We start from the raw sequence: 72089 nt of genomic DNA on the forward strand, positions 1-72089 counted from the left end.
TTGCTTATGTACCACATAACTGCGGTATTGTCTGTCCTTATCAGCAGGTGGCCTTGATTTAGAAAGTTTGAAGGCCTCAATTGCATGCATCACTGCCAGCATTTCCTTTTGGTTTATGTGCATGCATAGTTCTGTAACCATAGTCCTTGAATGCATCTGCCCTCCATGTGTGCTCCCCATCCGTGGTCTGAAGCGTCCGTTGTAATGGTTTGGCTGGTTATTGGTTTGCTGAAGGGCAGACCCCTGCTTGACTGGCTTGCTTGAGCCCACCACAGAAATTCCTTTTGAAGGCATGGAATGAGTGGTATCAAAGCTTCTAAGCTGTGACTGTGCCGAGTCCATAAACTCCTTAGGTACCATTGTATTTTTCTCATGCAGCCTTGCTTGTGGAATCAGAAGAATGCAAGATGTCATGTAACCCAGGGCCTGCAGGACTTTCCTTGCAGTCAGCAGAGTTTATTTTGCCAGGTTTTCGAAGTGATCTGGTAGTTGTCTGTTTTTCTTCGGAGAGAAAAGACATTTGGGTGGTTGTATCTAGTTTCGCACCCAGAAAAGTTATTCTTTGGGATGGAACAAGTTCATAGGTTCATACTAGGCCATCTGCCCTAGGGCATTTATAAGCCTAGCCAGAGTATGTTTGGCTTTCGCCACCCATTTTAAATTAATTTTGCTATGCCCTTTTTCGAGGTTAGTATACTGTGCCTCTAACAGTGATACAGAAGTGATACCCGGGGTAAACCTATGATCTCCCATCCACTCAAGATTCCTCTTGGAGAGTCAATGAGGGACTGCCTAACCTGGACTGGGATTTTATTCCATAGTGAAGGGAGTCTCTGGGTTATGAATCTGTCCCTCCAGCATGTCCTATTTCAGTGCTGAGGTTCAAGTCTCTCGAGCGTGTAGCTCGATGGGATGTGGATTTTTTGAGGTGCAGCATGTCCCTTAATTCCAGGTTGGACATGGCCTTATACATCAGGCACAGGTCACCTCTGAGCAGGTGGTATGCCACTGAGTAGAGCTGGAGTTTCTTTAACCAGGCAGCATATGGCATGTTTGAGCCCTTTGATCCTCTTGGTGAGGTACTTTTGGGGTCTTTCCAGTTGCTGCAGGTGTTTGGCAAGGTACATCCCAAAAGGGGCATTGTACTCTATTATGGGCCTGATGAGGGATGAGTAAAGAGGCACGATGACCTCCCCTAATCTAGATGTGAATCCCTTCATGATTAGGTGGGCTATACAAAATGTTTTTCTAACCACTTTGGCCACGTGGTTCTCAAATGAGAGATTGCTAACTTGGGTCCCCAGGTCCCTAATGACTTCTGTACTTAATGGATTACCACCTATGTGGTAATTTGTGGGCACTTTGTTTTTGCCAAAGGGGATGACTATACACTTTTTGGCGTTTAGCTCGAGGCCATGGCTCTGGCACCAGTTGTCTGTTTCTATGAGGCCCTTTTGGAGGATACTTGTGTCGGCTGGAGAGTCGATTATGGCGCCCAGTTTGCAGTCATCTGCGAACTTTCAGCCACAGTCCTTCCGTGTTGGCCTGTACCTCAGAGAAATATATACCAAACGAGAGGTCCCAGGACTGAGCCTTGTGGGACGCCACTTGTAACTGGTTTGGAGTCTGACATGGCTCCAGCAATTCTAACCATGTGGGTTCTGTCCTTGAGCCAGTTTGCAACCCATCTAGTGACAGGGGTTTATATTTAAGCTGCTGAGCTTATCTATAATGCCTGAGTGGGGTATTGTATCGAAGGCCTTTGCGAGGTCCAGATAGGCTGTGTGGACCACCTTCCCTTAGTCAATGGCCTTGGTGACTGTTTCAAAGAAGTGAACCAGGTTTAAGAGGCAGGATCTGCCCTTAAAGCCAAACTGGGTAGGATCCAGTGTCTGTAGGTCCCCAATATCTTTATGAGGTCCATGACGATCCTTTCCATAGCTTTGCAGACCAAGCTAGTCAAGCTTATGGGGCGATAGTTTCCAGGGTCCGTTGAGGCACCACCTTTGTGGAGAGGGACCACTGTTGCTGTACGCCACTCTTTGGGTACATATCCTGTAGTAAGGCTGAGATTGAACAGTAGTTTTATGTTTGGGTTTAGCTCTTCTTGGAGTTCATGTAGGATGCAGCCTGGGACACAGTCTGGTCCCATTGATGCTGTGTTTTTTGCTTTGGAGAGGGCGGCTCCCACCCGAGATGTCGGGGGGGGGGGCAGCACTCTGCTGGGATAGATATTTGCCCTTTTGGGGGGGGGGGGGGAGAAGTTTGCACTGAACCTGTCAGCTAGGATGTTGGCAATGTCTGTGGGATCAGTATATTTTTTGTCATTTTGGACTAATTCTGAGCATATCTGGGAATTCCCACTCAGGTTCCTAACAACTAAAAAAAGCCTTGTGATTATCTTTAGTGTCCTGTGCAATTTTTCTCTCGAAGCTGGCCTTTGACGATTTTATGAGTGCCCTTAGTTTTTTGCCTACACTGATCAGAGATGCCTTCCCTTTTTGGGATTTTGCTCTATTATGTAGTAGCTTCCTCCTTCTATAGTACAGTTTGTTTATGGCTGGGGTCCACTAGACAGGTAGTCTGCCTTTGGAGGATTGCATCTTGGTTTTATTTGGGATTGCATGATCCATGCATTCCTGAAGGCCTTCATAGAATGCCTTTATAAAGGATTCTGTGGTCTGGGCCGTATTTTCCACAGGCCCGGAGGCTTTGAAGGATTCCACCTCGGTTTTGAGGAGTGTGAATTTTGCTTTAGAGAAATTTCACTGTGGTTTTCTGGGCAGGGGGTGGGGTCGGGTTGTGAATATCCAGTGAGATCAGTTTATGGTCTGATCTTACCAGTGAGGGATACTTCTGGTCTGGAGCATAGAGTCCCCATGTTGGTGATCAGGTCCAGTATGTTTTCCCCCTCTTGTGGGAGTGGTAACAAGTTGTTCCATAGCATTTGAGTTTATGAATTCTAGGAACCTTTGGGCAAGGGTGTTGGAGCTAGAGTAATGCTCCCAATCTATGTTTGGGTAGTTGAAGTCACCCAATATAATGGTGTTCGGAGAGACCTTCATATTTTCCAGTGTTCTCAGGAAGGCAGAGTGGGGTTCCTGGGTTTGGGAGGGTGGTCTGTAGCAGGCTATAAACTGGAAGGCAGTTTTACTCACTGTTAGTTGCACATGGATAGTCTCTGATGCTTCATGCTTTGCCACCAACCTGGAGGTGTGGGTATCTTTGATGAATATCGATACTCCCCCCTCCTTTTGTGGTTCGGTCCAAGTTTTGGGGCCGAAAAGCATGGTATGAGGTATAACCTGGTAGTGCTGGGGTGCTCTCGGGAGTCCTGAACCAGGTTTCTGTTACTGCACAGATATCAATGTTCTCCATGCTAAGGAGAGTTTCGAGTGCGTGCATCTTGAGGTTTAGACTTCTAGCATTGAGTAGCATTACTCTTAGTTTATTATCCCTTGTGATACCTATGGAGGTGGGTTTGTCTTTTGAGCCTGGCCTAAAAAAGGCACTATGGGGGTAGCAAGAGCCTTTGCCAATATCCGAAAGCCCAGGGGTGACAGGTGCAAGCCATCCCTAGCAAAGCATCGTGGCTTGTTGTGCATATCATCCCAAGCTGACAGGCATTGGATCCCCTTTGAATGACACCAATACTTAAGCCAATTGTTGAAATTGATCTTGTCTTTATATTGTGGCATCATTCTTGGTGAGGGTAAGATGCTACTCAAGGTCAGGGTCATACCAGCCTGGGCTACATGCTCAGAGAGCTCCTCTATGTCTCTTTTCATGTAGTCCAGGGAGGTACGTCTCAGGTCATTCACACCAGCATGGACAATGACAGAGTCATATTTGTACTTGCCTTGGAGTGACCCGAGTGCTTGTGTTGTGGCGGATCCTAGTGCCAGACAGGCTGCTCACAGTGAACTTCTCCTTGTTCAGCCTGGTGAGCGGGACGTCAGTGTGCCTGACGATAGAGTCACCTATTACAAGTGTATCAGGTGTGTTGTTTAGCCTTAAGGGCTGTGACTGTTCGGCACACTGTCTTTGTGAAATGTGTTGCACGTGTAGCGGTTGCTTGGGTGTCTGCTTTGGAGGTCTCTGCTGCATAGGCAGATCTTTATTTAGAGCCTCTGAGTATGTTTGTGTGATTATGTGTTTGGTTTGCTGTCGTGGTAGGTCTACGCGAGACTGGAATTGTAGTGAGTGTGGTTTCCTTCTCCTCCTGACTGGTTATGCCAGTACTGAGTTGAGAGCTTAGCCTCCAGTTTGGCTATATGGCTGCATCTCTCACGTGTTGGAATTTGTTGGGAGGAGGAGAGGGTTGTCTGTGTACATGAGGCAGTTGTAACATTGCCTCAAGATTCCCATATTCACCAGCTGGACCGGAGAGGACATTGACAACTGACCTTTGGACATGCTAGAACATTGGGAATTCCTTTATAATTGAAAACAAGGGCCAATGGGGAGCGAGGGTGTAGTGCTTTTAATTTTTAGTGCTGACTTATAATTGCTTTAGTGAGCAAGTGCCAGGTAACAAGTGCAAAAACAAAACAGTAACTTTCTTTCAAGCGAAGCAAGGAAATAAGTACAGTAAGCAATGCAGATATCACTAAGGATCCACAGAAGCGCGGAGAAGCCGCGTTTTAGGTGGAATTAGTGTTCCAGGGAAATAAGCATACAAACAAAGCTAGATTCAGCAGGCCTGGATCTAGTCTATGCTACAGCAAACAAGGTGTACCAATTTCAGTAAGATACAGTTCAAATATTCAGGCACATAACCAGAAATTCCCAGCTCAGAAGGGCAGAGTCCAGCCTCTCCTCCCACAAGAGTGCAGACCACGAACCTTCTTAATTTAAAGAAACTGGCCTGAAGCCCAAGTGCTTAAACCAGAGCTAATACACTTTAAGAACAGACACTGAGCTTTCAATCAGCAGTTCCCAACTTAGGATGAAAGCTACCTGTCCTGCCACCACAGTGCATGCCACAAACCTTCCTAATGTAGAACTGGTCTGAGTCTTGATTTGTGAATGTTGACTGTATATCCCAAGGCCTGAAGTAGGCGGATGGCATAAAGTGTTTTACCAGAGTTTGTTGGCTGTCTGCTTGTATTAGGCAGTCGTCCAGATATGGGTATATTTGAATCCCCTGAAGTCTGCAGTGTGCAATTACTGATGCCAGGCATTTTGTGAATACTCTGGGCGCAGTAGATAAGCCAAAGGGCAATACTGGGAATTGATAATGCTCTGAACCTGCAAGAAACCTGAGCTGTCTTCTGCAACTTTGATTGGGACATGCAGGTATGCCTCCTTGAGGTCTAGTTACCAGCCAAGACCCCTTGCCCAGCATGGGAAGGAGCTGCTGTAGTCCGCATTTTGAATTTTGGCACAATGAGATAAGTATTCAGTGCGGACAAGTCGAGAACAGGCCATTGCTTTTCTTTTGACAAGGAATAAAATCCTTGGCCTTGTTCTGAAAGAGGAACCTTTTCTATAGCTTTCATTTGCATTAGGTTGGAGATTTGTTTTAAAGCCTCTGCCCTTTGATTCTGTGGCAGGTTTGGCATGCCTTTTCTTTTTGGTAATGTGTGAAAATGGAACCTGTATCCTTTGTCTATTTGCAGCGTCCATTTGTCCCTTGTAGTACTGTGCCAGTTTTCTGAGAAAGAAAGCTTTCTGCCCAAAGGTGCTTCCAATTGAGCCTTGGTTGGCGGGGTCAAGGTAAAGTCATTGAGTCTGTCCTTGTGCAGTTGTAGGTCCTGCACTACCTCTCTGGTTAGGAGGCTGCCATTGACGTCCTCTGTAGGAGCCTCTAGCTTGCCCTCTACCTCTGGCACGCCTGTTCTTGCCTCTGAAATCTGTGTCTGGAAAGGAACAATTCTTAGAAGGCCAATTTCTGCTGAATCTTGGTGGTTGGACTTGGAGAAAGTCTGACTGTTTGTACAGATTTTGCCTTTTCCTCAAATTTCTTTAACTCTTGAGCAGTGGAGCCAAATAACTTTTGCTTTTCCAGTGTAGCATCCAGAAGCTTTGCTTTAACATGATCTGGCAGAGATTGTTCCTTCAGCCAAGCATGCCTACGTATGACTGCACCCGTCATTGCTGACCTACATGAAGCTTCCAATGCATCATAACTACATTGCAAGAAATGGTTGCTAACCTGTTGGGAGTTGTGTACCAGATCCTGAAGTGATTTGTGATCTAGGGGTTCAGGTGAAGACAGTTTATACAATTCATCTAACAAATACTCTTGGTACTGTATCATATGGAATTGACAATTTAATGCCCTCAGAAAGAGTGGCAGAAATATACACTTTTACCCCATCACTCTAAAGCCCTGGCGGAGTGGATTTTTAGTAGTGGTAGTTGGTAGTTGCAACCCCTTTAGGGCCCTGGGAAATGGTTTGAGTCAGCAGAGTGGGCCTTGTAAAGGAAATGGTGAGTCTGGGACCCTGTAGTACCCATCGGGTTTGACAGGAGCCAGAGGAAGGGAGTCAGGGGTTATGCTAGACTAGAGTACACAATGACATTCAAAACAGGAGGAATAGCCAAAGGTCTATGCTGAGGTAAGTGCAAAAAAGTCCTTAATCTTCCTGGAATCAGAATTCCTAGCCCTGCCATTTGAAATGCTCTCATGGAGTGAAGTGTTTCCCCAAAGGACAGCTCTTCAGGAGGGGAGGCAGAGGGAGTAGATTCCTCTGAATCAGAATCCTCGTAGGCCGTAAAGGCCTCCTCCTGGTAGTCTGATAGAGCAGAGCCATCTGAGGCCTCAGAGGACTGGGGATCAGAGGGCTCAACCCTGGGCCTTTTGTCTAGAGGTAGAGAGCCCCTGTCCGGATGTGGCCCGAGAACCCCTAATTAAGGAAATAAGGTCCTCAGCTAAACTTAGAATCTGTGAACCTGTAGTGGATCCCTGAGGAATAGCCTCGGGAGGTAAAGATTTTGGCTGTTTAGCAGCTTTAGCCCTTGTGAATGCCTTAATGGACATGGATGCAGGAGGCCTGGCTGCACCACGTGCTGGTGTAGTTTTGTCTAAAGAAATTGTGTCTGATGGTTCCAGAACACTGGTTTGAGGGAAATTCTATAAGACTCAGAAGTGGCCTCCAGGGCTGAGGTAATCGGTTGTGCAGTTTTGACGGTCGGAAGTACCAAGGACTCTGTTTCAGCAGAGACAGACTCGCGGTAGGCCTAGGCGTGGTTTCAGCTGAAACCACGGTCCACAGGTGTCTGTCCTTCCATTTTTTGGTTAAATGAGAAGTAGAGTCTCCGATGGCATATTGCAACAGAAACTAGCCCCAAATAATTCCTCTGCAAACTCTGCCCGACGCCTAAGAGTGCGTTGATTGAAGGAAGCACAGGCTGAACAGGCAGAGACGTTGTGGTCTGGGCCTAGGCAGGGGAGGCAGTAAGAGTGGAAATCCTTATGAGGCATTTGTTTCCCACAAGTGAAGCAATTAACTTTGACATCGGCCGAGGCAAGAAAGAGTCCCCAACAGGGTACTTAGCTTTTGAAGTCTTCGGTAGCTGAAGTTACAGGAGCTGGCCGACCGGCACGTGCAAACTGCTTCTGGCACCACGCGGCAAGAAAGACTGAGGAAGATGGCGTCGGCTGATGCTTTTATACCCCAGGTGCTCTGATGTCAGGGAGAGGGCGACCAGCCAACGCCGGACCCAGACTTTGGAATCCGGCCGACGGGCTGCCTGAGGCAGGACAACCCATATGTAAGGACTGCAGATGCATCCTTGAAGGACATCTATATCTGTGCAGCAAGAGACTTTAAAGGCTACAGAAAGACCAAAACACTAAAGGTGAGAGTGTACATATTCACACCTCCAGGCTAGTTGCCCAACAATGCATCTGAAATTCAGGTGCAGATGCACACTAGGTAGGACTGCAATCCAAATTGTAGCTTGCTACAAATCCCCACCATGCCCCAAGATTATCACTATACCTTCCTAAACATACTGGAAAATATTAACATACAACCAAACACCCTAATATTGGGTGATTTCAGCTACCCTGCCACTAACTGGGAAAACTTTAACGATTTTTGGAATTCATAAATTCCAACGCCCTGGATCAACTAACCCACTGTCCCACCAGGGGCTCCAATATCCTGGACCTGGTAATTACCAACATGGGAAGAGTCTCCACAGCAGTGGTTACCCCCTCATTGGTCAGGTCTGACCATACACAAATCACCCTTGACATCCACACCACACAGTAAGGAAATCTTAAACTTCTCAAAGCCAACTTCATGCTACTGAAGTCAGAAGTGACAAACTTCATGACACCCATGCATATGGGATCTGAAAGTTAGACTGCAGAATCCTACACTAATGCACTGTACGAGCACATCCACTCGTGCATGAATCGTGGCATCCCAAACGGAACCAAGATGCTCTCCAAGAAAAAGCCAATCTGGTAGTCCCCTGCTATAAACCAACTACACAACAGAAGGAAGAAACGGTTGCAAGAGGAAAATCCCAGGATGCAAAAAACTCCAAAAGCTGAGATGCCTCAAAATCAAGCTAGTTACGAATAAAATTGCCAAAGATTCCAAAGAACCAGATCGGCTTGAGCTTAACAGAATGGCATTAAACATACTGATCAAGGATATTACCAATATTGTGGCAGATTTAGTGCCAACTTCACCCCCTCATCCCCTAAAGGGCCCATCTCAATGCCAAAAGATTGCAAAAACCCAGTAATCACAGCCACAAAGGTATAAACCGCACTCTCCAAAGCTAAGAAAACAGCATCCATGGGACCAGATGACATCCCAGGCTGTGTACTACATGTACAAAATGAACTGGCACCTCACCTTAGTGTCATGTTTAATCAAAGCCTCACCTCAGGCTTTGTGCCACTGAGTGGCACACAGCTACAGTTATCCACTCCACAAGGGGATCCACTTTGGATCCCAAGAACTACCACCCCAGTCTGACTAGCCTGATCTGCAAGGGCATGGAACACATCATGGAACTTAGCAACCTTCAAAACACTGGACCCCCACCCAGTTTGGGTTTGTGAAGGGCTGATCTTTTCTCCTGAACCTGGTTGACTACTTCAGTCTCCAGAGCTGTGGATGAGGGTAAGGTGGTCCACACAGCCTATGTGGACATCACCAAGGCAGACACCCATCTCCCACTCTGCATCCAAATCCTGGACCAAACACTACCTGTACTGCTAATCTCCCCACCTCAAACTAGAGAGCTAACCATAAATTCCTCAAATTCTTCTACATTAAATGCAAAGTTTTAAGTAACCCAATTCCATGCCTGGTTGAACTATAACCAGACATAGCAATTTCAGAAACATGGCCAAAACCTCACAAGTGACTGAAATCCTTCCTTCTGGATTGCAATCTCAGACACTACCACCCAAACAGAAAAGGTGGTGGGGTAGCCTTAATCTACTTTAACCTATCCATTACTCCATACCCCAACCCTATCCCCACATTCAATAATGCAGAACAAGTAACAGGCCTGCTAAAAGTAAATGGCCACAAAAGCATTTGCATGATTGCTCTATATACCCCCCTGGTACCACTACTCTGGATGACATACTACTCTGGACCTAGACCAATATTAATTCTTTCCCTCCAGTAGAGCTCATTTGTGTGTGCACCTTTAACTCCCAGTAGGAGTGGCTTCAGCATTTAAAAAATGAAGTTGCCTTACATTTTTAACAAATACCCATTGACAAAGGTAATCAGTACAATTCTGTTTACCATGTATGCTTAAAGATAAAAATTTGATACCTTGTATGTAACATGGTTTTGCAATTAATGAAAATATGAACAGGCAATATTTGACAGAGGCATAGGAGGAGGTAACTGCAGAAACGTCTGGAGATGTCATTCTGCTGTAATGAGTTAAGCAGACCACCTATATTCTTGGAGACTTGACAGACTGGAATAAATAATTACTCCAATCCTACCATATCCAAACTATATGGAAATTACTAGCTCCATCACCAGCCCCAATAAAACAAACCCCCCAGATACCACACTAGACTGGATCCTAGCTTCCCATCTCAATAAAATCAAACTCTGGCATCACACCCAATAGACCACCACTTGCCAGCATCTACCAAGCTACTCACTCTTCAAATAAACAACCTCAAAAACTTTGAGCCAGCTACCTTCTGTAACTCCCTGAAACAAAAATTGGAACCCACTAAACACTTTTCCAGTAGATAATGCCATAGAATTTTAACTCATCCTTAAACTCCCTACTGCCACCAAGAACAAAGTAAAAACAAAATCCACCCCTTGGTGGACCAAAGATACCAAAAAAATTATGCTAGACACATCCTGGAAAACATAAAGACAAGCAGCCTGAAATGTAAAACTCCACAACCCTGTCAAGACAATGTCCTACTATATTAAAACTAGTCCAACCAATCCAAAAGCCCAAAACAATTCTGAACTCCAATTCTCTTCTCAACCCAAGTACCAAAGCAACCCCCTGCCCTGACACCAGGGAATCTGACCCTGAAATAGCCTCTATTCAACTCTAACTAGCTGAATTGACCAAAACCTTCCCCTACAGCCCATCTCCTCAATCCACCCGTCACCAACTACAACACCCTCCGCCTACATTAAAGCTTAAACCATCTCAACATCCTATATAAACTCTAAATTAAAACCTTGCTCCAATACCAGACAATATCCCATCCTCCCTCAAAGATGGGCACAGATGGCATCATTCGTCCCATTAGCATCCTGATCAGATCCATGCAAATGTTCCCAAACCATGGTGCACCACCTTCATTCTACCTCCATAAAGGAGGCAAAAAAAATCTCCAGCTTCTACCCCATAGCCACCCTCTACCCAATTTCCAAAGTACTAGAAAAAAAAGCAGCTCACGTCATTCTTAGCCAATAACCAACTAATCACTCCAACTCAACATGGCTTCCTGCCATAGTACAACCACTGCACGTGTCTCCTTCCTACAGACAAATCTTGCCTGGGACTCTGGAAAGAGTTTGTTCTTCTAGATCTTTCAAAGGCATTTGATACCATCTCCCACATCCATCTCCTAAACCAACTCTGACCTTAATCTCTTCTAGAATACCTTATCCTGGTTCGCTAGCTACCTTCCCTGTATAGATCAATCTGTAAAATGGGGGGACAGGCACCTCAACCTTCCTTCCCAGCCGGGTTCCCCATGGATCCATACTCGTTCCAATGCTGTTCAACATCTTTAATTTCCACAAAGCCATACCCAATACCAAAATGGTACAATATGCAGATTCCACATTAATATGCAGTGTTCACCAACCTACTAGAGCTTCAGACTGACCCAAGCTGCTTTCTCCACCACTGAAAATTGGAATTTTTTAGTGAGGATTCCAAAGCTTTCAATGAATCCAAAATACTATTTATTCTCCCTCAAAAGCTTCCTCTTGATAAAATATCATTCCAAATTGTTAGCCAAAACAATTCCACTATACAGGTGGTTCCCTTTCCTAAACTACTTGAAATTCAACACATCCAGCAAAACAAAACCCATATAAGACTATAGTGCTCTTACACTCCCCTCACTCGTGCATGGTGCTCTTACACTCCCCTCACTCGTGCATGGTGCTCTTACACTCCCCTCACTCGTGCATGGTGCTCTTACACTCCCCTCACTCGTGCATGGTGCTCTTACACTCCCCTCACTCGTGCATGGTGCTCTTACACTCCCCTCACTCGTGCATGGTGCTCTTACACTCCCCTCACTCGTGCATGGTGCTCTATTAACTAACATCTGCCACACTTAAAAATTGGAAGTCTAAGATAACTAAAATTTGCCACCACCAAAGCCAAATATTACTCCCATCAAAGCCAAATATTACTCCCATCAAAGCCAAATATTACTCCCATCAAAGCCAAATATTACTCCCATCAAAGCCAAATATTACTCCCATCAAAGCCAAATATTACTCCCATCAAAGCCAAATATTACTCCCATCAAAGCCAAATATTACTCCCATCAAAGCCAAATATTACTCCCATCAAAGCCAAATATTACTCCCATCAAAGCCAAATATTACTCCCATCAAAGCCAAATATTACTCCCATCAAAGCCAAATATTACTCCCATCAAAGCCAAATATTACTCCCATCAAAGCCAAATATTACTCCCATCAAAGCCAAATATTACTCCCATCAAAGCCAAATATTACTCCCATCAAAGCCAAATATTACTCCCATCAAAGCATTGCCCTTCGTTACACTGGCTTGAACTCTCCATCTAGAGTCTTCAGATTAGCACAGCCCAAACTAATCTTTCAACCTTTCAAGTGCCCTGCTCTATGCAACATCCTTCTCCCTTGCACCCCTCAGAACTCAGATCTACCCACCAAAACCTAAAACCGGTGTCTGAAAACCCAGTCGCCCTGCTGGTAAACTCCTACAGTCCCTTTCCTTAGCAAAATGGAATCTTCCATCCTCTCCAAGGACCTGTGCAAACTTCAAAAACTTTAAATCTGTTACATTCCTACCTTTGCTCCAACAGAAAATGCAACTGCATTCTCCCACCTAGTACAATTCTCTCCACCTCTAAACCCCTCTCCAGCTAGGATCTACAGGCTACCACACATGTACATATTGTCAATATCAAATTTGTACCCAAGAAGTTACACCAGCTCTCTAGCACGACAATTTTAAATTGTTCTTTTCTATATTTTATCTAAAACAATGTTGCAACATGCAGCTTCTCTCCCCAGGCCTCCACTGAAAACAGGCTCTGAGCCCAGTGGACATCCCTTGTCAAACGAAGTGTAAGTTACGAATTTGTTTCCACACTGCAAGACCTGAAATTAAAGCAGACTGGTGTGCTGTCATCTTGGAAGCCCAAAATGCCTCTGCCACAAACCTTAACCAGTTGCTCCTTCCCAAGTTGGGTAATCACTCCCATGACACCACATGGACAAGGGATTCCCCAGCTTCTGTAACCCTGAAAAAGGTTCTGAACTCATTTGTCAGAAACAGCTGCCAGAGAGGAAAAGTAAATTGATCCCCCCTGCAGAAATGACTGCCAGGGTGGAAGGTCTCCCAGACAGACTTGGGACTATTTTGTTTACATGGTTCCTGGACTAAGGAAAAACCTTGGTCTGGGTCAGACTAGGAAAAATTAGGTTGGTTCCAGTCAAATCTTGAAAGTTTAGAGAATCCTTTAGAAGATTGGGGGGTGGAGTACCAACAGCCAGTGCCTTTTATCAGTCTCACTTTAAACTACCCATGACCTGTAAAAAAAAAAATAAAAAAACCCTTCACAGCTGAGGCTGCATACTCTAAAGCACACAACCAGAATAAAGGTTCTGGAAATACCCTTAACTCTTAATGAGGGACTGGGAAACTTGGTTCTCCCACTCACCAGTGGCATACTCTAGAAAATGGATGCACAGAAAATCTTGTCCCCAATATGGAGAATCAGTAAGTGAAGTCTGAATCAGGAATCAGATGAGAAGATCCTGTAAATGTATCTTCAAAGTTCTGAATCTGGGCAATAATATCAAGTCTCTTCATGAGGTATCCCCCTTTACTAGAAGGCTTATGCATCAAAAACGGAACCAATACTTAATGGCAGCAGCTTGACCAGGGACAGAACATTCTGAAGAAAGGTGTCCCAGTTCCTTTCCCAGCAAGGGGGGGGGAAGGGGGGAGTGGCACTCCTTGTTCAGAGGGGACCCCCAAGAGAAAGTGTAGTCAACTCCTGGTTTATTGGGGCTATAGGTATTTGGAGGGATCAAGGGTAAAGTCAGGGGTTTGCTGAACCAGCTCTGTCCAAAGCAGGATCCTTCACCTACAACCAATGGTTATGTTCAGAATCCCACAGAAGGGTACTTTCCAATGGTAGGAAAGCCCTTGATGGCCATTTAGCTCAATTAAATCCAACTATATGGGTATGAAAAGTGCTCTGAACTTTTGGACTCTAGCCTGCCATCATATCCTGGCAAGGATGTAACCTAGAGCCAAGGCTGCATTAGTATTAAGTTAATACTATTTTACCCACATACATGGCTTACGAGCACAAAATGGCACAGATGTAATCTTGGTACATAGACGTCCATGAAAGTAGAAGTCTACAGAACTAGCATTTGTAGGAACAGCGATTACCTACACCATAGCAAAAAAACATTCAACCCATATTGGAACAAGGCACTGTTTAATGTTACTGGACCTACCATCTAAAGCCAGAGAAATTTCTCAGGGGATCAAACTACTGCATTTGGAGTGCCTAAATGGGTAGGGTACAGAAAATTACCCTGGCAACTACATGGTATTTTGGCATTTGTGAAGGTTGGACAAGCTAAACTGGCCCTCCCAACCAAAAGTACCGCAGCATAAACTTACAATAGTCTCAAAACAAAGGAATGCCAGTTTCAAAGTGTCAGATATAGCTACGCCAGCCATTTAAAAAACACATTAAGCATAGTAGCAAATGCCAACTGTACTGACAATGAAAGCAGCCTTGGACAGTCTGACTAAAGTTTCCTGCCCGTAGACATGTAGATCAGAACCTAGACCAAAGAAACTTTACAGATACTAGGAAATCTGAAAAAAGCAAGCCCTATACAAGAACCATGACAGAAACTAGCACTCTAAAGTGCAGCACTGGAAAAGTTTAAACATTCCTGCTACAAACTGTTCGTTCACAGCTCAAGTTCAATTCACAGCTCACTATGTAGACAGTCTGCATTCATTTGCAGGTGGTTTCCTCCCCACAGAACACAGTTACGGGATACTTATCATGTAACCCAATTTAGTGACAGAACCAGTTAGCTTGTGTAAATTGCAAATACAAGTAAGCAGCTTCAATTTCTGAACAAATTACAGTTTTAATTAGTTTGCAGAACCCATCAGGGAATGCCAAAATCCAGTTTCTACAATGTAGAAGCACTAATCCGTAAATTTAAAAAAATGCATCTTTAATAGGCTTCACAAGGCCAACAGTCAATATAAAAATATCAGACCACATTCAAAATACACTGTCAATATGGAATGTGTAGTTAAAGCATAAATTCTTAAGTGGCTTTACTGGATATTACACAAAACAAATGTAAAGGACTGTCAAAATCTGCATCAAGTTCTGTAGTTACTCAAGGGATATTTATCCTAATGCATGTTCCCAAGCTCTCTGTAATGTACCAGATTAAAGGAAAAATCTAAAATAAAAGCTGTGGGCAAGTGAAGGGAAGTTTCTTGAAGGATAACCAAAAGCACTTGATTCTTACGGTGTGGTAGGCAGTGTTCACCCAAATTCCAAAGTTCTTAACACTAAAGCGCAGTTTGTGAACAGATTTGGAAACTGAAATCAGAACAGGAAGCATCCAGTGAAGGGATCGATTTGGAGATTCCTCATCAACTCCAAAAGTCAATGGCCATTGGAACGATCTTGAACCAAAATGTTTATTCACGTGTAGCTGAGAAAGAGAAGTAGATAGATTAGAGGCAAACTTCACATGCGACACTCAAAACATGGTCTATTAAGTGCTGGGCCAAACTCCAGTTTTGGAAGTTCTGGAACTTGCCACATTACATTTCACAACCAGACAACCATGCATTTGATTCACACAATGACACTGCATCTTTTACTCAAAGCATAACGCATCTATTTAGACTACAGACAGCTAAAAGTCCTTAGGATGCCTTTAGGGCTAGATGCCCCTTCAGAGTTTTGAATGCCCTTTTGCCCAAAAAGCAAAATCAGTTCACGATACTTGCCTGTCAGAAATATTAGTCTTTTTAAATGGAATCTTGGTCCAATGAGAACAGTATTTAGCAACAATGCGCTTTGTTGCAAGTTGCTAGGCAGAAATGCAAAACAAGGGAGACTAGAGAGATTCTAGAGTGTAAGAGTTGCAAACACCCAAACATGAAGTACTGGCAGGCCTTCCAAACGAGTTAGTGTAAATGACATTTAGGGGCCACTACATTTATTAAATTCCTGTCACCACCAAATTGAACAGAGGCAAACAATGAAGCAGCTTCAGGTTGTGCTGCTTTTTTTGGCTTCCCTTAAACACGTAGCACCAATGAGAAAGTGACAGTTTCTGGTTCAACTTGGGGAGGAATGTCTGGTTAAGCAATTGCTCAAATCACAGTAGATAAATGTGGATGGAAAAAACCCTATGGACTATTGCAGAGCCTTAGCCACCTGGCACTTCCCCAACTGCCCCTTGGACATACGTTTGAGCTATGTTGCACACTGCAGTACCATCTGCTTCACACATCTAGCTGTAGACAATGCTGCAATCAGATCACTTAAAGCTAGAAAAGCACAGGAAAGACATTTGCAAGGGTACACCAAGGGGACTAGTGAACCACCTGTCAATATACAGTATTATTGGAAGGTAGGCACGATGCCAGCACACCACTAGACTTCATTTTTTGGTCATGGCAAGACAGGGAGCATGAGCAGAAATTAAAACATTACCCTACAGACAAAGCTTTTGTTGGGAAGTCCCAGAACACAACACCAGAAATACAGAATGAGAAACTACTCTGCACAACCCAACAGGTAATCAAAAAGTTACTTGCAGAAGCCAAAATGTAAGGTGTTTTAACACTGCATTTCAGTGGTGGGTGGCAGAGGGAAACGGATCCCTTTATAAAAAACATGCCACACTGCATTCTGTTTAGAGATAGTGAGGCAATATTAGATTACTACAAAAGGTGGTAGGGGAGTGATAGTAATGAAAAATGTAGCAAAGGTATGATGGGGACCCAAGTTTCTAGTTAAGATCAAAATGAGCCGCCACAACCCTGCCGCATTACATCTGAGCCGCCACAACCCTGTCGCATTACATCTGAGCCACCACAACCCTGCCGCATTACATCTGAGCCGCCACAACCCAAAAAAAAAAAAAAAAAAAAGTCCCATTGTCATACTACCATTCTAACCCGAGAACACCCACTGGACATTTAACCACACTAGTAAACCAGGAAGTAATTTATAAGCAATTTAAGCAGCACTTCATCCCTTTGTTAACCAGTCTCACTAGGCAGTCTGTAAGAGTACTTTTACTAGCTAGGGAAAATTTGTACAAAGCACAGGGGAGCTTCCTTTACTCTGCCAAGAGCCTATCACCAGCCTATGCAGAATTTACACTAAAAATTGACTTATACATTCAACTACCTGAATGCTGCATGCTTTAATTACCATTACTTAGTTCAGCATCTGGGTTAGTATGTGCAAGCTCAATGAAAATAGTCAATGTGCCCTAGTATAAACATATGCAGATATCAATATTTACAAATTCAGTGTAAAACACCCTCCACAATTCTTATGCACACCACTGCTGACAGGGAGCTACTTACAAGCTAAATACTCCATATGTGCTACTGGTTTTCTCCAAAGGGCTGTGAACACAAAGCAGCAAATCATGCCAAGCAATACAGAATACCTAAACTTTTCTGAAGAGAGAACACAAGCTGTACGTTATGGTAGTTTAAAGGACGTATGAAGTCCAGTAGTTTGCTTTCTTGGACTAAAGCCATTTCACAAGGAGGGGCTATGCCAAGGATAGGTGCCAAATCTTGGGTCTACCCACTGCACCAGCCAATTAGATAAAAAAATCTCGCACTTTAAAAGGAATGGCTATCCCAGTTCTTGTTCACACCCCATTAAGATAGTTCTTGCATACCGAGCCCACAGGATTCTGCTAGGACTCTGGCATTATGCTATGGCACTGCCATATACCGACAACCGCTTAAGACTCAGAATTAAATTCTCCCCCTATATGCAAAGTCTTTAGATACCACACAGCAACTGAAGTCCACTCCACTTAGTGACTTAAATGCTCAATGTCCCTCCCATCCCATTTAAATAAAATTGCAGACCTATGAAATAGAAGCAGAAGGTGTTTATGGTTTGTTGCTGATCTGCTCAGCATAACCACAAGCCAACTGGCAGAATATGCCTTTTGTTGCAGATTTAAAATATCCATTTATCCCACCTGATTCTCAAATTACCTGCACACAATGTCGGAAGCCAGCCTGGAGGAAAAATATGCTGAAGTGTACCAAAGGGGCTCAAGACATTTAGACTAAAACCACTTCCAAGATGGCTGCACACAGAGTTAGCCAAATTGGTCTCCCAGTGTGAAAACTTTGAAAATTGAGTCAGTGAATGTCTTTAGCAAAATCAGTTACTGGCTATTAACTGCAACACTTAACATGCCAGCCAAGAAACTGAACCTTAAGTCCACCACAAAACATTTGGAAACAGTCTGGATAGAATCCTGCAGCTGTTCAGTAAAAGTTCTACTGAAAGTTGGAGCTTGAACGACTTCTGGAAACCTGCAGAAAAAGGCCGGTTAAGTTCACTCAAGCTGCAGGTGTACATCAATGTGAAGCAGCTTTAAAACAAGATGCCCCGATGAAACTGCAACAATCCAAGGAAGAAATTTAAAGTTTGCCCAAGCACAACACTGCTCAAGAGGTTTAAAAAAGCAAAATTAGGCAATATGGCGGGGAGACTAGATTCAGCTACATCAGAAATTAAGGAAATACTTCTGCAGTGGTGCAGCAGTAGCCAGGTTGCCTCACAGCAAGAGGTTCTCCCATTAGATTTGCTGCTTGGGTTGGGAGTGCCTCACAGCAGCAGGTTCCCTAGTTAGATTCTCGGCTTGGGTTGGGAGTGCCTCACAGCAACAGGTTTAGTTAGATTCTCGGCTTGGGTTGGAAGTGCCTTGTGTGGAGTCTGCATGTCCTCCCCATGGTAGAGTGGGTGTTCAAAAAACACATGCTTTGAATGGGAGCGTCTTTGTTGAAGGTTTGGTGTCAGGCTGGCAACTCAACACCATTAAAAACTGCCAATCATTAGACTAGAGTTATGCTGTGGCAGGCCCCTAACCGGGAAAGCCAAGAGAAACTATGAAGGCACAAATGCCAAAAGCCAATGGACTGGTATTCCACAGGTGTTACTTGAAATGACATGCTCTAAACCTGGTCCTCTACTCAGCTGGGATGAAGCCTGTACTCTGGCTTTGGTTGAATAAGGCACCCAATGGTGCTGCAAGTTCCTACAGGACACAGTCTGGGATGTTAGGTCCCATGGATGTGGTGTTCCCATGGATGTGGTGTTCTGCCACTGATAGTTAACTGTACCCTAGATACAAGGGGAAGGGGCAGCTACCGGGGGGGGGGGGGGGTGTTCAGATTTATGGGACAGATTTTTGCCAAATCCATCAGCAAGTTTACTATATCTACAGCATTTGTATATGTGGTGTTCTTGACCACCAGTTCTGAACTGATCAGAGTTGCTTTGCTGTTAGACACAAGGTCAGTCTGTAGCAGATGTGGCCAACCTGGACTCGTTTGCTTTGAAGGATTTCACTAGTGCTCTTGTTTGTTCAGGCATGTTTACCAATTGGGCACCTGCACTTTCTTGGTCTGACTTTCCTACAACCCCCCCCCCCCCCCAACATCTGCATCTACACAACCCCCCCCCCCCAACATCCACATCTACACAAACCCCCTCAACATCCGCATCTACACTGATGCCTGGAAAGTGGGAAGTTCAATGGACTGGTCCAAGTTCACTTCGGAACAGACCTTTGGGAGAAAAGGATGGATTTCTTAGAGACACCCTGTCGGGGTGAAAAACCAAATATAGGGGCCTAGAGAGTGCTTGAAGTTCAGAAACTACGCACCGAAGTAATGGCCACTGAGAAAATTGTCTTACAAGAAAGGAACAAGAGATGTGGGTTCAAGAGGGGGAAGCATAAGTTGAGACCGCACCAAATTTAGATTCCAGGGAGTAATCAGTCTGATGGGGGGGTTGAAGGAGATTAATCCCTTTCAAAAAAAGGGATTAACATAATCTGTGGGACACAATGTTAGAATCTCCACACCCCACATGGAAGTTAGATATGGCAGCCAATTGAACCCTTATAGTAGCAGCTGCCGCACCACTGTTGAAGTGAAGTGAAGTCAAAAATTCCAGAATGCTATGAATACGGGTGATAAAGGGATAAATACCATGTTGAGAGGCCCAATGACCAATAGTTTCCATTTGCTGCTATATAGTTTCCTGGTGGAGACTATGCGAGGAAACCAGAATATGCTAAACCGTGGGAGACTGATCATGAGACCTGGCCAGGTTGGGAAGTGGAGCAGCCAAGCTGTCAGTTTGAGGGATACAAGAGAGGGGTGAACTCCCAAATGAGTCAGGTCTGGCACTGGGACCAGAACCAAAGGTTCTTCCACTTGGTATTGAAGGGGAACCATATCTGCAGAGAACAAAACGGGGCTCAGAACAGTCCTTTCTGTAAAAATATGGGGAGCAGTGGGGATGGAGGAAAGGCATATTGGAGACCCAAGGGCCAATCATGTACAAGTGTCCCTTGGGATGTCCCCTGGTGGAAGGTACAGGGCAAAGTAACTTCTGCATTTGGTATTCATCACAGATGCAAAAAGGTTGCAGCAAGGCTGGCCCCAGTTGCAGACTATCCTTTCCGCCACTCGTTCTTTGAGGGACCACTCAAGGCAATAGAATGGCTCTGCTCAATTTGTCCACATGTTAGCAATGCACATCCCTGGGTCATCCATCAGGAAACACCCAGTGGATACAGCCCACTGCCAAATTCAGGGCCTCTGCATAAGGGGTAAGATCTGGTACACCCCTTGATGTACCAGACTACAGACATGTCTGTATTGCAATCATCTCTAGGTAGAAAGTTGTGAAAGTGTTGCAACGCTAGGAACACTGCTTTCAACTCCAAGACATTGATGTGCAAACTGGATTCCATCTGACCAAGTACCTTGGACAGTTCTTCCCTGACATCCCCCCACCCTATCGGGTGGGCATTCGTGGTCACTGTGGCTGTGGGGGGCAGCTGTACAAACAGATTACCTACAGTAACTTGGTGGCTGTTCAACCACCAAAGGAGGTCCTTTTTTGCAAGTATTTGTCAGAACCTTGCGCAATATTGGAAGTTAAGACCACTGTGTGAAGAGTAACCACTGGAACATCCTCATGTGCATGTGCCCCAGAGGAGCCATTATGAGAGTCGCTGCCATGGTGCCCAACAGCTTCAGAACTTGGAATGCAGGGACTTTTTCCATCAACAAGAGGGACACTTGGTGAGGCAATCTGACCAGGGCAGTGGTGTCTAGATCTGCTCCTAAAAGGAAATATGCTGAGACTTAAATTTCAAAATATGCTTCCTTGCAGGTTATGCCCAACTGGGAGCACAGGCTGATAGTGTATCCCTGGTGTGAATCAGTAGATGCCTGGTTGTGACAGTGAGGAGCTAGTTGAGGTATGGAAACACCCAGAATCCTAAACGTCTCAGGTGAGCCGTGACAACCGCCATGCATTTGGTGAACACTCTGGGGGCTGTGGTGAGACCAAAGGGCAGAGCTCAAAATCGGTAGTGACTGGCCCCCAGCCAGAAACTAAAGTGATCTCTGGATGGCCTGGCCATTTTGTGGTAGTACACATCCTTGAGATCTATTGAGCATATCCAATCGACCGTTTTGAGAAACAGTATTATAGACTGAAGCGTGACCATCTGGAATTTTCCTTTTTGATAAAGGAACTGAGTTTGCTGAAGTCCAAGATGGGCCTCCAGTCTCCCGTTTTCTTTGGAACCAACAAGAACCTGGAGTAAATCCTGGATCCTATTTGGTCTGCCAGGACTGACTGGATGACTTTTCCAGCAGCCTCTGAATTTCTACAGCTGCTAGATTCTGCAGACTGGGTGGAACATCTGGGATACTTGTCCGAATGGAAAGGAATTCTTAAAAGGGAATGATGCAGGCTCTGGTAATTATGCTTTTTACCCAGGGATTTGATGCAATTCCTAGCCAGGCATCTGGGTATAAAGCTAAGAAACACCCGACTGCCTCTGTCGGGCCTCCTTAGGAGCGCTGATAGCACTGCTCCCAGTCAACCTGGTTTTGCAGACCCCCTCTGCTGCCTGGGTGTGTCTACCATTATACCCCCTCCTCTGCACCTGGAAGGGATTTCACTACATGTGTTCTGGAAAGCTCCTCAGGACTTTCAAAACCATTTTTCCACCTTTCTGCCCTTTGGAATAGGGTCTAGTGTGGGTGGAAAAACAAGACTCCTACTCACACCTAGCATCTCCCTGACTGAGCCCAAACAAGGAAGAGCCATCAAATAAGGCATTTACAAAGACAGACTTTAAGGCTTCCACAAAGGAGCATAAATGCATCCAGGATGGTCTCTGCAGAGCTATTGCTGAACCCACTGCCTGGCTCGATCCCTCTACTGCACAAGAAATTAGCCTCATGGACAAGTTTACAGTGAAATCAAGGGTGATAAGCTGTGCCATCACTTTCTGGGAGACAGCACCACCTGTGTTGCCCTGTAGAGCATCTAGATCTTGTTGGAATGGTAAAATGGGTTAAATAGTCAAGCAATCTCATTGCAAATATCGCAGAACTAAAGATGCATTTCCCATATCTGTCCATAGTCCTGGAATCTATTAGGAGGATGGACAGAGAAGAGGTCTGACTTATTGGTGGCTGCCACCAAGATGGCAAAATATGGTAACTCATTTTGTAAGAAAGGACTTATCCTGAGGGCAGGTGATAAATTTGTTGGGCCTCTTGAGGCCCTGGTTCCATAGAATCAGGAGACTCATGCCTTTTGAGCGATTCATCGAAAGGTAGAGTAACCCAGGAGGTGGAGGGTTGAGGCCTTCAGGAGCACAGACATCCTCAGCAGGGGTAAGGGACTGCCAGTCACCCCTCTGCCTTAGCATTTCAAGGATGTCTGCAAAAGAGACATCCTCAAAAGGACTGTGGGGACCCTTCAGATTCCTCCAAGTTGGTGTTGGATGTTAAGGGTTTCTGGTGAAGTCTGTCAAGCAGGGGTCACCGGAGGCTTAGGAGGAACCTGTGGTGTAGAGAGCGTGGCCCTTTAGGGGAGGAAGAGGAAGGATCTAAAGTAGTAAGGGTCTTAGCAGACATGACCTTCCTCATGGCATTGAAGGCACCAGTTTCCTGACCAGAAGTCTGCCAGTTCTGAAGATGGCAGCCTCCCAGGGGCAGAGACCACGGGCTCAGAACCAGAGGACAGAACAGAGCTTATCTGCACCGAAGCCCTGAGGAGTGTCGGAACTGAAGTGTCAGTTTGCCCCCCCCCCCCGAACCAGCGAGAGAGTCAGCTCAGACTATCGGAACCAAAGCAAAGGTCGAAGGAGCAGAGCACTGGAACAGGCCTCTGCTCAGAGGGTTCCACCACTATCCGATCCTCTTTCTGGCTCCGAAGGCTCAACTGGCCTTGGAGCAGAACTTGTGGAAGGAGGGGTCGTAGGCTTCAAAGCCAACTAGGTCGAAGCCACAAGCAATTTGGCCAGGGCCGGGTTCACCAAAAGTTTCTGTACCACTTGGTCCACATCGATGTCAGAAAGGGTACCGGAAGAACGCGAAGGTGCCAAAGAAGCCACTGACAAGGATAAGAGGCTTTAAAAATCTCAGAGACTGGTTCCAACACAATGCCTTGGCTCCGAGGTAAGATCTCGGTGCACGGCTCCAAAGGCTGTGGAGCCAGTGAGTCTTGCTAGAGGTGCTCGGAGCCAGAAGACTTGTGCTCCGAAGACACCCTTGACTACTCTGACCCCTTCGAGGACTTGGTCTAGTCAGTCTTCTCCAGGAAGTCAGACTTCAACAGTCCTACCAATTTCCTTCAACACCCTGCCACTGAAGGAATGGCAGATGGAGGATGTAAATGTAGCGGGCCCAAACAAGAAATATTATTTGTGATGGGACATCTGTTGTCCCCAGTCACTTTTTAAACCCAGATGTTTGCTTTTTTGACATTATGAAAATTGACCAGTCGTAACACCACAAAAACAGCTTAGAAAGTTCAGATCCCTGAACTGCAACTATAGAAAAGGGATACAATAAAGAAAAACAAATGCTCAATACAGGATTACATAATAAAGAGATATGGTATTAAATATGAGCGCCCTGTCAAGCAGAGTAAATCAAGAAGGCTAAAGGCCTAGGAGCAAACCGCTCCAAGCTAATGGACAAATACAACCTTAGATACCTACTCTAAACCACACAAAAAAAAAGTGACAAGGGACACATGAAGCCTCACCAAGTATCAGATCCATGATAGTTATACAAGTTAAATATCAAGAAAGACACTAGCCCGAACTTCTTCTGAAGATCGTGCGATCAGTTGCAGCGGCAAACTAGATATGGGGTTTGGCAGCAGAGCTTCATGGGATAGGAACTGTCATGAGTTTGAGATTAGAGCCCAGAAAGCGGCAGACTGAGCTGATGGATCGGCTCTGAACCCACGTGCAAGAACTGAGATTGAACTTCACATCCTTTTTTTGTCCCTTCAAGTGCAGATCACAGCATGGTTGACCACTGACATTCATATGCACATTGACAGAGGAACCATTTTGTGAGGCCAGCAGAATGGACCCGCATTCGTCTACAGGTATGGACTTCTCTGGTCTAAGTTTTTCCATCAGAAAGTGATTGGAGGACACTGCCCCATTACCATATACTCAGTTTCTGGTTCCCTCACTTGGTGTCAGACTAACAAGTCGGTCTGAATAGTGATGGTCCCAGTTGGGGGTGTCTAAATGCCTGCAATAATAGGACAGCCTTCATTTCAGGATGTGTGCTGGCGTCTTTGGCATCAGTGTGGTTTGGACTGATGGTAGATCCAATAGGGTTAGAGCAGGAGTACTCCCACGTAATGTGCACCCCAAGGAACTTCAATGTTCTAGAAGTTTAAATAAAGGATGCCATGAAGATAGGATAGCAGGGAGATTGCACAGTAGCCTAGATGTGAAGTAAAACAACCACGCCAGGTCAATCCACATTTAAATATTAAATTTTTATTGAACTTGTGCATGGTTTACACAGACTTACTTGGGACATTTTGGCACTACTATTGCTGTTTTGAGATAAAGGGACCCAAAGAGTTTCTGGATCTTTACTACAGGTAAAATTTGTTTAGCTTTTTAAACTGGAGCCTCCAATGAAGCAGAGGGCAAAGCAGAAGGGCTTTCCTGGGGGGGGGGGGGAGCAATATTACCTTTAGAGTAAAAGTGAAACTAATGATCCACGTCAGAATGCTATGGTGGCAAATGAGCTCCTGTTACCCATAATGCACCAGACAACATGCTTCAGATCTCAAGAGATTATGATCTGAAAGCTAGAGGGATCCAAACCAAGTCTCACCAGATCACAATTTCTGGCAATGTAGTGAGCTGGCAGGGTTTAAAGATTCCTCTTAGGCAATTGTCAAAATACCGGGTTAGCAAATTGGTGTACTAAAGGAAATTTTGACCAGGGATACAGGATCCTAATTCCTTAGGGACACAGTAAGGCCTTGCCATATTTAATTCTGGTGTCTGCCAAAAGCCAACCACATCTGATAGAGGAAAGAGGAAACTGTTGAATACATGCAATGTTTTGCCAGAGCACAAAGTGAAAGTGAGAAAGGAGCAAGCTATGATGGACTGAGTGATGTACAATGCTTTTAAAAACATGTACAAATGAAAATGCATAGTGACTAGATTAATCTGTATTTAAGTTGAAAATGCAAAGAATCTTAAAACATTGCCACTCTGCCTTGTCCAGCCATGACCTAGTGTCAAACTGAACAAAAACTGAAAACTAAAATCTTGACAAGTACAACTTTGCAACTTACCAGGCCTTCAATCTGTGACCACTTAATCGTAGTTGTCTCTGTAGGATCCTCTGTATCCACTCTGACCTCTACTAAAGAAAGAATCTGTTAGTACCCAAAAAGATAGTACCCACATAAAAAGTAATGAATTTTTCACCTTACCTGTCTCTGCTATAATCACCAGAGCTGCCACCATAGCTTCCACTACTATAGCTGCTGCCTCCATAGCCGCCTCCACTGCCATAGTTACCACCTCCATAACCACCGCTGCTGCCATAGCTACTTCCATAACCACCTCTGCTGCCATAGCTGCTTCCTCCGTAGCTGCCACCTCTGTAGCCACCTAGAAATTGAACAAACTACCTGAAGTGACACTAGTCTACTAGACTAAAAGAAACTAGGGCTTATAGATTAAGTCCATACCACAGCAGTGATCACACCTTCCCCTCAGTTTTCCATTGTTTCATACAAAAAAACAAAATAAAGGCTACACAGATAGAACATTGATGCAAAACTGACAGACTGAAGTTACTACAACTCACACCAGCCAACAACTCAAGCTTCACCTCTGCCCACAGGTACTCAGTTACCCCAGTTTAGAGTGAGTAAGACTGAAAATAAGAGTACGTATCTGATGTCACTTGGGTGGAGTCAAGGCTATTCCTGAGCACCGAGCCCAAAGGACAATCCCCCCCAGACACCAGATCCACTTTTTAATGAGCAATAAGTGCTATGGGGAGTAGCCCACGTAGCTGCTGCACTAGACTGAAACACAGCCGAAGTGGCTATAGACCGTGGAGTGCACAGACAAGTGTAGGCAAGGTCAGCTTCCATCGTAAATGAAATGTAGTCTCAGCCACTTGGAAAAAGAAATCTGTACTTATCGGGGCAACAGTCATGAGCATTTGGAATCCTAGCACTCTACGTTTATTGTTCAGCTGTCAACCTGCACACTTGACTTGTGCATTCTGAATAATGCATGTCAGCAGGGTTTAATACGAATTAGCATGCATTTTTCAGAGAACAACAAGTGTACCATAGAATGGAGCACAGTAGCAGTTATCCCACTCCACAAAGGAGGGGCCACAACTGACCCTGGTTACTATCACCCCAAAAGCCTGGTCTGCAAGGCTATGGAGCGCATAATCATGCAACAAAGACCATTCCTCACTCAAGTATTAGAAAAACTCACCAGCCTGAACATAAACCCTTAAGTCACAAGATGGGTTGCCAACTGGCTTAGACAGAACTCAATAGCAGGCTCCAGGTCTGACTAAAATCAGCCAAGTGGCGTCCTGCAAGGCTTGGTCCTGGGATCCCTACCATTGGGCATATACTTCTCAGTACAGGCAAAACACAGGACTAAGGCTAACCAGGTTTGCCGACTACTGCAAATTGGAGCAGTAACTGACTCTGGGTTGACACGGACATCCTCCCAAAAGGAGGTTAGTGAGATGGTGTCAGTCATGGCCTCAAGCTAAATGCCGAAAAATGTAGTCATCCCATTCGGGGAAAAAACACCCACAAAATGACATAGGTGGCAGCCCCCTTAATACAGGTGAGGTAAAGGGATCTGGGGACCCAGGTAGATAGTAATCTGACATATTGCTAAAGTAGTTAGGAAATCCTATGTGGCCCATCTAATTAAAGGAATCGCTTCTTAACAGTGCCCCTCTACTAGTCACCGAGTACAATGCCCCATTTGGGATGTACCTCAAGAGTCAGCTGGAAAAGCCACAGTACCTCACCAAGAGGATTACTGGCCTCAACCATATGTCCTATGCAGCCAGACTGAAAAAACTCAGGCTGTACTCAAGTGGCATATCGCTTACTCAGAGGGGATCTCTGCCTAACTTGCAAAGCCATGTCCAACTCAGAATTGGATTTTTTTTTAGGTGGAGCATTCCCAGTCACTCTGAGCTAAACTTCACAATAGAGAACATGCTGGAGGGATAGATTCCCAGAGACTTCCACGCTTTGGAACAAAATTCCAAACTACATTAGACAGAGCCCCGCAAACTCAAGAAACCTGGATGAGTGGATGGGAAACTACACCCCAAGGATCACTTAATTTGCTCTGCTTGACAGAGGATCAGAGAATCAATGGGCAGCAGAAGCAGATACTGGCTAGGCTTATAAATTCCCTCAGGCAGATAGCCACCTATGAACCTATAACTCAAATGATTGTCCTATCACATTTAATAACTGCAAACTTCTAAAACTGCTAGTTGTAGGGAATGTGGGGGTGTGTGACCAGACGGTTGAGAGGTATACATTCCTGACTGTTTTCCAGAAAATACCCCCACCCATTTGGATAGTCACTATGGCAGAGGGCTCGGGGGGGGGTGTGTGTGTGTGTGGATGACCGTGCAACTTGGAATGCATCCGAAGATGCATTTTCCAGTGGTTGATCAGGACTTGTTCTGACAATGGAAGATTACACCAGGAGGCTAGTAGCCACTGCAGAATTCTCTAGTGCCACTAGCCAGGTTACACAAGTTATAGAAGCCGCCACTGATCATAGAGCTTTGAAGACTACATATGCTAGAACCTGTGGATTAGCTTTTGCACCAGAGACAATTCTCCAATGACCTGGAGGAAGAGACCATCTTTGTGTTCAGTACTGCCCCTATGAACTCTAAATTGCATCTTAAATATGATCTCTAAAATTTACTGTGATCACCAGATGGGCAGAGGGTGTAGTCCCTGACTGTTAATCAGCTGCTTGGTTGAAGCACTTGAGCCAGTCATCCAAGCACAGAAACATGAAATCCTAGTCTCAAGTGACACTACTGCCATGCTTTTGGTGAACACCCCAGCAGCTGTGGTGAATACAAAGGGCAGTACTCTGAACTAGTAACGACCATCTCTCAGCTGGAAGTGGAGAAGCCTTATGGAGTGCTTGCCCAACTTTATTTGTAAAGACATCCTGAAGGTCTACTGATTACATCCAATCATCTTTTCAGAAGAGGATACAGACTGTATCATGAGCATCATTTGCTGAACTGATTTGTTCAGTACAGAGATCCAAAAGTTTTTGGCACTAAAGAAACTTGTAGGTTCCAGATCCAGATCATTCTTGGTCTGGCAGGCAGAATCCCTCAGATTGGATGGGACATCATGAAAGGGAATGGTATAGCCTTGGGATATGATCTGTTGCACCCAGAAATGTCTAGCCAGGCATTTAGGTGCCAGGATAAGCATTCCCCAACTGCCTTCAGAGGAAGATAATTGGTCCTCCTTCAGGGATGCTGAAAGGGCTTACCTGGGAAGGAATATCTGCTCTGGTTTTGCAGACCTCTGCCATAAGTCTTCTGACACCCCCCCCCCCCCCGTGTGCATCTTGGAAAGATGCTTGGGATTTTAAAAAACACTTACTCTGGTTTCTAGGATATTAACTTGGGGGGGGGGTGGAAAAATGTAGACCCACAGCCAACCCTTTCATACCAAAGGGATCTTCCACTTCCAAACCAAAAAAGGAACAGACAAGACTTTATGGTTCTGCAAACTCTTAAGGTGCATCCAGGAGAGTCTATTGGCTATGCCTGCACCCCCTGCTCCAGGAGAGTCTAATGGCTATGCCTGCACCCCCTGCTCTAGGTTCATAGGTTCATACTAGGCTATATGCCCTAGGGCATTTATAAGCCTAGCCAGAATGTGTTTGGCTTTCGCCACCCATTTTAAATTTATTTTGCTATGCCTTTCCTAGAGGTTAGTATACTGCACCTCTAAGAGAGGCACAGAAGTGATACCCAGGGTAAACCTACAATCTCCCATACACTCAAGATTCCTCTTGGAGTCAGAGGGACTCTGGAATAAAATCCCAGTCCAGGTTAGGCAGAGTGAAGGGAGCCTCTGGGTTATGAATCTGTCCCTCCAGCATATCCTATTTCAGTACTGAGGTTAGTCTCTCGAGCTCGTAGCTTGATGGGATTTGGATTTCGAGGTGCAGCATGTCCATTAATTCTGGGTTGGACATGGCTTTATATGTTAGGCACAGATCGCCTCTGAACAGGCGGTATGCCACTGAGAAAAGCTGGAGTTTCTTTAACCGGGCAGCATATGGCATCTGTTTGAGCCCTTTGATCTTCTTGGTGAGGTACTTTTGGGGTCTTTCCAGTTGCTGCAGGTGTATGCTATGATACATCCCAAAAGGGGCATTGTACTCAATTATGGGCCTGATGAGGGACGAGTAGAGGCACGATGACCTCCCTTGATCTAGATGTGAATCCCTTCATTAGGTGGGCTATATAACATTTTTCTAACCACTTTGGCCACGTGGTTGTCAAATGAGAAATGGCTATCAACTTGGGTCCCCAATTACTTCTGTACTTAATGGATTACCACTATGTGGTAATTTGTGGATACTTTTTGCCAAAGGGGATGACTACACACTTTTTGGCATTTAGCTTGAGGCCATGGCTCTGGCACCAGTTGTCTTTCTAGGAGGCCCTTTTGGAGGATGCTTGTGTCTGCTGGAGAGTAGATTATGGCGCCCAGTTTGCAGTCATCTGCAAACTTGGTCAGCCACAGTCCTTCCGTGTTGGCCTGTACCTCTGAGAAATATATACCGAAAGAGAGGTCCCAGGACTGAGCCTTGTTGGACACCACTTGTAACTGGCTTGGAGTCTGACATGGCTCCAGCAATTCTAACCATGTGGGTTCTGTCCTAGAGCCAGTTTGCAATCCATCTAGTGACACAGGGGTTTATATTTAAGCTGGTGAGCTTATAATGACCAAGTGGGGTATTGTATCGGAGGCTTTTGCAAGGTCCAGGTAGGCTGTGTGGGCCACCTTCCCCTAGTCAATGGCCTTGGTGACTGTTTCAAAAGAAAACCAGGTTTAAGAGGCAGGATCTTGCCCCAAGCAGAACTGGGTAGGATCCCGTGTCTGTAGGTCCACAATATTTTTATTTAGGAGGTCCATGATGATCCTTTCCATAGCTTTACAGACCAAACTAGTCAGGCTTATGGGGTGAGTTTCCAGGATCTGTTGAGGCACCACCTTTATGGAGGGACCAATGTAGCTGTATGCCACTCTTTGGGCACATATCCTGTAGTAAGGCTGAGATTTGAACAGTAGTTTTATGTTTGGGTTTAGCTCTTCTTGGAGTTCATTTAGGACGCAGCCCGGGACAGTCTGGTTCCACTGATGCTTTGTTTTTTGCTTTGGAGAGGGCGGCTCTTACCTGAGCATCTGAGATGTCAGGGGGACAGCACTCTGCTGTGATATTTGCCCTTTCGGTGGGGAGGAGGGGGAGAAGTTTGCTCTGAGCCTGTCAGCTAGGATGTTGGCATTGTCTGTGGGTTCAGTGTACTTTGTCATTTTGGACTAATTGAGCATATCTGGGAATTAACCACCCAGGTTCCTAACATAACTAAAGAAAGCCTTGTGATTGTCCTCTGCAATTTCTCTCTCGAAGCTGGCCTTAGACAATTTTATGAGTGCCCGTAGTTTCCCGTAGTTTTTTGCAAATACTGATCAGATGCCTTCCTTTTTGGGATTTTGCTCTTATCATTTAGTAGCTTCCTCCTATTGTATAGCTTATTTATGGCTGGGGTCCACCAGACAGGAAGTCTGCCTTTGGAGGATTGGGTCTTGGTTTTTAATTTAGGAACGCATGATCCATCCATTCCTGAAGGTGTTCATAGAATGCATTTATAAAAGGATTCTGCAGTCTGGGCTGTATTTTCCACAGGCCCGGGGGCTTTTGAAGGATTCCACCTTGGTTTTGAGGAGTGTGAAATTTGCTTTACAGAAGTTTTTCACACTGGTTTTCTGGGCAGGGGGTGGGGTCGGGATGTGAATATCCAGTGATATTAGTTTATGGTCTGATCTTACCAGTGAGGTATACACTTCTGGTCTGGAGCATAGAGTCCCCATGTTGGTGATCAGGTCCAGTATGTTTTCCCCTCTTGTGGGAGTGGTAACAAGTTGTTCCATAGCATTTGAGTTTACAAATTCTAGGAACCTTTGGGCTAGGGTGTTGGAGCTAGAGTAATGCTCCCAGTCTGTTTGGGTAGTTGAAGTCACCCAATATAATGGTGGTGTTCTCAGAAGGCAGAGTGGGGTTCCTGGGTTTGGGAGGGTGGTCTGTAGCAGGCTATAAACTGGAAGGCAGTTTTACCCACTGTTAGTTGCACATGGACAGATCGGATGCTTCGTGCTTTGCCACCAACCTGGAGGTGTGGGTATCTTTGATGAATATCGATACTCCCCTCCTTTTGTGGTTCAGTCCAAGTTTTGGGGCTGAAAAGCATGGTATGAGGTATAACCTGAAAGTGCTGGGGTGCTCTCGGGAGCCCTGAACCAGGTTTCTGTTACTGCACAGATATCGATGTTCTCCATGCTAAGGAGAGTTTCGAGTGTGTGCATCTTGAAGTTTAGACTTAGTATTACTTAGTTTATCCCTTGTGATACCTATGGAGGTGGGTTTGTCTTTTCAGCCTTGCCTAAGAAAGGCACTATGGGGGTAGCAAGAGCCTTTGCCAATATCCGAAAGCCCAGGGGTGACAGGTGCAAGCTGTCCCTAGCAAAGCATCGTGGCTTGTAGAGCATATCACCCCAAGCTGACAGGCATTTGATCCCCTTTGAACACCAGCACTTAAGCCAATTGTTGAAATTTATCATCTTGTGGCATCATTCTTGGTTAAGGGTAAGATGCTACTCAAGGTCAGGGTCATACCGGCCTGGGCTACATGCTCAGAGAGCTCCTTTATGTCTCTTTTCATGTAGTCCAGGGAGGTATGTCTCAGGTCATTCACACCAGCATGGATAATAACAGTCATATTTGTACTTGCCTTGGAGTGACCCGAGTGCTTGTTTTGTGGTGGATCCTAGCACCAGACAGGCTGCTCAAGTGACCCTCTCCTTGTTCAGCCTGGTGAGCGGGAAGTCAGTGTGCCTGACGATAGAGTCACCTATTACAAGTGTATCAGGTGTGTTTAGTCTCAAGGGCTGTGACTGTTCGGCACACTGGCTTTGAGAGGTGTAGCACGTGTTGTGTTGGTGTAGTGGTTGCCCGCTTTGGAGGTCTCTGCTGCTCAGGCAGATCTTTAATTTAGAGCCTCTGAGTAGGTTTGTGTGATTGTGTTTGGTTTGCTGTCGTGGTAGGTCTATGTGAGACTGGAATTGTAGCGAGTGTGGTTTCCTTCTCTTGACTGGAGATGCCAGTACCGAGTTGAGAGCTTAGCCTCCAGTTTGGCTATATGGTTGCATCTTGTGCTGGAATTTGAGGAGGAGAGGGTTGTCTGTGTACATGAGGCAGTTGTAACATTGCCTCAAGATTCCCAGATTCACCAGCTGGACCGGAAAGGAGATTGACAACTGATCTTTGGACATGCTAGAATATTGGAAATTCCTTAGTTGGAAACAAGGGCCAGTGGGGAGTGAGGGTGTAGTGCTTTTAATTAGACATCCCTTTGGCTCTAGACATCCCTTTAGCTGTAGGTCTATTCAGCCTCATGGATGAAATGGAGACACCAGGGTGGCCAACTGGGAAGCCACTCGAACTCTCAGCTACAGCTTTTGCTGAGTGTCTGATAACTGGCACATTTCAGAATCCAACAGCATTCAGAGTTAAAGGACATTATGGTGAATGTTTATGAACCCTCTTCCCCAGATGTGTCCATAGCCTGGGATTCCTGCTGGGTGGATGGACAGGAACCTTCAGCCAGTTTAGTGGCAGCCACTAGCCATACCAGCACCCGCAAAGCCCTTTACCCAAAATCCTGCCTGCGTGGAAAGTATTTTGTCCAGTCAAGGAAGGGCTTTGTCCAGAGCCTCCCATGCCTGCTGTGAAATCAACTGAGTTAATAGCAGGCAGAGTCTGGTGCCAAATGCCTACAGGTAAACAGACTCTAGGGTTTTGGGATTTCCAGCCATCGGTTTCAGAATTTGAGATGTCCCCAAAGGAAATGGGGACCATTCCCCCTCAAATCTGCATTTTTAATGCCAGATTTGTTTGTGCAGGAATAAAGGTGCTTCCTCTTGCACTTTGCGGGGGCCTCAGGGGATAACTTGGGGAGATGGACAATAGTTGCAACACCTGAGGTTTCACCCACTGTCCCAGTGGATACACAGGAGAAAGTGGCGGTAGAGGGGGTACTTGTTTCAAGGGGGTAAGCACCAGTCAGAAAGGGCCCTCTGCATAGCCTCAAAGGCCAGTCCCCCCAAAGAGGAAATGGAGCCCAAACAGCGACTGCCTCAGAACCAGGGTCACTCCCTACTACAAGCCAAACTAGAGACCAAAACCAGAGCAGAACTCAAGCCGAAACCCTGAGAAACAGACTGCTCAAAAACCTGGAGTCAAAAACTCACTCCCCTGATCCAACAGTCAAAGTGAGATCCAATTCCTGTGTGGGCCTTTGACGTTGGACTCCCAATTGTAATCTGTGCCAAAACTGATGTTGACATGGGAGTGTCAGAAGCAGAGGCCTTCAGTTCCAACCAAAACGCAAATTAGTCATGCTGCTAAATGCTAGTCTAAACATGAAACTGCACTCTAGCATTCTTAACCCTGGAAAAAAAATCAGACATCTGTGCAGTCAGAAACCTGGTTCAAAGCTGTGGAGAGCACCCCAGCCTTACTTGGTTGCTCATCCTATCATATATTCAGACCCCAAACTGTGGGCAGTAAAACCAAAGGAGGTGGAGTTTCAACACCTCCAGGCTGGTCAAATCACGACAGACACTCCAGATGCAGTTAACCATTGACAAGACCCCTATTCAAATCATAGCCTGCTACTGGCCACCAAATCTGACTAGGCCCAACCCATCTATTCAAAGACATCATTTGAAACCTTCACCCAGATCTTGGTTGACTAACTTCCCAAAAAGTCTGGAAGAACTACTCATGGCAAAACACAAATAATCAGATTCCTCAATTTTAGCAAAGCAAATGCCTTTGAACAGCTAGTAGATACCCAAAGGTGATATCTTGGACTTGCAGAAAAAAAGCTTCTCCAAAGCAGATTACAAATTGAAGAATAGCATACACAGCTTCACAACCCCCCCCCCCCCCTTAGGAACTGGCATCAATGTCCAAAACTACAACAAAAGCACAAAATAATTTCTACAGATGCATGGAATCAGGATACCAGACAGGACTAAATCCTCCACAAGGAAGGTGGACATCTACAGTAAACAAAAGGAAAACATTGCTGTCCAAAACCAAGGAGCAGGTGCCCAATTATGTCTACTTAGCTGGAACAAGCAAACTAGGGGCACTAGTGAAATCCTCCAAAGCAAACTTTTTAGAGTCCAAATTTGCCACATTTACTGAACACCACATATACAAATGCCATAGAAAAAGCTGACTTTATGGCCAACTTCACCCCCTCTACAAATCTTAGGACATCCCAGTACCTGCCCCCTTACATCTAGATCTAGGAACAGGTCATCACTGCTCTCAAAACGGAGAAATACAGCCTCCATGGGACCAGATAACATGCCAGGCTGCATTCTACATAAATGCAAGTAGGAACCTGCAGCCCCATTAGGTGCCCTATTCAGCCAAAGGCTTGAGTATTGGCTTCATCATGGCCAAGTGCAAGACAGCCACCTGTGACTTCAAAGGCAGAGTGTTCACTGATCTTGGAAATTAGACCCATGTGCCCAACTAGCCTGGTCTGAAAGGCCATAGAACAGATCAGACCACATTTAAAAGGACATTGGCAGCCTCCAATCTCAGTTTGGCTTTGTCATGTCTGCTAAATTTGGTTAACATGACAGACATTGAAAGGTTGGGGGGACTGCACATCACCCATCTAGCCAAAGCCTCCCCACTGGCATAACAGATGAACCCTCTCAACTAGGCAAGCTGTAGGTTACCAGATAAGTAGCAAACTGGCAGAGTACCCACCTAGTCAAAAGGGGGGAAGCCACCTCAAGCACAAACTTGACCCACAAACAAGCAGCATAGTCCAGGGTTCAGTCTTGGGGGACTTGGGTTCATAGGTGTGGATTCCTAGCCTAGTGACCTTCTAGGACTCTAGAGTGGGGAATGGTATCAAAGGCCTTAGCCAGATTAAGGTAGGCTGTATGAACCACCTTGCCTTCAGCCGCAGCTCTTGTGACAAGACTCAAGTTGACCAGGCATGATCTACTCTTCACAAAACCAAACTGTGGGAGATAGATGTTAGAGATCCCCTCTATCCTCATTAGGCCCATGATTATGCGTTCCATAGCTTTACGCATCAGACTCTGGCTATTCCCTCTATCCTCATTAGGCCCATGATTATGCGTTCCATAGCTTTACGCATCAGACTCTGGCTATAGGGATGATAGTTCCCAGAGTTTGTAGTCACTCCTTTGTGGAGAGGGATGACTGGAGCAGTGCACCATTTGGTACGGACAAAGCCTGAGATGAGGCTGTTTTGAACACAGGTGAGTTGCCACTTCACTAGTTCATTCAGAACATAACCAGGGATTGTGTCAGGTCCCACAGAAGCTGTATTCTTGGCCTTGGGACAGTGCTGTTTTAACCTGTGCAGCAATAATACTGGGTGCCTGGCAATTATTAGTATTGCGACTGGTCCTTTTTGGGGGGGGGGGGTGAGAAAGGGAGAGCGAGCGTGCAAGAGAGAAGGGAGAGCGAGAGCGCGAAAAGAGAAAAGATAAAGAAAAAAGAAAAGAACGAGGATTTGATGAGGTATCTCTACTTTTTGTTGAGGCTGATGAGTTTTTCCAGTCTTGAAACTTCTTTACTCCACATCAGTTTCCTCCTTCAGTTGTAGAGTTTACAGCAGGGGACCACCAACTGGCTTTTTTTGGAGTGTCTTGGTTTTATTGGGTATGCAGAGATCATGCATTTGTGCAAGTGATCGTACGGTGCATTGGTGTAAGCCAGTCATGCAACTGTTCTCCATTTGCATGAGTGCAGTGAAGTTAGCCACTGTTTTTAGGAGACCAAAGGTAGCTTTGGAGAGGTTTTTCCATGGTTGTTACCTTTGCAGGGGGTGGAGTGGAGGTATGTCGATTTCCAAGGCGATTAGTTTGTCAGATCTAACCAGGGAGGAGTTGACTGAATTCCAGGAAACGTTGGGCAGGTTATTAGTACAAGAGTAGTTTTCCCAGTTAATGGAGTAGTTGAAGTCACCCACTATGAGTTCCATTAGATACAAATATTCTCCAGGATGCTTGGAAATGTGGAGAGAGTCTAGGGACATTGTTGGGGACCTACAGCAGGCTATGACCAGAAAAATCGCAGTCTTACCCAATATCAGCTGCACCTAAAGAATCTCCAATTATGTTGGCCTACCAGTCTGGAGGTGTGCACATACTTTATGAATATGGAAACACCACTGCCTTTGGAGCTTTGCTCTCTAAGTTACGGGGCCAAATGATGTGGAATGAGTTATGGCCTGGTAGTGCAGGGATGCTTTCTGCAGTTTTGAACCAGGTCTGTTCCAGCACAAAATGTCAGTATTCATTTTAAGGAGTGCTTCAAGAGAGTGCATTGAGATGCAGACTTGGCAGCATAACTCTATTGCAATTTTTTATATATAGCTGTTAGTGGTAACTTGGTTTTTAGAAAAATGCCTAAAAAGGCACTACAGGGGTGGCAGCCTTGGACAGTATCCTGAAGCCCAGGAGTGACAGATGCAGGCCATCTTAGGACAAGCATCAAGGTCCATCAATCATGTCATCCCAGGCAGACAGATACTGGATCCCCTTAGAATGACACCAGGTAATGTATTCTGAGCAGCATCCTACAGTGACAAAGTTTAAACCCAGACCTATCTGGACTAGAGAGTCAGAGCAAACTGACCACTGGGATATACTTTAGTGCTAGAGTTAAGTTTTGGCTGGCAGGAGATGTAGTAATGGCAGAGTCAACTCTGATGTCAGAACTGAACCCATCAAGGATGAAGATGGACATTGGATCCCACAATTGATGCAGCACAATTTCGAACCTTTGGGTGGTGGGATATAGAAGTGTATTTAGACCACCAATTTTAAAAGCAGACCTTTGTTATAATGCGAGGAAAGTTTCTTACTTGGATAAAATACTAGTCCGTGCAGAACAATCTTAATCTTGTCATTATGCACATATAGATTTCAGAAATTTAGGGATACTTAACAATGTGGGACATTCTACAGTACCTGCATTCAAATGTTATCTGCCTTTAGAAAGCAGCAGACTGTAGCAACCTCAAAATAAAGCATGTACAAAGTGTTTCACAACTCACTGGAGTCTGGTTGCATTACCCTTCAATGGACTGCATGGTCAGTATTCTTAACCCTTTCCCATTAGTTTTGGTCACCATTTTTGGATCAACTAAGGTTTGATTCAACATACACACGAGTTGTCTGCAACTACCAACTTCCCTTTTTGAAATGGATCCTTTGTACATTTAAATACCTTTCCCCTCAACTCTTTGCAGAGATAAGGCAAGGATTCAGACTATTTTCAGACTCTGCCTGGGAACACTGGTTAAATAACTTCCCTCATCTGCATGACATGGAGTTGAGAGAAGCCCAGACTAAAGGCTTTCTTTACACAGCTTGGCAGGCTTAACCCCCATGTCAACTGCTCACCCAATAGAGAGTTGGATTTTAGAAGTACTTTACGAATGGGACACTTGTTCCACCTTTAGAATTGCTGTTCTACTTTCCCAGACCTCCTACAGAAACTTGGATCTCCCACACGTCACAGGATCGTAGGAGGTTACTAGGCTAACAGCCCTGGGGTCCTTACAAGCCTAGCCAAGAGGCTAGAGAAAAATTTACACCAGCTGTCCTAGTCAACAAGGGACACAGTGGAACCCCTTGGACAAATCTGGTTCCCAATCCACTCTGTTACAAGAGGGTCTGAGGTACTAAGACCTGTATGGGAAATCTATTCCCAGAGATAGTTGCTCTTCCAGAGGCTGCCCAAGTCTCCAGGTTTTTGATGTTACACATTACTCAGGCCTTTCAAGCGGGTAAAATTTGAGTTGAGGCTTACATGTATGGAACAGCTCTAGTAGGGCAGGGTGAGAGATTCCACAAAGCTCTGGAAAGTTGTGGCAGCTCTGGAAAGTTGTGGCCTTCCTAGTTTATGTTTTGGAGAGTTGAACAAATGGGCAACTCAAACACAAGCAAATATGAAAGTTGCTGCAAATAGAAGCGCATTTCCATCAAGAACACAGCCTCAGAAAGTTATGCTGCTCAGACTGGACTGGTGCAATCTTCCAGACTACTTGCTACACAAGCTTGCTCACATACAAGCTAAGCTTAGACTGCAATGCTAATACTCCATGTAGGCTTTACTTCATGAAAAAGTAGCATAGGCGGTACCAAGAAAGGTGAACACCTGAAATAAAATGCTTCAAGAATCCTTTTGCTGGAAGCAAGCTAGTAATCTGGGCCACACAGCTATGCCTTCTCCCATGCCAGAGAGAACAGCCAGCTTTGTGAACCAAGCATATTTACAGGACCACGTCCTAGTATTCTACACACCCCCTTCAGAGGGATTGCAATACTAGACAGCAATGCCATTTCTACCACAACTTCCAACACTGCTTGCAGTCCTGCCCAAGGAGCTGGCCAGATCAATGAACAGCTGCATTTAGAATCCACATACCACTTGCTACATCAAAATACCAGTAACAATCCCCAGTGAAGTCAGGGTGAGAAACCATGCACAATGAAAGAGCAAGCAACATTTTGTTTTGCTTACCTCTGCTACCTCTTCCACCACTGCTGCCGCCACGTCTACCAGAAGGCTGGCCTGCAAAGTCAACACGAATCTGTCGCCCATCAACAGTCTAAAAAATACCAAAAAAAAAAAAAAAAAAAAAGTCACATTTGGGGGCAATAAATCCTCACTGCACAAATAACTGTCCAAGTAAAGCCAAAAACCCAAATCCATATTAGAAACCTGACCTTAGTACCACATTTGTATGCATATTACTGCAAATCCCAATATTTGCTCAGCATAAAAGTAAAATTCAATTCATCAAGAGCTAGGAGAGGTTTCTCTTAGAAAGACAAGTTGTGTGGTAAGCAAACATTGCTCCTTATTTTTGTAACCGCGTTTTAATTTGATAAAACGCTCACTTCAAAAGTTGCTGTGAAGACATGGCTTTCCAGAAGTTGTGAAAAGGAAGTCACCAGCACCAGTCCAGAATCTGCCCAAAATACAAAACCATAACTTCCAAGGTGGCTGCACACTAACAGGATGAGCTAAAATTGAGCTGTTTTCAGAGAGAACATTTAGGAACACTGGAAGGAGCACCTGTTACGAAAGCACAATAAGCAAGTGACTGGTATTTCAGAAGACAGTTTAAAGGGCACTGCCAAAACCCATTAGAGAAAGATTTTAATGATAAACTGTAGCAGAAGGGCAAAATATAGCTGGAAACAGTTTAACTCACTGTACACCAGGCAGAAAAGCAATCTGGGAATGTCAGGCAGTTAACAGTTTACCCCAGAAGAAAAACTTTTTATGCAAAAAAATGAGGAAATAAGGAGCTGGTTTTAACAAATAGGGACAACAGAAGGGACTGTTCTCAGAACTTCTGAATGTTAAAGGGAAATATGAGAAAAGGCATGGAAGTCTACTAGGAAAAAAGCTCACTTGAACCAGGGTCTGGGGATGGGAAGATGGAAACACTGCAATTTAGTGAACAAGACTATAAAAGTCATGTGTGAAACAGCTATGCAACAAAAGGGTGACGCCCGGACTTAGTGCAACCAATTATGCTTCTTAGGACATGAAAATCCATTATAAAATCTCATTGTGCAGTAAAGCATTCAGTTAACTGCTGTATGAGAGAATGTTTTTAGGAAGTGTAGGCAAGTGGAAAGAGCATGGTACACCAATCTAGGGTTGTGGTGGATGACATCCAAGGAAAAACTGTGCATTTGATGCAAGCTTGGATTAAAGGCCACTGGCTTGAATACTTGTGTAATGACACGTTTTCCCCTCAGCAAAAAATCTTCAGTTTGAGAAACCTGCAGTTGCAGTTTTAGGCTCCCAAGGAGATAAGCTGGTGTGCAACAAGCCCAAGCACTTCTGAAGCTAAAAGTTGACACTTGGAAAAGTTAAGCTGGGAAGGGAATAAAGATGGCAATTAGTAATAAGCACATGCTGCAACAGGCTCCCTAATATGGATAACCAAGATGGCAATTAGTAATAAGCACATGCTGCAACAGGCTCCCTAATATGGATAACCAAGATGGCAATTAGTAATAAGCACATGCTGCAACAGGCTCCCTAATATGGATAACCTTACATTTTAGGCTATGTTAACCCTGTTTTTGCACAGCTGTTTGAATAAATTAGGAGGGTTAAGCTTCATTTGAAATTTAATGTTTTTTTTTTTGGGGGGGGGGTTGTTTAATACGTAAAAGCTCAAATAAACTGTAAAAGATCTGTCAAACGGTAGGTGCAAGTAACAAGCTGAAGACATTTAAAATGGCCACACAATTAATGGGGGGATAGTTAAGAAAATCTATGACCATCTAGGCAAAAGTACACAAATTTTACAGAACACTTTCATGTGCTAACCAAAATACAGTTGACACTAGCACTTACCCATTCACCCGTTAAAAATGGTTATTGGAAAGAGATAAGGCAAAAAAAAAATTGTATGTTAGAACTGTCAAAAAGTAAGCACTAGGAACACATTTAAAAAGTTGAGAATGAGACTAGGCAGACATGCCATTTGGACTGCAAGCTAGAGGCTGCAATCCCTACTAGAGGGCTATAGAAATAAAAGCAAAAAGGAAAGGGTAAGGGAATTCAAAATTAAAGATATGCCTGGTAGAGTTTAGTTGAATCTAACCAAAAAACATTTAAAAGGGATAATTAGTACGGTATACAAAAAACACACGATAACAGAACGTTAGAAACACTAGGAGTGAAAAAAAGCAATTCACAAGGAAGTGGGACACCTACATGCCCCCCCAAATGCATTAGAGTAAATTTAAATGCTTACTTTAAATACATGTGTATTTACACCAAGATTTCTTCCTCTAGAAGTGCTGGAGGCGATAGGGAATGGAACATGTGGTTGGGGTGCAATGAAAACAGATTTCCCCACATAGTACTCTAGAAATACTGAGTGAGCACAGTGGTGTAGAGCCATGAGTTGCAGTATTGGAATTGCTTAGACATTAAAGTAATGAAGGGACAGTCCCAAATGGTTTCAATTCTGGTCTGAACATGATGTAAGCTTTAGCTATGGCAAGGGGGAGGGGTTCTTACAGGAAGTTCCAATTGTCTTAAATTGGATCTGAAATTGTAGTTTTACTCAGCTTGTCAGTTTCACCCGTGCTTTTTATCCTCAAAGTATCCTTTCAGGCATCTTGAGCTCACTTGCTGCCACCTTGTGGGAAAGCATAAGCAATTCAAAAGAACAAAAAAAGTGTAAGCAAATAGTTTCAATGTGAAAATTTCTGAAACTAGTTCACTGCTATGTTATGAATGACTGCCCTTCGCTCTGTAGAAAGACATGCAATTTTGAATAGCAGCAGTCTCATGTTCTTTGATCTCCGAATATTAGAAAGTGTAATGGTTTTGTAACATGCAATTAAGTGTAGTGAAAGATTTTAAAGAATCAAGTCTAAAACTTAATGTTATAACAGGGGCCACCTGTCAGTCTAAACCAGCTTTTTAAGTATTGAATAGTGTAACAACTGGGTGCGATCTTTAGAAAGGAAGTTTTCTGGAATAAGAGAAAAGTCCAACAGAAAGCAAAGTGTAGATTAAACAAAAAAATTTGCAATAACTTGAGATCAGACCAAAGAGGAGTTTACTTCGTGTCTAACACTGGTCACTCATGTCGATAATGATTAGGTCTAGGACATGGTTGCCTCTGGTGGGCATATGGATATGATCCAGGGAATTGGAAATTATGAATTTCAGAAAGCGTTGAGTGAAGATAGCACACTAGTAATTTTCCCAGTTAATAAATCAACCTACCATTAGGATGTTTGGTTGAACCCCAATATTTTCAGTACATCAATAGTGGGAATGCTGGGACATGGTGGGGGATCTGTAGTAAACTACAATTTGGACTGCAGTTTTGCCCAGAGTTAGTTGCACTTTGATAACCATTTCATTTGCTTTTACTGTATTTGTCTTTCCTCCTACTTAATTTTGCTTTTCTTAAAAGTACCCAATTTTAGTCTGCTGCATTTATTACTGCTTGGTAGTAGCCTGATGAAACAAACTGTTATTCTAAGTATTTTGGTTTAAGCACTCTGGCTTCATAGAGGCTGTTTTACATTAAGGTTTGTGGTCTGCACAGTTGTGGCAGGACAGGTAGCTTGCATATCCTAAGCTGGGAAATGCTGACTGAAGGCCCACTGTTTATGTGCATTAGTTCTGGATTAAGCACTTTGGCTTCAGGCTTGCCGAATCTAGCTTTTGTTTGTATAACTTTAGCACTGATCCAGGCCATCTTTTTTTGGAGAAGGTTCCCCTGCACCCTAGTAAGCAGGGGTGTGCAGTTAGTACTTGTCTGAAGACTGCAGGAACAGGGCTCAGTTTTTGAGCTTCTTTTCTGGTTAACTGGGTAACCAGTTTATTCATCTACTTTTACCGTATTTGCATTTTCTACTTTACTAGCAGTGGAACCGACAACTCTGATCTGCAATACACAAGTATCCTTTGTTGTGCATTTAGAGTGTTGAGTGTATCTGCCTTTTTTTTTTTTTTTTTTTTTTTTTTTAAAAGAAACACATTTTCCTGCCTTTCTAAGCTAGTATAGTCCAGTTCAGGTTGGTGCTGAATTCAGGGCTGTTACAAATCTGTCTTCCCATATCTTACTTGGACAGAAGGAAGTTCTGTTCACCTGTGAGAGGAGAGCTTTGAGCAGCCTGTCCCTGGAGGAGTGGTTTCTGCCCAGTAATTAGTAATTTGGCCATTTTGGGCCAATCTCTTTCATTTCCCTGCTATACCATGTTTGCATGGTTGTGCCGGGCAGCACTGGTTAGCTAGGGTAAACCATTCCTGGCTCCGCAAGTCTTAGCTTCAAAATTTTCCCTTGGAACTAGACAAACTTTCAACTTAAGCACTCAAGCCACTCATTTTTCAGCCTGGCACTTAGTCAACTTATAGCAAGCACTTCTAAACCCTAGCAACTAGACCCTCCTGTTCTGTACAGGAGGACAAAGCTCTATTCGACCTTACCAGCCATCCAGTAAAACTCAACTGTACCCATCCAGGCACATCCAAAGGGCAGTTTCAGGTGTACTCCAGTCCAGCTGGTGAATCTGGGCATTTTGAGGCAGTGTTACAATTGCCCCATGTACAGACAACCCCCTCCTCCTACCACCAAAACACATACATGCAAGAAATGCAATTATACAGCCAAACTGGAGGCTAAGCTCTCAACCCAAGACTGGATCAGACAGTCGAGAAGATAAATACTTGCATCACACCACCAGTCTCACAAACCCATTAAAGCAGCACTGGGGAAAAAAAAAAAAAACACACACACACATGGAAAACATGCTACAGGCTCTAAATAAGTGCAAAAACCAGAGACCTCCAAAGCAAACATCCAAGCAACCTCCACCCCCCCACACACAAACCATGAAATACACTTCACAAAACCAGTGTGCCATGCAATCACAGCCCTTAAGGCAAACATACTAATAGGAGACTATAGTCAGCCAAACTGACGTTCCCACTCACTAGGCTGAAGGTTCCCGTTAGCTGCCTGTCTGGCACCAGGATCCACCACATAACACAAGCACTCAGATTACAGAACAAGTACAAATATGACTCATTGTCCATATTGGAGTGAATAACCTGAGCCGTACCTCTGGACTACATGGAGACATGGAAGCGCTCTGATCACATAGCCCAGGCCAGTATGACCCTGACCAGCATCCTGCCCTCACCAAGAATGATACCACGGTATAAAGAAACAATTCAGTCAACTGGCCAAATTTCTGGTGTCAAAGGGGATCCAGTGTCTGCCTGGGATGACATGCTAGACAAGCCATGCTGCTTCGCTAGAGATGGCTTGCACCAGTCACCCTTAGGCTTTCAAATACTGGCCAAGGCTCTTGCCACCCACCCCATAGTGCCTGTTTTAGGCAAGGCTCAAGACAACCCTATCACCGCAAATGCTACTCAATGCCAGAAGTCAACCTCAAAATGCATGCACTTGAGGCACTCTGTATGGAGAAAAGGTGTGCAGCAACAGAAGCCTGGTTTTAAGGCTCCAGAGAGCACCCCAGCACTACCAGGCTACAACTCGTACCATACATTTTGGCCACAGAACCCAAGCAGAAATACAAACGGTGGGGGTGTATCCATATTCAAGGATACCCACACCTCCAGGTTAGTGGCACAGCACGATGCTTCAGAGAGAATCCACGTGCAGCTAATGGGCAAGACTGCAATTCAAATTGTAACTTGCTACAGATCACCCACCATGTACCAGAACCACCCATTCTGCATTCCTGGAAACAAACGTCCTACCAAACACCCTAATATCGGGCGATTATCCAAACATAACTGGGAGAACTACTCAAGTATTAACTCCCTTACCAAACATTTCCTAGAATTTATAAACTCAAACGCCCAGGTTCAACTGGTAAACACTCCCACCAGAGGTAACATATCGGACCTGGTCATCAACATGGGCAACTGGTGTTCCACATGTCAACCCCTTGTTGGTTAGATCTGACAAATCACTCTGGATATCCACATTCCACCCCTGGACAAGAGAAATGAAAAACCTTTCAAAAGCAAACTTCATGCTACTTGAGACGGAAAGGTTCAAAGACCCCATGCTGAAGGATAACTGTTCCAAGCTGCAAAATTCTTTGCAAATTCATTCTACAGGCACCTACAAGAATGCACGATCATGCCACCCCAAGCAAAACCAAGACTCACTCCAAGAAAAGGAAACTAGTCCGGTGGACTCCTGCCATACAAGATATACAATAGGAGGAAACTAGTACAGGAAAAAAAAAAAAAAAAATGTGAATAAAATCAAGGGAAGACATCCCTGATCAGTACAAGCACGAAACTACAATCCCTCAAAATCATCCAAGGCGAGCTTTGAAAGAAAGACTGCCAAGGACTCCAAAGAACCACAAAGCATTCTTTAGCTATGTCAAGAATCTAAGTGGCAATGCTCCGATCTGCTCGGAGTTAGTGTAAAATGGCATAAACTACAATGAACCGACAGATACCAACATCCTGGCAGACAGGTTCAGCAGGTTAAAACATCCCTCTCCAAAGCCAAAAACATCAATGGGACCGGACAGTGTTCCAGGGTGCGTCCGACACAAGCTCAGACAAACTAACCCCTCACCTAAACACTGTTCAAACCCAGCCTCTCCACAGGCCACGTACCCATAGAGTGGCGCACAGCAGCTGTTATTCCACTCCACAAAGGTGGAGCCACAACAGACCCTCAGGAACTATCGCCCTATAAGCCTGAATAGCTTGGTCTGCAAGGCTATGGAGTGCATCATGGAACTCATTAAACAGATTGGGAACCTCCAAACACTGGATCCTACCCAGTTCGGCTTTAAGGGCAGATCATGCCTCCTAAACCTGGCGGACATAGGGACAGTTACCAAGGGTATAGGTGAGGGAAAGGTGGTACACAGCCTACCTAGACCTTGCAAAGGCCTTAAACACCATTCCCCATTCTGGTATTAGACAAGCTCACCATCCTGAACATAAACCCCTACATCACAAGATGGGGTGCCAACTGGCTCATGGACAGAACCCACATGGCGAGTTGTGGGAGCTAGGTCAGACTCCAAAACTGATTACAAGTGGAGTTTCCCCAGGGCTCAGTCCTAGAACCCCTCCTGTTTGGCATACTTCTCAGAGGTACAGGCAAGCACAGGAGGACTTATGGCCGACCAAGTTTGCAGACTGCAAACTAGGGGCTATAACTGAGTCTCCGCCTGACAGACATCCTCCAAAAGGGCCTTGCTGAGATGGATACCTGGTGTCAAAATCATGGCCTCAAGCTAAATGCCAAAAAGTGCACAGACATCCCCTTTGGAACAGTACCCACAAACTACCACATAGAAGAAACTTAATAAGGGATCTGGGGACCCAAGTGGATAGTCTCACCTTTGACAATCACATTGCCAAAGTAGTTAGAAAATCCTTCTACGTGGCCCACCTAATCACAAAAGGGTTTGCATCCAGATCAAAAGGGGTCATTGTGCCCCTCTACTCATCACTAATCAGACCCAGTACAATGTCCCATTTGGGATGTACCTTACAAGACACCTGCAATGGCTGGAAAGACCACAGAAGTACCTCACCAAGAGGATCACTGGCCTCAAAACACATGCCTTATGCAGCTCGACTGAAGAAATTACAGCTGTACTCTTGCATACTGCCTCAGAGGTGATCTCTGCCTGACATACAAGGCCATGTCCAAACCAGAATTGGTTGACATACTCCACTAAAGAAAAACTTATCCCCAAGCCACACACTCTGGGGATTTAAACCCAACAATAAATAGGATGTGCTGGAGGGATACATTCCTGTCCCAGAGACTTCCCATGGTTTGGAACAAGATCCCAGTCTACATTAGGCAGAGCTCCTCGCTAACACTCGAAGAGTGGATGGGAAACAAGTTTACCTCTGGGGATCACTTGGCTCTGCTGGACAGAGGCACAGGGAACTAATCTAAGGGGGTGGCAAAAGCCACCACATTCTGGCTAGGCTTAAAATGCCTTTGGGCAGATAGCCTAGTACCTATGAACCCATGATGCAGAGCAACTAGCATGGAGTTGTGGATACCTTATTATGAACACCTCCACCTTTGGTGTTCTGGTCCAGGTTCCATGGCTGAAGTGTGGTATACATCAGTACAGGGGTGCTCTGCAGCCTTGAAACAGGTAGTCACTACACAGATATCCATGTTCTCCATTTTAAAGGAGTGCCTCAAGTGATGGCATTTTGAGATTTAGACTTCCAGCATTAAGTAGCATTACCCTCAGTTTTTGCTTGCCTGTTTTTACTGGTGAATTTGTCATTTGAACCCAGCCTAAAAAGTGGCACTATAGTGGTGGCAAGACCCTTAGCCAGTATCTGGAATTCCAGGGGCCATCTGGCAAAGCATCATGGTCAGTCGACCATATCATCCCAGGTAGACAGATACTGGATCCCCTTAGAATGACACCAGAAACTTAGCCAACTGTTTTAAGTAATTTTGTCCTTTTACTGCAGTATCATTCTGGGCAATAGTAGAATGCTTCTCAGGGCTAGGGTCATACCTGCCTGGGCTATAAGATCGGAGAGCTCTTCCATGTAGTCCAGGGAGGTACATTTCAGGTTGTTCACAACCACATGGACAAGGAATCCTATTTTTAGTTGGAGTAACCCGAGTGAGTGTGTTGTGGTGGATCCTGGCACCCAATGGACAGCCGATAGTAACCTTGTTCAGCCAGTGTGTCCGAGTCACCTACGACTAGTAGGTTGGGTACTAGTTGCCTTATGGGCTGTGGTTTAGTGGCACACAGTCTGTGGGCTAGGTGTCATTTAGGTTGTGTTGGGGGGGGGGGTGGAGGATGCTTGCATTTCTGCTTTGGAGATCTCTTGCTTCAGCAGATTAAGAGCCTCCACAAATGCATTTGTGGACTTTGGTGTAGATTTAGTGGGGCTTTACCTCCTGTTTGGCTGGATAAGTGCATCTTACAGGTCGGAGAGGGTTGTCAGTGTCATGAGACAACTGCTACATTGCCCCAAGATGCCCAAATTCAGATAGGAGAGAACACTGGGATATGACCCTTGGACATGGCTGAAACTAATTTCCTCTACAAAGGTGAGGAAAGAGTACAAGAGCTGTTTTTCTAAGGAATGTACAAAAACTGTTTTCCTCTAGGTAATGGGAAAGGTTGAGTACTGTAATAATTTGTGTTCTGAACAAGTGCCAAGCACGAAGCAAATTCAAGTGCAAATACAGGCTTTTAAAAATCAAAAAGTTGACAGATGGAAAGACTGCCCAAACTGCCAACTACAAATTATTGGCCACCCCCCACTCCTTGTGGTAGACCAGTTACCTAGGGCTCACCACCCCCACTAAGCTAGGTGGCTTCCCTGCAACACAAAGGCTGGGGGGGGGGGGGAGAAGTACAAACGTGGGCTTTAAATCAGGAAGTTGAGAGAGATGGAAAAGTTGCCCAGCCTGTACTGGAATTACAAAGAAAATACAACTCTGGCAATGATTAACAGCTAGGATGTGGGCTATAGCCTATAAAAAATACCACCATAACCAGAGTTAAACACAAGACAGGTGTCCTGAAGTAGCTAGTTACTCCAAAAAAGTCAATCATGGAAAATGGAGGGGTACAGAGGGTGGGGAGCTGAATAAAAAAATTGACAGATGGAATGTTAAAGTACATTCTGATGTTGTCCATTCTCAACGCCTTCAACTAATGGGAAGGAGTCGCCAGCTAACTAAATTCCTGGGTGGACTAAGGATATTCCCCCAAGTATAGTTAAGCCAAAGAGGCTGCAATGAGTGATAAGGCATCAGGATTCCACCCAGTTGTAGCTGCACATGTACTGTCTGTACAAGCTCTAGACTGGAATACAGCAGAAGTTATACATCTGGTTGAATGCGCTTTTAAATGGACATGTTAAGGGGAGATTTGATTACAGATAAGAGATACGAGTCAGCCATCCAGCTAGAGTTACCTTACAGATTCGCCAAATTTGTGCAAAGGAAATAAAACTGCTCTAATCTTCTGTCTAAAATAGAAATGCAATTGCCTATGAACATTCAAGTGCAACATATATTCCACTTTATTTGTAAAAATGCTGGCAAAGTTCAAAATGAACCAATCCTTTAACACCTTTGGCAGGAAATGAAGCAAGCACTGGTATGCATTGGGAACTTGGACAATAATGCTAGAAGTTCTGAAATTCTAGCAGATTGCCAAGTATCAAAAATTAAAAATCACATTTACCTGCAGGTTCAAAAGGGCTTTGTACAGTTTAGAGAAAGCCAGGGAACAATGCTGAAATCCCACATGAAAGTAAAGAGATTGCTGTGAGTTGAATAGTAGAGCCAACATCTCCGTTAAACAAACCCACCAAAGGTTCTAGAACAGAATGAAATTGAGCAGAGAAGGGATCAGATTCTGTTCTGACTTTTCCTGGGAAAGTCCCACCACCCAATCTAGGTCAATATGGCCTTGGGCAGAGGGAAGCCATTCTGACTGCATCTGCCATAAGAGGTATTGTCTGCATACCTGGGTTATTCTCCTCTGAGTACCAACCATTGTGTTGCTAACACCCACTAAAGAAATTGAGCTCCAGGCTTGCATAATCAAATTTGGTTGAAATTATGGTACTGCAGAGGTTCCTGACCTGCATTCCCTTTGTTTGCACTCGAGGGGGAAGTTACCACAGATATGGTGTTGAACACTGCTCCTATACTGGCTTTGAAGAGATTGTAGTCCGCTTTGGAAAGGACTCTGGACTGGGGGGGGGGTGACTTCAAAAAATGTAGTTGGATCTTGCCAAAGAGGACACTGCAGGGGTGCTACAATGGCTACTCATGCTGGTTAGGATAAACAGTGGGTATTCAACAAAAGCAACTTGTGCCCACACCTGCTGGATCCTTCTCGGACCTCTCCATAGTTAATTTTAAGAAAATGAAAATAGCAGCAATTAGTCAAACACTAAAAGAACGAACTTGAAGGAAAATACACCAAATGGCAATTACAGAATTTAGGCGTACCATGACAGAACATGTGCTTTGGCTGTAAAATGGTAGGTATGCCTCAAGAAAAACTGAGGCATTTTTGTAGAAAAAGACCCAAGGAAAGAAGCTTCTCCCACTGAAGACAGATAATCATGTTTAAACTATAGTGGAGAAAGATCTGAGGGATGTCAGGTGGTGTATCATGGGTAGGGAGAGAGGTTGGTGGACCCAAACTAGTAAAATGTCAAGATTGATTCAAGGATCAGATCAACTGATCTCAGTTGAGGAAAGCATGAAAATGGGACAGATTCCTGGCTCAATAACAGCCCCCCCCCCAATTAGAGTGACTTTGTGTTTTAGAAAGACACCGATGAAAAATTTACCAGCTTACTTCCATGGTGAAGTAAAAAAATGGTGCCTCTCCAAGAACACCAGTCCCACAGCCACAAGCTCACTTTGAGGAGCTCTCTCCTCTGGGATTCCAATAGAACACTGGAAAGTCCCAACACAGGATTGCATTCCAGTCTAGAAGACTTTCACAGGACAAAGATCTATATTTAGTTCTACTCCAGGAGTTTCTCGCCCAAACTTAGTCACTGCAAGGAAATCCCAGGATTCTGGGTTCATTTCAGGCTTCTGGCAAGGCTTAACAGGGGGGGGGGGGGGGGGGGATGCGACCCAAGTCCAGTCCCAGCACAAACTGGATTTCAGAAGCCAGCTCTGGGATTGGGAGGGTCCCTTTGTATAGGCCCCCCCCCCCGCAGTGTAAACCATAGATCTACCTCCTCCCATTTAACTATCCATGGTGTTGGGGGCTTCCGTATTCTCAGCTAGCATTTAAAAAATAAAAAGGGAGCCCAGACCTCTAACTGTTTGGGCACATGAAGGCACCCTAAAGCTTTGAACCTGTCCCAACTGTTGCATCCTTAGTAGACAAAGGCACATCTCAAGCTACAGCAGCAGTAATAGTTTAAACTACCTGCTACGTCTTACACAAGAGTAAGTTATGAAACAAATGCTACCAGAATCAAAAGAATGTTTCTACATCCCCACAGCCAAGTCACCAAACAGGATCACCCTTAAGCAAAAACTGTACAGGAACACCCAAGTCAAAGCTGAAAACCCACTTCAAGGGTCACACAATGCATGTGGGGGTGCCAAAGGAAGAAGGCACACAAAGCACCAGTGGGAAAGGCAACAATAATGCAACTCCAAAGATGTCATGCTAGGTATGGAACAAAAATACAGAAATACCTTTCCATTTACAGAACGTACTGCATCACTTGCATCTTCAGGATTTTCAAATGTTACAAACCCATAGCCCCGGGATCGTTGGGAGTCTTTTTCCTTAACCACTACAACTGAACAGAAAAAAAAAAAAAGTGTATTAAAATATTTAGCTTGCCTAGAACATGTTAACTTACCATTTCAGAAACTTACCTTCTGAGAGAGTCCCAAATTTGCAAAATAAATCTTCTAGGGTGCGGTCATCTGTTCTGAAGCTCAAGTTACCAACAAAAAGCTTTCCTTCATCACCCATGATGGATCTGGAACAAAAACTGTCAAGTTAAGTGATGTGCCAGACTTGCAAACATTAACTGCATCAAAGACAAGACTTCTAAACCTTCTCTTTACTGGGAAAGTGGCCTTCCTCAGTACTTCCGCTTCATCCCAACCGCAGCCTGACTGGAGGTCAGGACTAACGACTAGACAAATCAGATGTTTACCCAATAGCCACTCCCTCCCATCCATACTCATCACCCAGGATCCAGACTAGTCAACCATTAGTTTTCATGACTGCAGCCAGGACTTCAACCCATTCTGTACAACAGCCAGGACTTCAACCCATTCTGTACACGTGTCTTTCAAGTACCATGCAACCTAGCCAGTTTCTGAGAATCAAACCCTATATACCCACAAGTTACACAAACCATTATGCCAACCCCAACCTAACTTACATTCATCATTCATGCCAACCCCAACCTAACTTACATTCATCATTCATGCCAGATCTCATACTTCCAGTACTGACATGTTAATAGCAGCTCAGTGGCCCGAGGTTCAGGCCTGACCTTCAGCCATCACTAGAGGATGCCACCAATTCTTCCAAGTCAGTTTTTACACATTTGTACTTGCTATATTAAAGTGTTAATGCATGCACTGGGTTTACCCTTTGTAATAACAGGGTCCTTGCAGCCTAAGGACAAGTTCACTCAACAATTAAATCAAAACCAAATGAATACATCTCTTACATTGGGAAAGAAATCTAAACCTGAAACAGCACAAATATGAAGTCTACTCAAAATGCCACTCACTATAGATGGAAGCAGCTGTACCCCATTACAAGTACATGAAAAAGCAACAGTAATGCCACTCACTACCTTATGCATGCTTGAGAAGCTTGATCTCGTCCCCAAGTGCACTATAATAAAATGAAATATACTTGACATGCTGCACACAAGTGGGATAAGACCTGCAAGATAAAATACTTGCAACAAAACCAATTCAGTTATTGCTACCATAAAAAGAGTGACCCACTATCCCATTGCTATCATTTTTCTGATATTTAGAAAGAGCCATGAAGCAGTTCTCAGCTACAGAACTAACTACACAACCATCTCTACACCAATCTTGCCACTTGCACCCCCCCCCCCTTACAAAACACATTTTCAAAATGTCTGCTACCTAGTATACACTTGGTGGGACAAGGCTACAATAGAACTAAACTGACATCCCCACCCCAGAATAAGACTGGCACACATACTCAGGCACAGAACAATCTATAAATATACATCATTCCTACACAAAGAATGAAGTGCAAATTGGTAGTTACAAACCTGTTAAATGAAGCCACCCAACAGAAAATATGGCACTTTTGTACACAACCTAAAAATGGTTTAAGTACTCAAGGATGGAAAAGCAAGAGCTTTCCACCATCAGTACTAGCATCTTCAAATACTACACAACTCCTTTAGAACTCACAAAATCGTTAAGCTTTTTTAGGAGGACGCAAAAAAAGGGGAAGTTCAGACTTGAACCCTTATGGAGAGACGGAAGTGTCCCAGTCTCCTGGGGAAGCTTCCAAAGAATCCATGTGAAGCTGACTGGTCTACTACCCAAATTTAAGCGGGGGGGAGCGCGAAATAGAAAGTTTGCGGGCCTAGTAGCCATGCTCATTATGGTCTGATGGCTTATGGATGCCTGGCCCTCAACATCCTAGCTGGGCTCATGATGTTAGGGAAATTTTACTATACTTGGAAAGCCCCCCCCCCCCCCCGCGTTAGTGTAGGAACAATATCAACTTATTATTCATGGATAACGCATCCCCCTCTTATTGAGTAAAGACCCCCATTGGCAAAACCAAGCATACGAAAGTCACCACGTTGAAAATCGAGCCTAAACGAGACATAACAAAAATTTAAGCGACATTGTGCAAGACGAGAAGTCAAAGTAAGAGTTTAGAACTCTAAATGAAACTTGGACAAAAATTAAAAGCGTGAACGACAAGGCAAGTCACACGCACTCCTCACAGAATCAGACTAGTGCTTACATACGTGATTTTAGAAACGGCCAATAGAAGAATACAAGATTCATTCGCCAAGTCACTACATTTAGAAATGTAATATTTTTTTAAATGAAAAAAAACTTTTAAGTCATGAAATGCTACACTCAAAATCCTTCCAGACCCAAGCCCCCCCCCCCCCACTCTTCACAGCGTAGCTACTTAACCTCCATTTTTATGAAAATCATTGCGATGGCCTAAGCAAGTAGGCCGCTACACCACGATTTTTCAGTGTGCAAAAGTTACACTATGACACGTCAATAACGGCACATTGTCACATCTGACACTAGCTAGGCCAACCGTTCCTACCCAAACATAACTTTAAAATTTCAAGCTTATGTCAAGACATTAAAAGTTTCGCAGCTCTTTACCAAATTCTAGTTTAAGCCCACTCGTGGGAAAGAATGGTTTATTATGGAACGAAAAATTGCTACTGCGTGCAGGTAACAAATATGAATACAGTATACCTTAACCGCAAAACACCGCAACTGCTTCAAAATTTCAATATTTCATTTTAACTACCAGACTTCCAACATACATCTTAACACAGCTACACGTGCTAACGCCACTTGCCGTTTACAACCACACCTCTCCTTCCGGTTTTGACCGCCTTAGTTCTGAAACTAAACTAAAGCGGAGGTCTAAGCTACGCTGATCACAAGCTATTCAGCCATACACAAACGGTTTAGAGTTCCTAAAAAGCAGTTGGAAGCTCACACTACTAAACACTTAACGAGACCCTTAAAAAAAAAAAAAGTCCTCCCACAATTTACACTGAGCAGGTGTAAAAGCCCTCTCCAATTTGTTGCTCTCAGCCAAGTCATAAGCAGGTTAAACTTTAAAACATTCCACACACCCATGCTAACCAGACATCAAAAAGTAAAATAACTCGTACCCTTCAATAATAATCAAAAATACAATATTTACTCTCATAACACCATACGTAAAGTACAAATTATTCAAACACTTACCGTACTTGTCTCAATACCCCTGGTAACAAAGACTGCCAGACGTAAAAACTAACAACGACTTCCGCGCGACAACTTACTGAACTTCAAAAACCACCCCTTTCAAATATACCACATCACGGAGCGTTTGGGTTTAAACGTTACGCGACCTGTCGCATTGAAGAGTGACGTCATCGGAAATTTCTGAACTGTGATAATTTAATGGGTTACATGGTTACTTTTTTTCTTTTAGATAAATATATGTTTCCTAATTAGTTTATGCTTTATACTTGTCTAGATTGTTAATTGAATAGATGTTATTTTAGCAGGATGTTTGGCTAGAAAATATTACGAAATTAAAATTTTAATTAACATGTACAATGGTACTCTGTTGTTGCCTCCAGCGAGAAGTTCCTAGTTCATTTCTCGGTTGGGGGTGCTTTCTGGGCAGAGTCCTTGTGTTCACGTAGATTTCCTCCCACGTTACAAAGACGTGCAATAGGGGATTGGACATTCGTAAATTGGCTATAGTAAGTGCGTGCGAGTGTGTGGTGTGGAAAAACTACTGCGGTAGGGCTTCCCCCTCCTGTAAACACTGGCTCTAGATGATTGTCACTGCTGATGTGACACCCTGACCTCATGTGCAAAAATGGGAAAAAGGGGTTATGGATGTATTAATTATATATGCAACAAGAAACAATATGCGAAGTGCTGGTTAAGAACTAATCAAGCTTATATATAAACAATGTGAACATCGTTATTTCTTAACTACCTAAGGCACTCATTCTAGATTGTCAGCACCAGGCAGTGGCTAACTGAAATAAATTAAAGGTTATGGGCTAAAGGCTAGTATTTTAAATCAGAAACTGCACTCTATGGAAGCAGTCCTCTCCCTGGAGGATGTTGACATCTGTGCAGTCACAGAAACTTTGTTCAGGGCCACAGAGAGTACCCCGTCCTTGCAAGGCTACAATGCTTGCCACACTTTCAGACTGCAAAATGAACATGTGAGAACCAAGGAGGAGGAGTTTCTATCTTCATCAAAGATAAGGACACTTCTAGACTGGTTATACAGGAAAACTCCATGGAGTTACTCCAGATTCAACTTGCTGTGGGTAAGGCCAACTTCAAGTCATCATTAGCTGTAGGCCCACGTCAATAAACCAAGATACCCATGCTGCTTATTTGGACTTGCTTGAACCAATCAAATTACAGCCAAACATTCTAGTCATGTGCGATTTTAACTATCCCTTCATTGACTGGGAAACATAGAGTACCAACATGCTTGCACAAAAGTTCCTGGACTTTAACAATAATGCCCTGGAACAAATAGGATTCAACCCCACAAGGGGTTCAAATATTCTCGACCTTGTCCTCACCAACATGGGTGACCATTGCAACACCATAAGTATAGGGCCCTCGCTGGTTAAATCTGACCATAAATCAGTCACGTGTGAGGTAGCTATAACAAGACCTGAACCACTCTTAGGTGAAATCAGGCTAAAAAGTGTCACGAAAGCTACTTATAGCCTCCTAAGGGATGGCATAAATAATTTTCAAAGTCCTGTTCTCACAGATAGTATCGATGTGATATTTTACTTGAGGGCCTCACCAGTTTGTTTTGCGCAGAAGTAGGAGTGTCGTGAATTGAGTGACAACCTGGTCTGCATATGTAATTAGCCTTCAAGTAATCGTGTGTGCATACATCATGTGAGAATATTAACGTAAATTAAATGTACATACTACTTCCAAAACACAAAAGGTTACTGCACTATAAGCCCTTACTGTAGACGATAGAAGAATCAGTTTAATTTATTAACAGTCACCATCTTGTTTGCCATGCAACTGTCTACAGGAAAGACGTATCCAGGTAAAAATTAACTCTATTTAGAACTTTCATTCTTTTAATGTACCTCACAACTTCAGAAACAGAGACACAGTTCTTACAATATTAAAGTACCAAATCCAACACATCACATGATCAATTAACTTAATAGTCATTAAACATAAGCTTAAATCTGTTTTTTAAATGTACCAACAAAATAGTTATTACATTTTTCTATTTAAAAAAGAAACATTTGATGTTTATAACATAATTAAGGCCTGGTGACTTGTCAGAAGATAAAATGTATCTGCCACAATGCTTTTTTAACTTAAAAGTCTTGTACCTGGATACGTTTTTCCCTTGTCAACAATGTTTTTGGTTTGTTAAACATTATAGTTTGTGGCATCAGATGTGATCACATATTGGGTAGACTGTTGAGAAAAGTTGATTTAACTGTGGAAAAAAAACAGATATATGTCATGCAGTTAATAATTCTGAGTTGCCTGTTTTATAAATTATAGATGAGGTAAAAGTGTATAAAACTGAAACTGTAGAAATTAAGTGAAATGTAAGCCTAGAAGCTGTAAAACATGTAGACACTTGCATGGCAAACAAGGTGGTGACTATTAATAAATTAAACTGATTCTGAAGACAACGTTTTACTGTTTTATTTATTGCTGTATTACATGTCAGTACGCTTTGGAGGGAATGCATGTTCATGAATGACATATCACGAGGGTGGGTTTTGGGCGGGGCTTGCTACTGCGCATCTGGTGAGGCCCTCAAGTAAAATATCGCTGGTATTGACACAGCTGTACTTGATAGGATCAAAACAAGATCCTCAAGAAAAAAACAAGTATCCCTGGTGGATATTTAGTATTAATAAGTTATACAACAATAGGAATAAGTTGCTGTCTAAAAATACAAAAGAGAAGTCCCAGGACTGGAAGAACACCCTCCTCTGTTTGAACAAACAAATAAGACAGTTTGTAAAATCCTCTAAGGGCAACTTCGAAAAAATATAGCAACCACAGCTAAGGATAACCATAAAGCATTCTTCAGCTATATCCGCATCCCAAAAGGTATGACCCAGATGTATGCTGAACTAGCTGTGGATGGCATCACACACATTGATCCTGAAAAAATAGCTAACCCATTAGCCAACAGGTTTGGTGAAAATTTCACCCCCCTGTCCCCTCCAAACATTCCACAAAGCATTCCTTCTACTTCTCCCGCACCATGCATCTCCAAAGAAGAAGTCATTAATGCTCTCTTCAAGGCCAAAAACACAGCATCTGTGGGACTGGATGGCATCCCAGGTTGCATTTTAAATGGTCTAAAACATAAGTGAGCAAACTCCATTAGGTACTCTCTTCAACCACCGCCTGAGTACTGTTTTTGTCTCTACTGAATTGAAAACGGCAACCGTCATCCTACTTCATAAAGGGGGTATAGCAACAGACCCTGTGAACTAGAGACCCATAAGCTTAACCAGCCTTATCTGTAAGGCCATGGAAGAATCATCATGGACCTTATAAATAAGGATATAAGTGATCTTCAAACCCTTGATCCAACGCAGTTTGGTTTTGTCAAAGGTAGGTCATGCCTGATAAACCTGGTGGACTTCTTCAAAAACTTCACCATGGCCATAGACAAAGGCAAATCTGTGCATACAACCTACTTTGACTTGGCCAAGGCCTTTGACACAATCCCACATTCGAGCATCATTGATAAACTCTCCCAGATGAATATCAACCCTTATCTCGTTAGGTGGGTTGCTAACTGGCCCACCAACAGATCACACTCAGTCAAAAGTCAAAGTTGAGGACTTTATTTCAACCAGTAGACCTGTCACCAGTGGGGGCCACAGGAGTCAGTGCTTGCCCCCCTGTTGTTTGGGATATACTTCTCAGATGTTCAGGCACAGAGGGATTGTGGCTGACTAAGTTTGCTGATAACTGCAAATTAGGTGAAATCACTGAATCCCCAAATAATGTCAGTATACTTCAAGAGGGACTTACACAAACCAATGATTGGTGCCAAAGCCATGAACTCAAACTCAATGCTAAAAAATGCATTATCATCCCCTTTGGTAAAATGATATCCCTGTAGACTATCATATAAATAATAATACCCTAAGTAGCAACTTAGTGAGAGACTTGGGAACGCATGTGATTTTGACCACCATGTGTTTACTGTAGTAAGAAAAGCATTCTATGTTGCACACCTCATTAGCAAAGGTTTTGCCTCAAAAGTGCAAGAGGTCATAACACCCCTGTACTCGATCCTCATCAGGCCAGTACTTGAGTACAATGCTCCCTTTGATATGTACCTTACCAGGCACCTGCAGCAACTTGAGAGACCTCAGAGATTTCTAACCAAGAAAATTTAGGGTATCTAGCACATTATAGATTGACAGACTGAAGCCACTCTCACTGTACTCAGTAGTATATAGACTACTTAGTGGAGACTTGTGCCTGGCCTACAGGCAATTTTGGATCCAAACCTAATGCTGCACATCTGCAAGTCAAATGGGACAAGGGTCACCCGCTCCAAAGATCTTAACCTGGCTGGTGACATAAATAAGATTTGCTGAAAAGACAGATATGTCCCCCAGAGGTTGCCACTCTTCTGGAATAGGCTACCATTTCACATCAAGCAAAGCCCCCCTATGACCATGTTTAAGCATAGCCTGGATGACTGGATGGGAAACCATAAATTCCTGCCAGGGATTTCACCTATGACCCTCCTAGATTTGGCCAGTTGTTGCTAACTAAGATCTCGGGTTTAGGGAAGATCCTTTATATTGGGTTTCTCTAGTATTATATTGGGTACACAAGGCTAGGCTTATGTTAGATCAGGGTTTTTCATTTTACAGTAGTTATTAGACATTAGATGCATACATTTTAGGAAAGCAGAAACAAAGAATCTTTCACTGAATGTTGGCCTTGCTGGCTAGGAAATGGTGTTTCATTTATGCATACGCTTTAGAAAGCAAAAAGAAAGAATTTTCCACTGAATGTTGACCTTGGTGAAATAACAGTTTGTCAAGGGAAGATTGCAAAGAGTTCTTTTGTACTTTTCTCAAGGAAAGAATCAAGAGATAAGTTAAGCTAAAAACAAGACATAGCCATAGCCTCAGGATCAAGGCTAGGGGGTGGATATAGTCAATAGATGAAAATTGCTGAGAAGGAGAATATAATGTACTGTGTTCAGGATAGCAGGCAGTTAAGGTTAGTAAGTTTATTCGATCTGTTACTGCAGAGAAGATGTCTAGAGCATGAGTACAGAAAACAGGTCATCTAGAGACTGTCAGTTTATGTTGTTCAGGACAATCAGAATAATGTACAGCAACTTGAATTATTTATCATAACTGTTAATGGAGACAGTATTTCAGATATTGTGAACATATAATAAAACCTTAAATAAACTACAGTGTTTGGAGAATTTATGCTGAACAGTGCACAAGACTTGGTTCATAAGGGAGAGGCTGACACCTATTGAAGCACGCACTTGGGTAATTAAGACTTTCGTTTTTCAGTCTCATGGCATACTGTGTTTCCAGCTAACTATGGTAAAGTACCTTCATATCTAATCTTACAATGGCACCCAACGTGACTTGCAGTCTGGGGAGATATATATACTTCTCGCAACCCAGCAAGCAGTTGCAACCATCCAGTCTCCAGTACTGCATATTTTCTTAAGTGCACGGTGACTGTTTATGCAGCAGAAGTACGTCAGCAGACAAGTCACACCACCCTTTCAGTGAAAGTATTGTTCATTTCCAGAACTGTTTACACTACGTGTTATTACAGAAATCTAGGAAATAGCAGTGTCATTCAACTTCATGTGTTCTACAAACTATAAATAACACTGTTTTCATTAAAGTGCAGCACTCCATGTTTCATTCAAACTTCAACAAAACAGCTACAGTAAGTAATTTTTTCAAGTATAGTTTTATGGCAATAACTTCAAAGTTTCATTAACAGTTTAAAGTGACAGCAACTGTTTCATAACAGACTTTTCAAGCAGCATACCAGTGTTCTTTCCATAAATAGAGCTGTAAACTCTATATAGAATAAGCTGAAAATTACAGCATGACAGCTTCTCATTAAGACAGCATTAAATTAAACAGCACCAGTGTTTCCTTCAGGAAAGCTTCACACAACTTCAACAGACCAGTTTCCTTCAAAACATAAGAGACATTTTCCATGGACTTTCATGTTTCTAGAGTGATGTCATAAAGGTCAAAAAGCAACAAAAGGTTTATAAGCAACAGACAACTCACATTCCTTCCAAGCCATACAGTTATGTAAGACTTTATATGTCTTTTAGTTAGCAGTTCAACAAAGTTTAAGTTACTTAATTACATTTTTTTGCATGTAAACATGTCAAATAATGCTGGTACAGTTAAAATGTCAGTAAATTTCTGGTTTAAGTTTAAGACTGTTCTCTTAAAGTTAAAGGTTATTATTTCAAAAATGTTACGGAAAAGGTTTACGCTACACAAGCAGGGTAATGCAAGTTTAAACATACATACTTCAGCACATGCAATTCAACATAATAATTTCAGTTGTAGTACAGTTTCAAATACACATGTTCAGAAGGTAATACATACCATTCAAAATACAGCAGTATGTTGCAGTATTCAGCATGTAAATATCAACACAGTCAACATACATAACATGCAAGCAATGTCTCCAGTTCACATTAATTCAATTAGTGCAATGTTTGCACTACAGGGAGATGAAATGAATCAAAGTACATATTTAAATAAAGTACATTTCAGGCAAACTGAAGAGCAGACTTCAGTGCTAAGTAAAAAAATGCATTCCATAGCTATCTGTAAAGATCAGAGCATTAATCTATCATTGTTTAAGGTTATTGCATTGTTTACAGACAAATCAAATTTAGCTGCATGTTTTTGTTGTTGTGTCTTACGGCTTTTCCTAGTTAGGGGTCGCCACAGCGGAACTCCGGTCCGCTAATGATTGGCAGTAGATTTTTACGTGCCGGGTTGCCAGCCCTGACGCACAACCTTCACAAAGGTACGCCCATTCACGCATGTCTCCACACAGAAGACGCTTTAGCTGAGAATCAAAGAGGGCGTCTTACTGTGAGGCGACAATGCTACCGCAGCACCACCACCGCCAAATTTAGCTGCATATATAAACTATATAAGTGTGGTCTTAAGGTCAAAGATTATGTCAGCTAACAGTTCAAAGTGTAAATGCTCTGTATATATTAGTTTAGATTTCAGTAAAGAAATATGTGCAAATGTATAGATTTTAAATAACTGGTTACAACAGAAACATGCAGATTTATCGGTTAAAGATAAAATAAATTCCAGTTCAGCTGACACAGCTAAAGCACTCAGGAAGGCATATTGGGTGTGGTCACTCAAGGAAAAAAGGGTAACCATATGCCTCTAAGGTACATCAGATTTAACAGTCAAATTAATTAGCAAAATAAAGGGTTTGCAGTTACAGGTGGCAAAGGATTTTTTTTTGTTTTTTGTATTATTGTTTTGTTTAAGAGCTTTGTATTAAAGTGTTGCAATGCATAAACATCATAATAGACAGAGACAAAGTACAAAATGTAAAATTTAAAGTCAATGCTACATTCTAAAAGTGACAGACATATTTGTAATTACATTATTCAGTCATTAGTTAAAGGTAAAGTAACAGTCTTATTTGTAACAAGCTTATTACATTACTCAGTCATAAGTTAAGGGTAAAGTAGCAGAATTATTTTTAATTACAGGCTTATTATTTAAATAATAGGTAGTAATAGTAATAGTCAAGGCATTGTACATTTCAGTCAAATCTCAAAATACTTCACATTATTAAGTCATTAGTTAAGGGTAAAGTGATAGACTTATTTGTAATTACATTATTCAGTCATTAGTTAAGGGTAAAGTAACAGAATTATTTTTACAGGTTTATTAATAGTTATTCAATGCACTCAAGGCATAACAGGAAAGGCTTAATATGTTAATTAGTTTACAGATTACAGTGCATGCTTACAGATTGCAGTGCACTTTCCATTAGTCGGGAATTAAGGACACTAACAGACAATGCAAAGGTATAGACTTAAAATACAGAAAGTACAGGTTTTAGTAAACTTTTATAGCTCATAAATATTCATAAAAGTTAAAAAAGGTAAGCAGCGTTATAAAATAAATTTAAATAAAATGTATAGTCACAGGTTACTGCAGAATATGGTAATTATGCTTCAAGACCATTTATAAAGTTATCTTTTTAGTGCAGATTTCAATTACTCTTCAGAAAATAGCCATCATGATTGATAGGCTATACAATATGTGGCAGAAGAAGTTGCCAAGGAGGGGATTTCCTTTATATCCAATGCAGTAAAAGAAAATTAAGGTAAAAGGTATAACAAAGGTGAGCCAAGTGGGCTCAACAGTTGAGGTAAATCTGGCAAAGATCCAAGACATGCAAGAAAATGCTAACAAAAGGGCCCAATGCAAAGTTACCAGTCCAGTCCCTGGAGTAATAAAACAGAACAAGGGCCACTTTTGCCCTACATGCAAACATTATTGGCTAAGCAGATAATAAAGTACAACCATCAGCTATTAAGGTAGGTTTCCAAGAATTTTGGCCTATCATAAAGTTGTTGTTGTGTCTTTTGGCTTTTCCCGGTTAGGGGTCGCCACAGCGGAACTCCGGTCCACTAATGATTGGCAGTAGATTTTTACATGCCGAGTTGCCAGCTCTGACGCACAACCTTCAACGAAGGTACGCTCATTCATGCATGCCTCCACACAGAAGACGCTCTAGCTGAGAATCGAACAGGACATCATACTGTGAGGCGACAATGCTACCGCAGCACCACCACCGCGGTATGCCTATCATAAAGTATAAGTTCTAAATAAAAAGAAAGTAAGTAAAAATAAAGAAAGTCAGAAAGAGTGTATAATATGTCTGCAGACTAACACTATGTTAAGAAAACCTTGGCTGCAAAGAAGGGCCAGTTTCAGAAAAAGCATGGTACAGTATACAAATACATTTTTCAAGACCTCTTCCTACAGAAAAAGGGGGTTAAATAATGTACATGTTTTAAAATATATCACTCACTTGAATACTCTAAAGACTACACATCTAGGTAATATGAAATCATATCATAAAGTTAAGAGATCTCAATTCAAACAGGCCATAAATGCTCAAGTGATACCTAGTGGTCAAATTTAAAATTGCAAGTTTATTCAAATCATAAAGTTAAAAAATTTAAATCCAAACAGGCATAAATGTTCAAGTGACACCTAATGGTCAAAATTAAAATTGCAGGTTTACCAAATATTTTTTTTTTATTTTATTTTTAGATTATAAGTCAAGTAGCATAAAAGCTAGATACAATAGTTAGCAATATAAACATAAGGTAACTACAGAAGCAGGTCCCGTAGACTTTCATCAAGGGACCTCAGGGGCAACTGTTAGATCAGGGTTTTTCATTTTACAGTAGTTATTAGACATTGGATGCATACATTTTAGGAAAGCAGAAACAAATAATCTTTCATTGAATGTTGACCTTGCTGGCTAGGAAATGGTGTTTCATTTATGCATGCATTTTAGAAAGCAGAAACAAAGAATCTTCCACTGAATGTTGACCTTGCTGAAGTAACAGTTTGTCAAGGGAAGATTGCAAAGCGTTCTTGTTATGTACTTTTCTCAAGGAAAGAATCAAGATAAGTTAAGCTAAAAAACAAGACGTAGCTTGAGGATCAAGGCTAGGGGTGGATATAGTCAATAGAGGAAAATTACTGAGAGGAGAATATAATATGCTGTTTTCAGGATAGCAGGCAGTTAAGGTTAGTAAGTTCATTCGACCTGTTACTTCAGAGAAGATGTCTAGAGCATGAGTACAAAAAACAGGTCATCTAGAGACTATGTCAATTTACATTGTTCAGGACAATCAGAATAATGTACAGCAACTTGAATTGTTTATCAGAACTGTTAATGGAGACAGTATTTTGGATATTGTGAACATCTAATAAAACCTTATTAAATAAATTACAGTGTTTGAAGAATTTATGCTGAACAGTGCACAAGACTTAGTTCATAAGGGAGAGATTGACACCTACTGAAGCACAAACTTGGGTAATTAAGACTTCCGTTTCTCAGTCTCATGGCATACAGCATTTCCAGCTAGATATGGTAAAGTACCTTCATATCTAATCTTACAGCTTATAAAGACCTTTGGGTCAACAGTCCAGTAACCACCTATGAACCTAAGACATAAAATATAGTAACAAAACAATCAGGCACCCCCATGGAGTAAATGTTCCAGTGTTGTAAAAAGTAAAAATGAAATGTAAATATTGTAGCATCCACTGGAACAAACCACGGTTAACAAATACATTCTCCTGAATCGAACACAATGTAGCCAACACAACGTGGTGTGGAACGAACACTTTTAATAGTAAAACTTGGTAAGCGCTTTCACCATTAAGGCTTCATCAGACCATACAAATGAAATAAAATCAAGTCTTTCTTAAATAGATGACCTCATAAATAATTCATCTAATAATAAAATCATGCTGACATCATTTCCTTATCATTAAAAAGAGGTAAGGCTATGTAAAGCATTATATAAACTTTGGAACCTTTTCTAACACAGAATGATTGTAACTAACTATATATGTGTAATCTATACAGTTCAGATGCGACACTTTGAATGTAGCATATGTGCAATTTAAACTCATAAATAAATATATATCTAGTTTAAAAATAATTATACATCAATTCATTTGAAAAAGCACATTGTCACGAAGACTTAAACACATCCAATAGCTGTTCATAGGAGTGAAATATGCCAATAAAAATAAAATTATTAAATAAAATATGTATTATTTAATGGACTTCAATCTTCTATTTTGTAGTACTGGTTTAAGGGGTATCTTGTCATTCAGTCCCGGTCTCTTATCTGCTCTAAATTTTATGATCCATTTCAACTCACAGCTTTCTGTGAAGTTCTTGATATTCCCCCCTCTATAATTGGGACTGATGACCTGTAGCACCAAAAACTTGAAATAATGTGTTGAACCTGCTTCTAGTATGTGTCCAGCTAATGCATTATGCTAATGCGTTATGCTCTGATTTAATACGCATACGATACAGATGTTCCCTCATCCTCTCATTCAATTTCCTGTTAGTTTTACCTACCTACCTAGGACATACACCTGGCAAGATATACTACATGTTCTGTCTGACAATCTGCACTATTGTAAAAGTTGTATTCATATTGTGTAGTGGGATGTATAAATGAAGTGCGAGTGTCAATATAATTGCAAAAATTGCACCTGTTACATGGTTTCGTTCCATGTGTAATATTATCATTACTTCCTTTAGTTCCTTTTCTCTTATTTCTTGGATGGCATAGGAGCTGTTTCAAATTCTTTCTATTCTTAAACAGAAACTTCGGTCTTTCTCCTACTGTTTCTTTAATGTTCACTTCCAATACTAAAATATCCCAGTGTTTTTGTACTATATCTTTCAAATTATTAGTATCCAAAGTATAAAACATAGGTACTTTCATTTCACTACCTATCCTTTCTTTATGCTCATTACTTGAGGGAGTACTTTTCATGGGAAAAGTATGGGCATGCTTTTGTTGGCCTTAGTGAGCAGGCTTCATCAATGGCTGTATTCACTTTAATCAGTTTATAGTTTCTATCTAATAATCTTACTTTGAGGTCATGTATTTCTTGTTCATAACCCTCCTGTGTTGGATTTAACCTGGATGCCCTCATAGCTTGATGTTTCACTACGTTCCTAAAGACATAGTTAGGGTGCATGCTATTCCTATGTAAAGGAGTATTCCTATAGCATGCCTTCCTATGAACCCGCGTATTTAGCATCCCATTCTCCAATCTCTCAATGTAAACATCTAAAAATGAAATAGTATATCGTGAATGTTCCATTGTAAAACTTAAATATTTAGTCAAACCATTTATCTCTATTATAAATTCTTGTAAGCCTGTTTCATTGCCTGTCCAAATTAAAAACAAATCATCTACGAAACATCTGTAGAGTCCAACATTTGTTTTGTAACTCTTTAAAGGAAAAAGTTTCTCCTCTTCCCAACTAGCCATAACAATGTTGGCGTACATGGCATGCCCATTGCTACGCCATCATTCTGTATGTATACTTCCTCATCAAATATAAAAATATTATTATACAATATCATCTCTAAAAAGAGTGTTAATAAATCTATGAAACTTACTTCATTAGTTGTGTGTGTCAGCATGTAACTGTGTAGCTTATCAATACCTTGTTCATTTGGTATTACAGTGAAAAGGCTTTAAACATCTAAAGTGACTGAAATATATTGTGTGTCATTCATAACATTACTCATATAATCATATAAATCTAATAAAAATTGTTTACTATCTTTTAAAATGTATTTATTAGCATCAACCATTAGTCTCAAAAAATATTCCAAATATATCGATAAGGGCTCAGTCACCTATCCCCTCCCAGCTACAATGGGTTTCATAGGGGGATGACTAGGGCACTTATGTACTTTGGGAAGGCCTTGTATAATCGGTATTAAGGGGTTATTCACCCTCAAGAACTCAAACAGCTCTAAGGTGATGTAACCACTTTTCAAACTGTCATCAAGCATGTCATAAATTCTAAATATCTTGTTTCCCACTTCCTCCATATTAATTTTAGAATAAAACTTTTCTTCTAGTAATAATGTTGCTATACTGCATTTATAACTATCTCTGTCCATAATTATAATATGACCACCTTTGTCCGCTGGTCTAATAATGATTGAGTCATCATTGCATAAATCATTTAATGCTCTTCTTTGTTTAAATGTGAGGTTATTATTCCTTCCATTTTTTTCTAGCTTTATCCATTTCATGTATATCATCTTCCACTAACTTTGAAAAAACATCTAAAACTGGATGTAAATTTGGAACATATGTGCTTGGAGCATGAAACATTGGGCCTTCTATATTACTGATGTTATTACCATACTCTAATTTCAATTGGACATTACGTGTGAATATCCTAATATCTATTATGGTATCTGATATGTCACTTTTCTTAGCTGGTATAAATGAGAGACCTTTCTCAAGAACTTGAAGTTCATATACAGTTAGTATTTTACATGACAAATTCAAGACTAATGATTGTCTATTCGCTCCCACATCTTCTTCAGAGTTGGTCCTGTATGTTCTCCGCCCGACCCTTTCCACTTCTGTCTCCCTCTGCTCATCGACCTCTGCCGTTTGGCTTGTTGTTGGAGGTCTATGGGGAAAGGGATGAACTGAGCGGAGCCATTTCCCAATCCAGCAATTTGAGAAGTCTTCCTTCTGACAATTAATTCAGCTGCACTACTATTGGAGGTCAATGCTATATTGTTGCCACTTTCTGAATTATCTGAAAGCCCATTAGAAGTGGTGTCTATTGATGGGCCTTTGTCTGTTGTAACGATCACTGTGTTAGTTTCACAAGTGCTCATACTGTTATCACAATTATTGGTATTGTGCGTAGTATCTCTCAATGAAACATTTATAGGAATTCTTGCAAATTGTCCCTTAGCGCTAACAATTTCTTGTCCATGATTCCTCTGTTCATGTATGCCATTAGAGTTACTTCTGGGCCAAGTAAAGACATGGCTCAGTCTAAAGTCATTTGTATCTCTTTGTATTTTATCCCTTTTTTGTTCAAACAACCTTTTTTCATAGAGTGAAACATTATCAAGCATCTTATCCATGCCAGAGTCTACCTTAGTACTCGAATATTTCTTGATAATGGCCTGTTGTTGTGTAACAATTTTTTCTCTCAACTGGTCCTCTTCAGGACGAAAAAAGTAATTAAGCAGATTCATGTATTTCATGCTTAATTCTATGTTTAACTGTTGCCATTTTTAAAGTAATCTGGGATAAAGATTACCTGTTGTAGACATTTTCAGGATTCTCAGACCTCTAGGTACAATTTTTCTGTGAACACACACCTCAAAGTGTTGTCTCTGTAATTGGAGTCGTTTTAACTTCAGAAAGTCAGATTCCAACTTGCTGAAAGCTTCAGATAAGCCCAGCAGATTCATTGCTTCATTCCCATTATGGTTTACATCCTCCATAGCTTCATACAGCATCAATAGATTTTCATCTCCCGCTATGCAAGTTTGAAATTGGTTTGGATTCTCCCCTGTGGAACCATTAATGACATAAGGTAACTCAATGGGAGGTGTTTGCATTCCTGCCATGTCTCCTAGGTGGTGCAATACAATGCAGAACAAAATTAACAAAACAATCAGGCACCCCCACGGAGTAAATGTTCCAGTGTTCTAAAAAGTAAAAATGAAATGTAAATATTGTAGCATCCACTGGAACAAACCACGGTTAACAAATAAATTCTCCTGAATCGAACACAATGTAGCCAACACAACGTGGTGTGGAACGAACACTTTTAATAGTAAAACTTGGTAAGCGCTTTCACCATTAAGGCTTCATCAGACCATACAAATGAAATAAAATCAAGTCCTTCTTAAATAGATGACCTCATAAATAATTCATCTAATAATAAAATCATGCTGACATAATTTCCTTATCATTAAAAAGAGGTAAGGCTATGTAAAGCATTATATAAACTTTGGAACCTTTTCTAAATTAGAATGATTGTAACTAACTATATATGTGTAATCTATACAGTTCAGATGCAACACTTTGAATGTAGCATATGTGCAATTTAAACTCATAAATAAATATATATCTAGTTTAAAAATAATTAATTATACATCAATTCATTTGAAAAAGCACATTGTCATGAAGACTTAAACACATCCGATAGCTGTTCATAGGAGTGAAATATACCAATAAAAATAAAATTATTAAATAAAATATGTATTATTTAATGGACTTCAATCTTCTATTTTGTAGTACTGGTTTAAGAGGTATCTTGTCATTCAGTCCCGGTCTCTTATCTGCTCTAAATTTTATGATCCATTTCAACTCACAGCTTTCTGTGAAGTTCTTGATATCCCCCCCCCCCTCTATAATTGGGACTGATGACCTGTAGCACCAAAAACTTGAAATGTGTTGAACCTGCTTTTAGTATGTGTCCAGCTAATGCATTATGCTCTGATTTAATATGCATATGATACAGATGTTCCCTCATCCTCTCCCTCAATTTCCTGTTAGTTTTACCTACGTAAAACGCACTGCAGGACATACACCTGGCAAGATATACTACATGTTCTGTCTGACAATCTGCACTGTTGTAAAAGTTATATTCATATTGTGTAGTGGGATGTATAAATAAAGTGCGAGTGTCAATATAATTGCAAAAATTGCACCTGTTACATGGTTATAACTTTTATAATAGTGCAGGTTGTCAGACAGAACATGTAGTATATCTTGCCAGGTGTATGTCCTGCAGTGCGTTTTACGTAGGTAAAACTAACAGGAAATTGAGGGAGAGGATGAGGGAACATCTGTATCATATGCATATTAAATCAGAGCATAATGCATTAGCTGGACACATACTAGAAGCAGGTTCAATACATTCTTTCAAGTTTTTGGTGCTAGAGGTCATGAGTCCCAATTATAGAGGGGGGGGGGATATCAAGAACTTCACAGAAAGCTGTGAGTTGAAATGGATCATAAAATTTAGAGCAGATAAGAGACCGGGACTGAATGACAAGATACCCCTTAAACCAGTACTACAAAATAGAAGATTGAAGTCCATTAAATGATACATATTTTATTTAATAATTTTATTTTTATTTGTATATTTCACTCCTATGAACAGCTATTGGATGTGTTTAAGTCTTCATGACAATGTGCTTTTTCAAACAAATTGATGTATAATTAATTATTTTTAAACTAGATATATATTTATTTATGAGTTTAAATTGCACATATGCTACATTCAAAGTGTCGCATCTGAACTGTATAGATTACACATATATAGTTAGTTACAATCATTCTGTGTTAGAAAAGGTTCCAAAGTTTATATAATGCTTCACATAGCCTTACCTCTTTTTAATGATAAGGAAATGATGTCAGCATGATTTTATTATTAGATTAATTATTTATGAGGTCATCTATTTAAGAAGGACTTGATTTTATTTCATTTGTATGGTCTGATGAAGCCTTAATGGTGAAAGCGCTTACCAAGTTTTACTATTAAAAGTGTTCGTTCCATACCACGTTGTGTTGGCTACATTGTGTTCGATTCAGGAGAATTTATTTGTTAACCATGGTTTGTTCCAGTGGATGCTACAATATTTACATTTCATAAAATATAGTAAGCACAACTGCAGTGAAAATTCAAGCCAGATACACTAAAACAAGTGTCCAAATACAATTACTGTTACACTGATTAACAAATATTATGATTATCAACAACTAGTTGCATTCAGCATTCTGTGTGCTACAATATGTAGCTCATTACAACTATAAGCGGCCTCGTGTACCAAAAGGTATGGGTTTTCATTATTTCCACCTCCACTTGCCTGCTGTATGACTCTGAGTAAATCACTTGACAGGACAGTAGATCTAGGTTACCCTTGAGAGGCAACTGTATTCAGTCGGTTTACTTGATTAACAAATGTATGAAAAAGACTGCTGTTAGTTGAAATTCAGTTTATTAAATAATAAGCAATTAATACATTATCCAAATTATTTAACATGCGTCAACTGGGTAGGTAGACTTGTGTCCAAAAATGACCCTTATACAACTGCTACTGCATTGCAAGACAGAGTGAAAAGTTCATCACATAATTTACTACACCAATACACACTAACTTGACACAGCATACACTTAGTACCGAAATGCAGTATACATATTTGCACAATATGCATCTCTAGTCACCCAGCATACCTCTCAACCTCTTAGGGCAATAATTCTTAATAAAGCCAAAAATAATGGGGAACAAAGACCCAAAATTGAGGACAGATTTTAAGCATTGCTCTTATGCACTTAGAAAGTTGCTGGAGTAATCGATTTTGCATGAACAATGATTTTCTGAACAATATGAAGCTTGAAATTCAACTATCTTTCATTATTTAGTGACTTCAGTCCTCAATGATATGCCAGAAAACTACACATTTTATGAAGAACAGACCAAAAGACATGAGACAAAAATCTGGGCATTCTGCAAAATTCTGGCAAGTTGAGAGGTAAGTTATCCAGTAATAACAAATGACAGTGTAAGAAATCTCATGGTACACCATGGGACATTAGATCATGGTCCCATCTGTGTGAGTTGGTGATAACTTAGGTCGATTTTAAAGATCCCATGGTACTTATTAAAAAAAAATAGAGGAAGTTCAGTGGTGCTCTGACCAAATTTCCCCTAGTCAGTATGAATACCACATCAGTTGGGTCTCCCCTGAAAATAGGACACTGGCCTCATTAGACTAACCAATCAATAAAAAGTAAATAAAATAAATAAAAAAAATTAGTCAAACAGGTAACTTATTCTGTATATAATGGTAGTTCAGTAGAAA

At 42.5% G+C, this 72089-nt stretch overlaps 1 protein-coding gene across 6 annotated transcripts; it reads right to left on the minus strand.

Annotated features, from left to right (window-relative positions):
* Window positions 1-14903: 14903 nt before the first annotated feature.
* Window positions 14904-54948, minus strand: LOC122817606 (RNA-binding protein 3-like). 6 transcript variants are annotated; one of them, XM_044090646.1, is made up of 7 exons: window positions 54802-54948; window positions 51709-51815; window positions 51523-51629; window positions 39294-39381; window positions 25793-25973; window positions 25652-25722; window positions 15205-15419 (listed from the first exon to the last, which is right to left on the minus strand). In XM_044090646.1, exons 2-6 carry the CDS (start codon window positions 51806-51808, stop codon window positions 25674-25676), a joined length of 525 nt encoding a protein of 174 aa, XP_043946581.1. In that variant the 5' UTR covers window positions 51809-51815; window positions 54802-54948; the 3' UTR covers window positions 15205-15419; window positions 25652-25673. The 6 variants fall into 6 exon arrangements, with proteins under 6 accessions (XP_043946579.1, XP_043946580.1, XP_043946581.1 ...); XM_044090649.1 differs by having other exon boundaries at window positions 25652-25719; window positions 54802-54947; XM_044090647.1 differs by lacking the exon at window positions 54802-54948 and adding an exon at window positions 54298-54431.
* Window positions 54949-72089: the final 17141 nt, after the last annotated feature.

This window comes from Protopterus annectens, chromosome 13.part0 (assembly GCF_019279795.1).
Source record: "Protopterus annectens isolate FY-2018-M chromosome 13.part0, PAN1.0, whole genome shotgun sequence".
NCBI classification, from domain to species: domain Eukaryota; kingdom Metazoa; phylum Chordata; order Ceratodontiformes; family Protopteridae; genus Protopterus; species Protopterus annectens.

Coding starts and splice junctions, on each gene's coding strand:
- LOC122817606 (XM_044090644.1), bottom strand. Junction 25,974..39,293: donor TGGTGGAAGAGGTAGCAGAG/GTAAGCAAAACA, acceptor TTCAATTTCTAG/GTGGCTACAGAGGTGGCAGC. Junction 25,723..25,792: donor GGTGATTATAGCAGAGACAG/GTAAGGTGAAAA, acceptor TTCTTTCTTTAG/TAGAGGTCAGAGTGGATACA.